The sequence below is a fragment of the Chenopodium quinoa genome, unplaced genomic scaffold (assembly GCF_001683475.1).
Source record: "Chenopodium quinoa cultivar QQ74 unplaced genomic scaffold, ASM168347v1, whole genome shotgun sequence".
NCBI lineage: Eukaryota > Viridiplantae > Streptophyta > Magnoliopsida > Caryophyllales > Amaranthaceae > Chenopodium > Chenopodium quinoa.
In genome coordinates this window covers 748,286-820,374 of record NW_018744143.1, presented here as the reverse complement: position 1 = coordinate 820,374, position 72,089 = coordinate 748,286, and the positions used below count along the sequence as shown (strand labels likewise).

General features: G+C 33.1%; 4 protein-coding genes across 6 annotated transcripts; 3 read left to right on the top strand and 1 right to left on the bottom strand.

Moving 5' to 3' along the window:
- The first annotated feature begins 6,791 nt into the window (after positions 1-6,791).
- On the top strand, positions 6,792-7,468 carry LOC110693171 (calcium-binding protein PBP1-like). The gene has a single exon (XM_021870296.1). The coding sequence runs from the start codon at positions 6,974-6,976 to the stop codon at positions 7,322-7,324; it is 351 nt and encodes a 116-aa protein (XP_021725988.1). The 5' UTR covers positions 6,792-6,973; the 3' UTR covers positions 7,325-7,468.
- Positions 7,469-14,996: 7,528 nt separating this feature from the next.
- On the top strand, positions 14,997-18,487 carry LOC110693170 (NAD(P)H dehydrogenase (quinone) FQR1). Its single transcript, XM_021870295.1, has 4 exons — positions 14,997-15,130; positions 16,564-16,657; positions 17,708-17,970; positions 18,056-18,487. Exons 1-4 carry the CDS (start codon positions 15,108-15,110, stop codon positions 18,285-18,287), a joined length of 612 nt encoding a protein of 203 aa, XP_021725987.1. The 5' UTR covers positions 14,997-15,107; the 3' UTR covers positions 18,288-18,487.
- A 5,296-nt stretch (positions 18,488-23,783) lies between these two features.
- On the bottom strand, positions 23,784-28,220 carry LOC110693169 (transcription factor bHLH123-like). Of its 3 annotated transcripts, none has more exons than XM_021870293.1 (7): positions 27,346-28,220; positions 26,382-27,123; positions 26,043-26,153; positions 25,830-25,895; positions 25,087-25,152; positions 24,878-24,931; positions 23,784-24,749 (listed from the first exon to the last, which is right to left on the bottom strand). In XM_021870293.1, exons 1-7 carry the CDS (start codon positions 27,621-27,623, stop codon positions 24,597-24,599), a joined length of 1,470 nt encoding a protein of 489 aa, XP_021725985.1. In that variant the 5' UTR covers positions 27,624-28,220; the 3' UTR covers positions 23,784-24,596. The 3 variants fall into 3 exon arrangements, with proteins under 3 accessions (XP_021725985.1, XP_021725986.1, XP_021725984.1); XM_021870294.1 differs by having other exon boundaries at positions 25,093-25,152; positions 26,382-27,126; positions 27,346-28,211; XM_021870292.1 differs by having other exon boundaries at positions 26,382-27,126; positions 27,346-28,199.
- Positions 28,221-52,241: 24,021 nt separating this feature from the next.
- On the top strand, positions 52,242-68,496 carry LOC110693168 (WD repeat-containing protein 25-like). Its single transcript, XM_021870291.1, has 4 exons — positions 52,242-52,850; positions 56,287-56,451; positions 67,275-67,759; positions 67,941-68,496. The coding sequence occupies exons 1-4, from the start codon at positions 52,583-52,585 to the stop codon at positions 68,310-68,312; spliced, it is 1,290 nt and encodes a 429-aa protein (XP_021725983.1). The 5' UTR covers positions 52,242-52,582; the 3' UTR covers positions 68,313-68,496.
- Positions 68,497-72,089: the final 3,593 nt, after the last annotated feature.

The following is a 72,089-nucleotide window of genomic DNA, read 5'->3' as shown; positions in this document are numbered from 1 at the left end:
GTAACCTGTCGGCCACAACCTAGTTGTGGGCGTTTATTATTGGAGCAAAGGAGAGTTGAAGACAAGCTACTCCACAGCCTGGTTGTGGCGGTTTTCTCCGTGCCACAACCCACCTGTGGCAGCTTGTTTTGGCAGCGTATAGGAGTCCTATTAAGATAGAAATACCTAGTTTTATGCTAGGATATAAATAGGTTTTCTTTTATTGAGGACTTACATACATTATTTTAGAGTTATTGGTATTACGTTCTTCTACAATATTTTCTAGGGTTTTACTTTCAAGATTCAAGATTTCATAATTACTTCCAAGTATTGATTTCTTCTCTCAATTCTCTTATTTTATTATTGTTAATTATGTTTTCTTTATTGAATATCATTCTTGATTTCATGACTATGTGTGAGTAGTTTCTTTATTCCAAGATCTAGCGGAACCCGAATATGGTTAATGCACGATTTATTTTTTAAAATTCTCTAATGATAATTGCAATTGATATGCTTAATTGATTGTGCTCATGCCTATACTAGATTAGGGATAATTAGTATTGTTATTAATCCATTTTTGTAATCGTAACGGGAATTGGGTTTTAACGGGTTTGAATAAATCAATTAAGGGGTTGAAGTTCATCACGGGAGTAGTTGAATGGATGATTAGGAAGTAAGAGTAATGTGCTCAAAGTCTTTAATTTACATGATTCCACGGAACTAGGCTTGATTGTGATTAGAGAAGCCATTGATAACTCGGGAGAGACCATTGGTACCATTTAGGGATTACTTTTCCTCGTTAATCAATTGAATTATATGTTAGGGGTAGAACGATTATTGCGTTAATTGTATTCGTGGTAATGCTTGATCTTGGATGTTTTTAGCATTTGATTTGTCATATTACTTAGCATTAATCATTTTAATTAGTTCTTTAGTTATTAATTATCACTATTACTTTGGTTACTTGCTTAGTATTTATTTGAGCATGTTTAATTAGTCAAACCATAGTCTCTTAGGATTCGATCCTTACTTGCCTGTCTACATAGAAGTGGTCTTGTTAGGTTATTTTTGTTAGGTACGCGATACACCTATCATTGAGATTGTGAAATCATGTGTATCTTAATAATATTATATATTAATGTCACTACTATGTATTGTGATGTACCCTATGCTGCTATATGATGTACTTCCTCCGTTCTTTTAATATCGCATCACTTGCCTTTTAGGGAAGTTTCACAAATATTGCATCACTTCCATTTTAGGACAAAAATATCTATGTTCACACTGCAAATACCCAACATACCCTTACTTTTTTCACACTTACTTTTTATTTTATCTTTATATTACATGGACAATTTTGTATTTTTACGTTTCTCTCTCTTACTTTTTCCCACTACCAAATTTTGCTTCCAAAACCCCTATGATGCAATAAAAAAAGAACGAAAGAAGTACCTTATTTCCAATTAGGTCAATGAGCGTAAAAGATATATTAGTACCATAAATTCCTATATAAAGTATTAGCATGTTGCTTCCAACATCATCTGTTATCTTTATGTCAAATTATTGGATGCTTTCTCTTCCTCGTTACTATAGAATTTGGTATTTTTCGTCTCAAATATCTTGTCCTCTGAGCTTTGTGCTTGTCTTCATTTGATCTTTTTCATGGGCTTGAGTTCTGAGTTGTGATCTTGTGAATGCGTGTCTATTTGTTAACTTTCTCGATGCATTAACTAAAATGGCTTACTAGCGTTATTGTTGTTAGTGCATATCTGAGTGCTTTAACATTTGTATTGATAATTGTTCACAAATATCTTGGATGTACTTATCTGTATATAGTTGCAAATAACAAGTGTTTAGGAAAACTTTTCCATTATATACATCTACAATGTTGAATTTCTATTAGTATATAATACGTATCCTATGATTTTTGACGAATATTGAGTCTCTTCCTATTTAAGCTTTTAGACATTTTCGCAATATTGCAATGTTGAATAATTGTATAAATGTTTCCTCAAGAAAAATGTAAACATATGGCTGATGTGCAAGAAAAAACGAAAAGTCCTTGTTGGAGGTGTATTTAAGGGGTCCCTGCTACAATCTGAGGCATAAAATTAAGCCGAAAGGGCTAGCAATTCCGCGCGCAACGCATGCATTGCCTGCCCTAATTTCCTAAAAAAAATCCCTTTTAGATTGGGTCATTTTTTTACTATTAATAAAAAAATTGTGTGGCATACCAACGGCCAAAGCCCACTTGCTAGTTTGCTACTCGTCCACATGCATGACCAAGTCCAGCCCTTAGATGAATACTCCTATGATCAAGCCCAGACACTATGAGCCCAGATAGGGGTGTACCCACTATTCCACTAACCCGTCATTCAAACTCCTCTCTCAGCCGCCCAACTCAACACCACAGCCCACCTTGAATCTCCCCTATTGCGGTTGGGCAGCATATCCCAATATCAGGCCGACCGTTCGGGTTTGGATTCGGATTCAAATTTGAAAATTAGCAAATTACTTTTTAAACCTAAGTTTTCACCAAAATAGGGTCATTTTGGTTCAAATAGATTGTTTCAAGTTGAGTTAAATTGACTTTTAATTCAAATAAATCAATTATCAATTTAGATATCGGGTAAGTTTTGGTTTGAGTGAAATCGGTTTAAATCACTTTGTGTATCGGTTTAATATCGTATTAAGCCCTATTCATATACTTTTTTTTTTTTTTTTTTTTTTTTGTTTTTGTTTTTGTTTTTGGACACCAATTCATATACATTTTTATTCATTCAAGTTTTGGATCAAGGTTTGGGTCAGTATTTCATATCCAAACAAAAGTTTTTACATGCATCGGGTGTATAATAAACTTAATGTACATCCGGTTATTGTATACCAAAAGTTACTCATATTATTACAAAAGTACCCTTATCATCCAGTTAATTTTATTCTCACAAATTTACCCTTAAACTATCAGAAGTTACTTGTATTACCCATTTACTTTTATTCCCACTGAATTACTCTTAAAATATCAAAATATACACATAAACTATCAAAAATTACCTATAGTGTCACAAAAGTTACCCACATTGCTTTCTTTTTTCTTCCCACCACACAGTGAATTACTGTAAAAAGATATTTGAAAAATATATATCAAAATTATTCTAACATATTACACAACATAACATACTAGTACATGTGTTGTCATGTGTCACTTGTGTCGTCTTAAACTCTCGTCCCACGCACAGCAAACACATACAAAAATTATGAGCGATTATGCGCTTGTATGGTTGTAGACTTGTAGCCCTTGTAGATGTTGTCGCTAAACATGTTGTCCATTTGCGCCTCTCCTACAAGCTCTATTTGTGGTGGTTTAGGACGAAACCTAGCTAGAGGACCACGGCCACCTCAGGGACTGCCTAAGAATCCCTCTCCTTCGAATTTATACTTGCATCATTGCATGTAAATAGGTTCACTTTCTCTTGTATTAATCTAAGAGACTTATGAGATCTTGCGATATAATTTGTTGTCAACACGTATATATCTATTGCCAATTGGAGGTCATTTTGTATGAAGATTAGCCAACTTTAGATTGTTTTTTTTTTTTTTTTTTTTTTTTTTTTTTGTGTTAAAAGAGCCATAAGGACAAGTGATAAAAATCGATCCCAAGATCACCTGAAACCGGTAGAGGAACTCTAACCACTTAAGCTATTCCTCATTCTTAGCTAACTTTAGATTGTCAATATTAAATATTTAATCTATTTCACAATAATTGTATCATATTGAATTTTTACACTATTCCCGTACTAACTTTGACCATTTTTAATCACTAATATGTAACTGTACATATCTTTTTTTAATTGTTATATATGGGTTGATATCAATATGTATTATTTTTAAAATTAATTAATGATTTTTATTGAAATATATAATCAAACATTAAAGATATCTAATAAAATAGTGCTGTAATTATTTATTAAAAAATAAAGGTAGATGGAGGGAGTAGAAGACTAGAAGATAAGTATGGATGAAGAAATTTGCAAGCAATTGTCAAATAATAATCTCATCATTTGGCTTGTCACAAACAAATAAGCCAATGAAAATATGCCACGTTAATTTCCACCTAACAAATTTTCATTTACAGGCAGGTATTATGAATGGACTTCCTTCCCTTTTCCTAATTTATAAGCAATTATCCTCAATCATTTGTCATTTCTTTCCCCGAACTTCTTTAGACTTTCATCTCCATTTCCTTAAATAATACTCTGCCAATGCCATTATCACAAGGAAACAAATGAATTTTACAATTTTATTATTCAATTTTAAAAGTACATTCTATGAAAGGTCACAACAGAAACATAAAACCGTATATTATGAAATTTCCTTTACGAATGACGATTTTTTCCTTTGTCAACTTTTCCTTGATAAATAAATTAGTGCTAAAATTTTTTTGGATTATGCTATTATAAGTAACATAATCAAAATTTATTGGCGATTTACGTACAAGTAACATAAAAAAAAAAAAAAAAAATACTATTAATTAAGGTGTAGGAAGTAGTGATATTATGATTATATGAGGGAAAGGATAAAAAATTGATATTCATGTTAATTTATTAATCACATAGGTTGTGAGAGTGAGGGATAGTTCAAGTGGTTAGAGCTCTCTCTTGATTTTCAGTGGATCCTGGGATCGATTCTCTTCTCCGCCCTTGTGGCTCTCTAAACAACAACAAAAAAAAAAAAAAAAAAAAAAAAAATCCCATACAAGCTAAGTAAAGCATGTAATATGTAGCATATCTTAACTATAACTATGGTATATTAATCCAATGTGGACCTTTTCAATATGATATTGGGTATATCAACTCAATTTTAATTCCAATTTTTTTGGATTTCCAAACAAAGGGGTTTGGAAATTGGAATCATTTCTACGAATATTGAAATAATTTAAGGGAATAATGATATAATATACTCGCACTCATTTATAAATTTGTAAAACAATGTAAAGGAAGAATTGTGGACAACCATATCTTAGTAAGATTATCGATCGGCTTGTCCACACTCTAGTTTGGCCTGTCACAAACTCGTTCACCAATCACCAATTGCCACGTATTAAGCAAATGGAAAATTATCCTCTTAATTGTCACTTTCCTTACTTTTCTAAACTTGTTTCCTCACAATTTCCTTAATATAATTAATTTAATTGTCTAGGTCTAGCTACTTCAACTCCTAAAGTAAACAAACATGGGAAACTACGTGCATGAATTATTATTCATTTTAGAAAGTATATGCTACCTCCAAACAAAAGCAAATGAACCTACATGAAATTTCCTTCGTGTATATTACATTTTTGCCCTTGGATATAAATTTTCTAAATTGAAGTTAAAGTAATGCTAAATTGGTTATCCACCATTATAAGTCGAAACTAGAAATTACCTAAGAATGATTCCACAAAATGATAATTTGACCATAAGTTTCAATTTTTTCTCAATCAATCTATTACTCCTCATTAAAAGTCAGAAGTCTACTTTAGAACTTTTCCTAAGAATGTTTCCACAAAATGATAACTTGACCTAATTATCAATTTTTCCTAGGTTTATGAACTTATTTAGCTGATGATTAATACAAATATATTATTCTCTTGGTATATATTGCAATAAAATATTTCAAATTCACACAATAACTTCTTCTCTTTTTTTTTTTTTTTTTGAGGAAATTCTCAAAATAACTTCAAAACACTACTAGCTATGATTAGAAATGTAGATTTATGATATCTTGCTAAATTCGAGTATATATTTGTTACAAATATGTAACTAATTAAAGATTTTATCATTTAAAGTTGAGTCTATTAAACCACCAAAAGTTCAATGAAGAATCCTCAAGGGACAAATGTCTATATTTTAATTTCAGTACTTGTTCTGCCTTAACGCCCTAATTAAATTTGGAGTAACTCTTATTTGATTGAACTTACTGGATATTATTAAAATGTTTAGGTGAATAGAATATGATTTTAATATTGAATAACATTGTTACTTTTATTATCTATCACACAATCTTTTTTTTATTTTTTAAGGAAGCAAAAAAAAATTAAATGTGGACAAATAAGGTAGGAAAATTGAGTTTTTTTTTTTATGAATCACCTTTTAATAATAAAGGGAAAAAAAAACTTGTAAGAGACCTTATTCATAATATTCTTGCGAAGGTTGAGAGTGAGGGATAACTCAAGTGGTTAGAGCTCTCCTCCTTCCAAGAGACCTTAGAATCGATTCTCATCACATGTCCTTATGGCTCTCTAAACACTAAAAAATAAAAAAATTCTTGCGAAGGCCTTTACAATTTTTGACATTGACTTCAAAAGTTAAAAGGTAATTTTAGCATATTTTCCGAGGAAAAAATAAAAAATACTCCATCCGTATTTAAATAAATGAAATGTTTTTCTTTTACGGCCGTGTTTAAATAAATAAAATGTTTTCTTTTTTAGTAATTTCTCTATATTTTTTAATAATGTTCTCTCTATTTTTTAATGATATTCTAATAACTAATGGTCCTCACAAAACTTCTCTTCTTTCACTTCAAACTTATACCCAACTACCTATTATTTTAATAAATTCAACTAACAAAACTTCGTAAAAGTCAAAACATTTCATTTATTTAAAAACGGTGGGAATACTGCGAAGGGAAACCTAAAAGACAAAAATGTGAAGTTTCCTAAAGGAAAAGACAAAAATGCCCTTGAAATAGCTTCCCCGAAACAGAGTAGCGGTTACTGAAATTCGGCCGACCTGTTAAACAAATACTGATACCATTTACACGGTACATACACATACTCATTTCACACCCCATGTCTCTTTCTCCGCAACTCCCTTCTTCTTTCCCTTTCCTTCCTTACTTTCCCATTATTTATCCCCTTCTCTCTTCATCCAACTCAATAATCGCAACAAAAATCCGAAACAAACCCAAGAAAAACTAATCTTCTAATCAAGGTTTCCGAGTTTTACAACGAACAAAGATGGCGTCTTCAAAGAAGAACGAGCAACAACAAGTATTCCAAGATCAACTCCCATTAATGGCGGAAAAGCTAGGAGGAGAAGGCTTAATTGGAGAATTATGTAAAGGGTTTGAATTGTTAATAGATAATGATAAAGGGGTTATTACATTTGATAGTTTAAAGAAGAACGCAGCTATTTTGGGGTTGCAGGATCTTACGGATGATGATTTAAGAAGTATGTTACGTGAAGGCGATTGCGATGGCGATGGCGCGCTTAATCAGATGGAATTTTGTGTTTTGATGTTTAGATTAAGTCCTGAGTTGATGGATGAAGCTGAGTTTTTGCTTCATCAAGAACTTCAGTTTTTTTGAATTTTTGAAAAGGGGGTTTTTGGAGGGGATTTTTGTGCTTCTTAGTTTGAGGCAAGTTTGTAATTGATGATTCTTTTGGCCATTTTTAATGATGGATTTATACATTATACATGATTATGTTGGGTCTTATGAGAGTTTTTTCAAGTTATTGTTAGATTGGTTTCGAGTAAGATGATTAGCATATATGAACTATACAATTAAGAAAGAAATACAAACACAATTTTACGCGGATTAAAGTATTGGTTAAGTTTACTATTTCAATGGTTAGCATCTATCAATGGTTTTAATTGGAATTGGCAATACAATCTATTTCAAATTAATTGATTGTAATTTTCGAGATTTGAGTGATTTTCGTACCAATATGAAATTGTTGCTCATCTTAACTCTTGTCATGGAGTTACTAATTGGCAATTACTATTTCGTCTATTTGCTATCATCTACAATCTGAGAATAACAAATTATGGTGTCAAACTGCCAATCAATTCAAAATTGTGACTTGGTGAGACTACACTAACATTATTAAAGTCATATTTTACCAAAGAAATTTTTTTTTGTAGAAGTCATGCAACCTATTACTCCTTGCAGGCCTAAAGTAAATGACAAAGACAGTCACTAATACAAAAGTCAATTGTATTTGTTATGTACTCATGCAATTGCAGACTATGATGCCGTTTGGTCCTCCTATTGGCTTGGAATCTAGGCCCATTTCAATTGCTATCCCAAACTCCTTAGAAGAGGTTGCTCAGGCCATGATGGTTGGTCCGATTATTAACAAGTTTTACGACATCTATAAAATAAATTTGAAATAAATAATTCATAATATATTGTATTAAATAAGAATTTCCTTCATAATTAAATCATTTGAACAAGAAGATTCAATATAAATTTACATATTCAATTTGAAATGTTGAAACTATGAATGCCATCAATTCATCCATCAATTATCAATTAACCAAATTATGGTGACAAACTGCCAATCAAATCATTGTCTAGACACTTTAATAATATCTTCATATTGATTGTCTTGCTGCCTACTCCGTATTATTCATATGTGTTGGACTAACTTGAAAAGCACCAAAGAGATAGTTACCAATAAGATAGTAAGTAAATACTTCCTTCCGTCACTTATTAATCTTTACATTTGAAATTTTATAATAAGTGAAAAATGGTAAATGCGTAAACATTAAAAATGACAAATGGAGTACTTCATAAATAGCTAAATACTTGTAAGCAAAAGGTTCATTGTTTTGCTATTATAATATTGTTGTTGTAGAGCCTTTTATGTAAATGGATCCTCCTTTTCTCCTAATAGTTCTGGATGAAGGTCCATTTAGCCTGCTGTCCACCAAGGAAGAAAAATTTTGGGCTGTGCTTATGGACTTATTTCAAGTAGTGCAGGACCCAAGGTAGAAAGTTTGTCCACCCATTTATACTTTTATATGGAGTAGTACAAATTGGGCTCCTCCCTTGATCAAGGTTGTATTCCCTTCACCTCATGTTAACTCGATTTAGGGTCAATTAGTTTTGATAAGATGAATTAAGTTTAGGTCATTTATTTGCACAAGTTTTTATATGTGGCTAGTCACAACGTGTGGCCAACCATAATGGAGGTTACTTCATTAGCATTATAGGAGTTACTCGATCAATGTTACAGGAATTACTTTGTCAGTAGTATAGGGATTAATTGGTCAGTGTTACAGGGATTACTCGATCAGTGTTACAGGGATTACTTTGTTATTTTACAATCGATCACATGGCGCACACAAGACGAGTTGATTTATTTGATATAGCATTGGAGCTTTTAATCTCATATTTGAGAAGAAAACTTAATTATAATTTAAGAGCATGCAGTAGAACACTACGCAAGGCTCTATTTTCTGCATATAATAACAATATAATATAATGTAACACTCTCTTCAATTGATGCGCGCGCCATAGCTAGCCATGTCTAGGAGCTCTTTCGATTTGGTCTTATGTTGCAACTTTAATTGTTGGCAATATTAATGAGGTGAAATATATAAACAAATATTATTAGGGATATAAATGTCTTCACATTATTCTTAAGGGTTTTAAAAATAAAAAATAAAAAATAAAAACAATTAACATTAATCATGGCAAATAAATAAACATTTAAGAAAAAACTTTCTCTCGCCTCTTCCTCTCTGAAAAAAAAACCCTAAAATCTTTGGCAGCCACAAGGGGCTACCGTCATCATCTCTTTGATGATGGTAAGCCCCATTTCTTTCTTTATTTCCTTTGTTTTTTGTTTTTTAGTCATTAATAATCCTCCTTACTCTCTCTTTATGAGAGTTTTCTTCCCAATTTTTGGGTTTGTTCTCTCCTTTGAAATTTATTTTTAAGGTTTTATCTGAAAGGTTGGATTCATGGATTGTTATTTGTACAATTTTGCAATTGGCGTTGGAATTGAGGATTCGATCGACATGGTCAAGTAATGAATTTTCTTCCCAAAACTATGTCAAGAAGATGGACTCCCTCATAGAAGGCTACATAATTCAGCGAACAATCGGAGACTGTGCTTTATCGTCAGATCTAGTTTCTCATCATCATAGTTTCTTTAAAGAGGATTTTTACTTGATTAATTTAGATTGTATTTTACTTTTCTATAATGCTTATTGTAGATGTCATATGGCTTTCAATTAATGATATTTAATCTTTCCCTTAAAAAAAATAAAAAAAAATAAACATTCAAGAAGATATAATCGTCCAAACACTATTCATGAGAGTTATCTCAAACTTAGAGAATTAACATTAATGAGAGCAAATAAGGTAATAAACATTTTTGACGGTATAATTGTCCAACACTATTTATAAGAGTTATTTCAAATATTTTAACAGGTAGGGATAAAGTGAAGATATTAACTGATTAAGTCCTAGATCTACATATTAAACAAAAGTAAATTAATAAAGTCTATTTGTGTTTTTTTTTTTCGATCTTTTTCCTTTGCTTTTGTACGTACAAAGGTAATTTAGAAAAAGGAAAACACTAGAAAACTCTAACCTCGAGGAATTCCTAATTTATAATGCATCATAAGAAAGGATCGGATAATGAGAAATAAATAATGCATCGTAAGAAAGTATAATGAGAAATAAAGAAGTGTTGTTATGAAAAACAATACTTCGTATTATTAGCTATTCAATCCAATGCCTAATTTGCCTTTAGATAAATATGGGGAATGTTATTAAAACTAACTTGCAGAGAAGGGAGAAGATGTCTCTATTGATATGTTTGATCAACCATGAAACTGAGCATATGGCCATATGTCTTTGACAAAGTTGATGACTAAGAAATTATCATGTTCAATATGAATAATGTTTCTTAGCTCGTGTTAAAGATCTAGAAGAACGGTAATGCATGTCTCTTTTATAATACCCTGATGTACTTATGTTATCAATGCATCGTACTTAGGACTCAGAAGTAGTGGGTATATTATAATTAATACAATAACATATGAATCGGAAATCAAAATTAAATTGTCCCCCAACACTACCTTCCTAGCTCTAAACAAAAAAGGCCATGATTCATTGAATCTTAGATCCCACTAATCCACTATGCTATTGAAAATATTAAGTTTGATTCAATTGGTTTCTTTTTAATTATTTATATGTATTATAAATTCTACAAAGTTCTTTCATGCACATTCATGGAATTTATTTTATTTATATAATCCTCATTCTATGTTCAATTATTCATTCTACAATTGAGAAAATCAATTAGTGTTACAAATGTTCAATTATTCATTCTACAATTGAGAAAATCAATTAGTGTTACAAATGAAAATTTATAGATATATTGTCGATAAAACATAGAGCGTATAATAATAACCATATCATGGTTGTAATTCTGATATTGAATGACATTTTCACGTTTGTCATATTAACTTTGAACAATCATGTACTCCGAATTTGACAAACTAACTAAGAGGTAAATTTGACAAACGTGAAAATTCTGATATTGAATGACATTTTCAAGAGATAAAAAGAATTTTGTTCATAAACTTTGAACAACCATGTACTCCGAATTTTACCTCTTAGTCAAATTAACTAACTAACTATATCTTCTCTTACAAAAAAAAAAAAAAAAAAAAAAAAAAAAAAAAAAAAAAACTATATCTGAAAATCTCGTCTCATACTCCTTTTGTATTTATATATATATTTTTTTTTCTTCATATTTTCACATATCTTACATCGATCATGCACGCACCTAAAATCGATCATATTTGACCTTCCAATTTGTCAATTTTCTTACCTTTTCAATAGACCCTAAACCGAACGCGATTCTACAAAAATCTACACAAATAGGCTATGTTATGTATGACTAGCTAATTCCATGTCTTCTACCAAACATATAATCCAATTATGAGGCAAGAGGCACTCATGAATAGAAAATGAGAAAAAACAACAAAAGCAAAAGATACAAAAATAATTCCGCCAATTGGGACATGAATTACTTGTATTGTGGACTTTCCTCTTTTTTAACGATGGTCGTGACCATGCCTGACATATTGCCTGATGTAACACATTATTACATGTTTAATTATGGATGACCTACATCTTAATTATCTAACTGCAAGCTTTGTCTACATGACCCTATCAGATAGGTATTTCTTGATAATTAGAAATTACTTTTCTTCCACATATATCGAGAATAATAATGTCGATGAGATACGATAATAGTATAATAATACAAAATATTATCAACTCAGATAGTTGACATCTAAAATGAAAACACTTTGCATTTATTTATGATATACACAAAAGTATATTGAATACTTTAATAATATCAAAATCACATTCACAACTTCACACCAAATATCTTTGCACAAGTATTTAGTCATGAATTTAAATGTGATACATATCTATTGCATATTTGCATTAATATTGTTGTGGTCGTACTATTATGATCATGCTGTTGTCAAAAAAATATACATATTCAAATCATGATCATATGTAAATGTCTTCATATTGCTACTAGCTCAATTATAGACTACATTTGAATTGAACAAGAACAAAGTGAGAATTTTTTATATGTGACAAATTTGAGTAAATACAAATTAAAGTACGTATATTATAATTTTGTCTTTATCACAAATAAGATTTAAGAAGTGCATTCATATAAGTGAATCATCAAATACACAGGTTCTGACACTTCTACTTTATTCTGAAATTTGTTAAAAATAAAAAATCTTCTAACATTGATTTAACGTGACAATATTTTTGAGAATAAGATTGATATCGGTTCACATTTAAGCTAAGGAAAAATTATCTTATTTGAATTATACATGTAAATTGTAAATCACTCAAAAACGTTTGAGTGTTGAAAAGGAAAATTAAGAAAATGTAAATTGACTTATGATTTTTCCTGGCATTTAAAAGTGATAAAAACATCAAATATTATTCTATATCTTTCATTTGAACATTGTAGTGCGAAATAAATTCCATTTGAAAAAGAGAGGTAAATGAGATTTGAACTCATGATTTTCTTGTCACGTTTGTTTTTGATACCATATTAGAAGATTAACTCATCTAAAAGTTTAAACTAATGGTTGAAACCAGGCTCAAAATTGATTTATATGCTCCGTCAAAAATTACAAGAATCCAAGACAATGGTCTTTTATCTTGGGGGGGAAAAAAACGGAATTTACAATATTTTTCCTTTGCTTTATCTTATCATTTCAACGTTCAAAATTTCATAGTAATTAACAACGTATGATATTGTTCATTAATTAATTATTTATTATTAGTATAAATATAAGGAAAATTACAAGAAGAATAAACATGTAATCTAATTTCATTTCATCTCATTTTTTTTATCTACTAATAATTTGTTAATATTTGTGTATACTTCCTCCATTTTTCTTTTATTGGACCATAAGAATTTTACACTATTTACATAATCTTCTTTGATAATTTTTTGCGATTAATCGGTAAGGAAAAATATAATTATATGGCATCTTGTTAGATTTGTCTCAAAATCTACTTTTTATTTACGTCAAAAAAATATCAACTTTTTATAAATTTTACAAGCATAAAATCACTTATGATGCAATAATTAAAAAAAAAACAGAAGAAATATATAATTATGTAGCATAAAATTTCAAATGTTATCATTATAAGGAAAAATTGCCCGCAATAATCCGACCTTTGCCTCATCCGCCCAAAATAATCCCACCTTTCGATTATTTCATACCCAATCCGCTCCCAATGGTCCCAACCGGGAAACTAATTGTGATAACAAATTACTTGACACTTGTCGGCCTGTGATTGGTCAAAAAAATAAAAGAAAGTTTAAAAACAGTTTATTTGTTTTTAAGAAAAAAAAAAAAAAAATTAATTACCTAAAAAACCACCCCCACCAGCTCAAGTCACCCTCCCCGCCGCGCATTCCAGCCGGCCCAACTGCCTGACTCCCCTGCCCCGCAAAGCCGACTGCCCAGACCTCTTCCCCCAGTGCCGGCGCCCCCCCCCCCCCCTCTCCCCCTCCCCTTCCTCCTCCCTCTAACCACCAACCCCCCTCCCACCACCACGAAAACCTACTAGAACCATCCCCCCACTCTCAAAAACCCTTCCCCCGTCCCGATTTCGACCTCCCTCTCCTTCCCCCGGCTCGAGTTCGGTCTCCCTCACCTTCATCCGCCATGATTTCAGCCTCCCTCACTTTCCCCCACCCTGATTTCAATCACTTAGACCACCCACAATAGCGACGACGACGACGCATCTTGCGCCGCGAGCTCCAATCTCAAGGTTGTTGCAATTCGACAAGTATTGTGGTGGCTGGGGCGGAAGGGGGGGGGTGGCTAGGTGGCTGCCAATTTTTATTTTATTTTTTTAAAAAAAAATTTGTAATCTAAAATTTTAGACAAATTATATGGTGACACGTATACTTTAAACCCAATTTTTTTTTATTTTTTTTACCTATTTAACGAGTAAACGGTCACTTGGGATCATTAGCAGCGGATTGAGTATAAAGGTCAGTTTATTAAAAAGTAATCGAAAGATGGGATTATTTTGGGTAGATGAAGCAAAGGTTGGATTATTTCGAGCAATTTTTCCTAATTATAAAAGACATATATAATATATACTTCCTCTGCTCCACAAATATTGCAACAAGGATGAAATTATGCATCCCGAAACACATTTTATATGCTAAATATCTATAATTATATAAGAGTAGAAATTATAAAAAATTGATATTGTGAAAGTATTTTACGAGACGAATCTAACAAGACCCCACATGACTATATTTTACTTTATGTATAAATCATAGTATATGGTCAAATAAGTGTGATAAAATAGTGTAAAAGTTCAATTATTACAATATTACTAGAACGGAGAAAGTATATTTTATGAATAATACGAAGTAATCCGTTTAATTATAATGTAATACCAATAAGGCAATAATGTGAATTTATATCTTGGAAGAGAAGTGACGGTGAATGACATGATGATGGATAAGCGTGACATTGTGATGGCATCATTCAAAACTTTCAAAGATCCAAATCAAAACAAGCCAGCTGCTAGCTACCCTCTCAAGACGGCGTCGTTTAAGGATTAAGTCTAATTACAGTAACAAATAACTCAAAATCATTAATTACCAAATTCCAATTAATTGGTAATTGAAAGTGGGCTTCTACTACTATAAATATCCCACCCACTTTCTCCCTTTCCTTCTCGTCAACGCATCTCATTTCAATCACTTCACAATTCATTCATTTTTAACTGAAATTGTAGAGAGAGAAACTCTGAGTCAACTCATTCCTTTTCAATGGCAACCAAAGTTTACATTGTGTATGATTCTCTTTTACTCTCCTCTTTTTAATTTATTTTATTTTATTTTTGTTGTTGTCTTGATTAATGAATTTTATGTTTTGTTGAAATGTTATGTGTTTGCTTTGATTTCTTTGGTTGTTTTTGTGAACGATGGAGATGATCGTAACGAAGATCTACCCACTTTCTGTTTTAATTGTAACTTCTGTTTTATTTTATTTTGCAACTTTAAAATATTATTTATGAAATTTAATATATTATAAAATTGTAATATAAAATAACATGAAACTAAGGTACTATTTACTTTTCATAAATTTTAGTACTTTATCTCTATTTTGGGCTTTATGAACTTTGACCCACCCACTATACTTATCCTATGATCTCATATTCTTTACTTTAGTTTAAAAATATTTAAACCCCACTTATCTCTTCTTATAAAATCTCTACCTACCTAACTTAGGAGTTTAGTCTAGAATATCTAGATTACCCTTATTATTTTATTTTATTTTATATTTACATTTGTCAAACTACGTATTTGTTTTAAACGATAAAACATATATCTCATGCATTTAAATTTAAATAGCTACGCAATATTTTGAAAGTAGGGGATGAATCTACAAGATTCCACGCATTCTTTATATTTTATTTGTCAAATATGGTTAAAGGTGATTGTATGAGTACTGTAAAAGTCTAAATGATATGCGTAATAGAGACTTGATATATACAAGTACTCCGTACAAAGTATTTTTCTTAGTGTTAAATGGAGGTAGTAATTTCGATTGAGGTGAACTTTATAGTTGTTTGTTATTTGGAAGTCTAAGATGTACTATCAGAAGTTAATTTTACAAAGAATTTAATATGATATATTGGTGCCCAACTAAGAACACAAAAAATGTAATGATTTTTTATGGTAATGATAAATACCACCCATACGGGGCAATCATTAAGGGACGAAGGGAGTACAATCTTTAAGGTTGTATATATCAATTTTTTAGAGTATCATATATGCATTCATGCACAGATTATGATGAACTGTTGACTTTTGAAATTTCCTGAAATTTACAAAAAAATTATGATTAATGATTTGTGTGATCTATTTGGAAATCAGTTTTAGTAAAAATAACTAACTAAATTTGACAAAAACAAGAAAATATCGATTTTAATGATTACATATCAGTTGTAGTCGAAAAAAATCAGATTTGGATTTGAAATCTATTGATTTAAAAGTCAAAGGTTTGACCGTGATGTATAAAAAAAATGTATTCACCTGAAATTTGGATTAGAAATCTATTGATTTTATGACCCTGTTTCATTAACATTTAGACTTATACTCCTTACATGTTATTGCTAGAAAGATTTGAAATTAGCATGTCATTATACTGTTATTGCCTCGATTTGTCTTGTGAACGTCTTTTGAGAGTTTAAGGTTGTTAACATAAGTTCGTGTTTTTCAGGTATTATTCTATGTACGGACACGTACACAAGCTAGCAGAGGAGATCCAAAAAGGAGCTGCATCTGTAGAAGGTGTTGAGGCAAAACTCTGGCAGGTAAACATCAGATGTTCTTGTTAACCTTCTTAAATTTTGTTTGACTGGTGCAAAATGTAAGTGAAACGGGTTAATTTTAGCTGAACCGTCTATTGAAATATCTACACTAGTATAAATCTTGTAGTGAAACTCTGCTAGCTATTTATTACAAGTTGTCCAAGTTTGGGAAAGAAAAGGCTGGTTACAATTCTTGTTTTCAGAAGCATTATTCGATGCCATATACTTTAATTATTTCCTGTCTTGTACTCCCAAACCATCATCAGTAGACAGTAGCTGTAGTGTTGAGAATGTTCTACATAATCAGTGTCGACTCTAATGAGTCTGGTTTGACGGAGACACAATCATGTACAATTTATATTGCTGTCTGTGCAAGGTGGTGATACGGGTTCTGGAGTTACTTGGAATCTTAGATACAGTCTCTTGCTTGCAATATCGCCCAATTTGTAAATTTTTATTGCTGATGAAGCACCCAATCTTATTGCCTCGGTCTAACTTCTCCACTGGTCAATCATTGTATTCTTTGAATTGAATTGAAGTTGATTACCATTTTGTTGTAAAACTTCTTACTGATTACCTTCTTGCTAATATCACAATTCACAACCTCACTGCCAATGCTTTGTTGATATATGATCTTGCTTTCCAATCACATCACTTCCTTTACTATAAGTATATCACCATTTGTCTGACAATATCTCCCATTTTTAAGCGTTTGTTGTGTTAATGTGTTGTACTTCAAGAGTGTGTATGCAGGAAAAGCCCCTCTAGCATATTACTAGCAGGTTCTTTATGACATATTTTCTTTGTATACTTCACAATGCTAATGTTGAAAGAAACAAATTAGAACATCTAACAGTGATAAATTCGTTTTTTTTTCCCCCTGTCAAATATGCTTTCGCTAACTTGGTTTACATATGTTTTATTTCTGCCAACCTTACTGTGGCAGTCGACATTCTTAAGTCAAGCTGGGCTGCTTTTACACTTTCCTATCTATGGATTGCTAGCCCCGTTTGTAGTCATGCGTATTTGACTTTGCTGAGGTGTATGAAACAGGTACCTGAGATACTGTCAGATGAGGTGCTTGGTAAGATGAGTGCACCAGCTAAGAGCGATGCTCCAATTATTTCTCCAAACGAGCTACCTGAAGCCGATGGCTTTATATTTGGCTTCCCAACAAGATTCGGAATGATGGCTGCCCAATTTAAGGCCTTCCTCGATGCAACTGGGGGTCTTTGGAGGACTCAGGAACTTGCTGGAAAGCCTGCTGGACTATTCTTTAGCACTGGATCCCAAGGTGGTGGACAAGAAACCACTGCGTAAGTCCCCTATTGTGTCATGACATTGTTTATCATCTTTTCAACATATACAATTCGTACTAATTTAGATGATGCTTGTCTACAGCTTGACCGCCATCACTCAATTGACTCACCACGGAATGATCTTTGTCCCAATCGGCTACACCTTTGGTGCTGGCATGTTTGAGATGGAGAATGTGAAGGGTGGAAGCCCCTATGGTGCTGGAACTTTCGCCGGAGATGGTTCAAGGCAGCCAACAGATCTCGAATTGCAGCAGGCTTTCCACCAGGGGAAGTACATTGCTACCATCACAAAGAAGCTCAAGGGAAGCGCGTAATTGATTTCTAGAATTACAAAAACATACAGCGGATCATACTCATTAGAACACATACACCATTTGTTCTCTTACCATTCTCAAATCTTTATTTTTGTGCTATTTCTGTGTTATGTAATAAATGCTCCAGATATGTTTTCTTTGTACTTTTACATGAATGATAAAGGTTGTGTTATTTATGCATATTGACTATTGAGAGTTTACGGCTATTATATCAAGTAACATTTGCTTGCGTTCAAAAAAAAACGTAACATCTGCTTCCTTTTTTTTTTTTTTTTGGGTGCAAACATCTGCTTCCTTTCTAGTTTAGATGATTATTTCTCCATTTACAACTTTGCAGTTTCCATAAGCTAAAGCTGAGTTCCAAATGTTCACAATTTCTAGATCTTCATAGAAACTCCTATTAAAAGACTGGGATAACTGGTTCTACAGTTCTTGGCCCCATAGGTGCTACAAAAATCAATGTTTTCGACTCTCTTAAATCACATTAGATCACAAAATATTTACAACTTTTCAAAAGAGAACATTGCAATTAAAAGAAAACGGATAAACACTAAAATTTTAATATATTATTTACGATGAGAACTACTACTATAATAAAAGGTGTTTTAATTGATAGAAACAAGATACGGAGTATTTTTTTTTTATTACTCCGTATTATAAAGGGATGAAACACTTTGACTATTAGAGTTTCATTTAAAAAATTTAAATTTGGTAAATTAAGTGTTGAATACCCAATTAGTTTTGAAATGGTAAGATTGGCCAAACCTATATCCTGAGCTTACAATCTCTCTTCCTTTAATTTGTCTAAGCTATGTGATCGTTGGAGCTAGGCATGGATTGGGGACTTGGGGTGGGACTCTGGCAGCTTAGACCCGATACACAAAATAGACATGACCCAACATAAGCCCGTTGTAAGCCTAGCACGACAAAAGTGACATGACAATAGGCTATGGGCTGTGAAAAGACATCATTCTTGAAATTTGACGTGATCCTAACAAGAGCAAGACAATATCATTTTTAATCAATTAACAACATATCTAAGAATTATTAAGGTGCTCACTAGTGTGGCACGACATGTGGGCAAAGCCATATATGGGATTATAGGCATGGCAGATTGATATGAGCTCGACACAACACACCTTTTTCTTGTTCATAATTCAAGCACAACTTTGAGGGCCTTGCATGCTCAACTTTAGCGTTCATTTAATTGGTTGTATAATTCAATATTGAAAATAAGATTGATGAACATGATCTTCTCTACTATCCTCAATATTATTCTCTTTTTCAAGCTTTAATTAATAAATTCGAACATACCTTGAATGTTAGTCAATTTTGACACATCGATGAGAAAAGTTGTTAGAAAATAATTCATGTATGAGTTAGAACTAATTATCCCATTGTAGACAAGAGGAAGGATGGTTATCATGTCGTATAACTCTAGTAAATTGCTCCATGCATTATCAATTGCTTTTATGATGGAATCCTATTGGAATTGTTTTTGGTCACATACTCACATTCTCTTCCAAGTTAGGCTTGTTGGCTTGATGGAAATTCGCCAAGGGTATCAAGAGTGAATTATAATCTTGGTACATCAGCTCAAATTGCAAGAAAAAGAATGAAGGTAGATTGGTTATCCATTGGCTTTGCTCTAAAAGAAAAGGAAGGACGATTAACATATGAATTTGTCAAGGCTATTTTATCATTTGGTTTTATGATGAAATCTTGTTATTGTGCGTACCTAAGGGTATTTATAATTCCAAAGCCTAAGGTTAGATTTTAGATACACGTACACCATATGAGATATGCTTTTTAATCATCATCAATGTGTGCTTTAAAGCCTTTAAGGAGCAGAAAGAATTTAAAGAAAAAGGAAAAAGTTTGTAAGAAGGTAAAGTATGATCTATGTACACACTAATCAAGTAGATTAGGGTCCATTTATATTTAATTATGGTACGGTACAATGATGTATGTAGGATAAAATTGTATCATATCATTCTTACTTGCTCATAAAACAAAATTGAAAATGTTCCTTTTAATCATTAGTCATTTATCCCAAAGGATTCTTAAATCAAAAGCTTTCAATTTTCTTAATTATTGTACATGTAAAACATTCTCTTTTCCTATTACCTACCGACTTTGAGCTTCATCTTTTCTTTTTGTTTGCGGTTTAGCAACTCACCAGTTGTACACACGAGTATAGAAAAAGTGAGGGAGAATCGTTTTAAAAAAAATTGAGCTAAAATTGCAACATTCAAGTGTAGTGATAGCATATTAGCATCCCAAGATTAATAATATTATGCACATGACCATCATTAGTTATCCCACATAAATTGTAACACATTGTACATAAACACTTAATTGATAGCTCTATTTTATTGTCAAATGCATTGTTTATTTCCGGGTATAAGGGAGGCCATGTAATAATCCTCCAAATGAACCATCACTACATCAATTAAACATGTTATGCACTTAAAAGTAGAGCGGGGCATAGACTGGGCTAACAAGAGGTACATTTAGACACAATATGAAAATAAATGACCTAATCTGGTATGATATGAGAGAAACATTAATGGGCTTGTGGGCCATGAGATGTGCATGAACATCATTTCAAAAATATGGCGCGAGCAAAAAGAGTCTTCACTTATGTTTTTTTTTTTACTAATCTACAAAAAGATATTACTCAGGAACAATAACATCATTACTCAGGGAGCATTCTAGCATGGTTTAACCAACATGACATGACGACACATAGACTGTGGGACTGTGTCGTGCATGAGCTTTGTTTATGAAAAATTAACATGAGCCTGACATAGCTCGAATTCTTTTAGATCAATTCCAGGTAACCCTTGCTTGAGAGTGAGCCCCGCTAGTAGGCCATGTGGGCTTGCATGACTCAGCCTAACCCGACTACTCTACTTAAAAGAAGAGACCAAACAGCTCCAAGATACAATTTTAAATGAGCAGCACCCTTTTTTATCAATATGTTCTAATTATATTCATGTAATCATTTAAATTGATGATGATGATGAAAACTTGAATTTTTATGGTGATTCTCGTACAAGAAACTAAAGACTTCAAATTGGGATCCATGTCAAAGAACACATTTGATGATTTGTTCACCAGCCATGAATATTTTAACCATGTTGAGGATCTTATTTCAATTGGTCTACAAGCTAAATCAATATTAACTATTATTCTCGATCATCATTTGATCGAGTGCAGAAGTGATATAGTAGTGACATATCACCATTTTGGTGGCGCCAAGGTGCATTTTGGTGAATTGGAATCTTGATAATTTAATTTTCCATATGTAGCCTATAAGTTAATATGTTATTAATAAATCATATTATCTTTAGAGTACACATATAAGTGCTTTAATTTTATATATTTAAAAACAACAATCGTATAAAAGTAAGATAAATTATTGACAGTTAGGTATTTTATGTAAACACCACTACTGATCTCTTGGCTCATATAATAGAGCATTTAGTTTTATTAGCTGAACAAATAAATACTCCGTATAAGGTTCTAGTATTCCACAATACAAACACGAGGGACAATAAATAGATTGATAGTCACTTTAGGATGACCCCAAGATTAACACTCCCTTTAATCAATCTACAGACTCATCTCCATTACATGGATTTTCTTACTCATGAGTAAAAACGTTGGAGGTGCAAGGTTATAGAAACCAATTTCCTCCAAGAAACTCTACTCGGACCTCTTTAAATTATTGTACACTTCCCTAATTTAAAAGTAGGTCTTGTTGATTAGATCCACTCTCGACTCTCAAGAAATCTACATTATATACTCATCAACAACCACGCTAGATATCTTATTAATCATCCAAGTTCTATCAAGAATAGCTAGATAGGTAAGTAAAACGACATAAATTAAACATGCCTTTGAATTGCATAGAGAATTATATAACATTTAATTAATATGGGATTTGAAGGGCCTTAATATATAGTATGTACAAATAGGGTTGTTTGTAGGAGAATTCTTAATGAAAATCACGAAGATCGATCTAGGGTATATATATGGAAAAGCGTTGCAAGATAAGATTGCTAAAGGCTATCAATGTTTTGCTCCTAGTGTTGGTTACTGCAAGTGTGCATGCTAGTAGTGTAGCTAATTTGTGTATTCTGCCTTGTTGCATAATGGAACGTTTTGTGCTCTTCATTTTTGTAACCTCGGTGTGTATTGTGCTTGATTAGCGTATTTGGCCTCAATGAATAGGTTTATGGATAATTAATGCATAGACGAGGGGACAAAATTTCTATTGCATGCATTTACTACTACACCTATTAATCTAAATTTGCACTAAGATAATAGTCAATATACAAATACTTATACCCCTAGTTGTAGTGTTATTTCTCTCTCAAAAAGAAAATACGTTTAATTAGGCATACGTATTACTAATTTAACAAATAACTTTAAGCAATCCTTTAATTAACTTTCACTTAAACGTTAAAAACACTCTCACTTGAGGACCGGATCACATGTCCTTAACTAATAATTGAATGATGTTATCTCTCCTATATATGAATAAACAAGCATATGACCTAAGACGTCATCTTAGATTGTCACAATTTTACTTGAATTGTGAGCTTATAAAGTTACATACTTTGGTAACGTAGCTGGTATTTATAGCACCTTGACTCCCCTATCAATCCATGGTTAATTATAACCATATAGCATATGCTATTTGGGTAGGATAATCTATAATCAAAGGTTTTGATCCAAAGCAATCAAAAATTATTTTTCTTCAAAACTTCACACACTTTTATAAATCTAGATGTACTTGAAGATAATATAACTTTCTTTTGTGTTAGCCATCCTTAGCACCAAAATACATTTAAAAAATATGTAATCCAAGATGAGAAGTCAAACTAAAACTTTTGATTGTTAAAAAAATCCTTTGTTTTTTCAATTAGCCTCTTGCTCCAATGAAACCTTCCAATGGACGCTCCTCAATGTGACCATTCGATGAAAAGCACAAAAGTATGGATGATGATGGGCTCCTTTGGAAATTACACTTTACTCCTTACTATTTTTCTCTAATTTACAAGAACATAATTTTAATAAAAATAAATCCCAAAAAGTAGGAAATTGTGGACCCCTTTAAGCACTTCCCACTAACATATTCCCTATCACATAAACAAATCTAAAAGTTAGATTTCCAATCCAATGACATCCCCCACATTCACTCTCTTTCTCTCCTATTCTGGAATTCAATTATTCCAAACGATCACCCTATATCTCTCCCTTCCTCCTTTTTATCTCTATGATCATGATATAAGTTACAAAGTGAGTAATTTCATACATGTGCAATTTAAAAGGTAATTAGTGCATTTCATAGAAAAATGTAAGAACAAATAAATTTAGATGATTATAAACTCGTTTTATCATGTATGTCATCATAAAAAGTTGTATAACCACATATATCATACTCGCATGCATCAAATTACACGCTATATAAATAAAAAGAAGTCAGAGATTAATGACGTCTGATCAGCATGTATTTGAAAAATATTCAAATCCTCCAATACAAATTAAAAGAAAGTAGTATGTTTTACCTTTTAATTAATTTAAACAAATCGCATGAGGATTTTAGCACTCCAAGACTTATAAGTTTATCCCCTCGGTTGCTAATCTTCTTGTCGCATGAGTGAATTCCGACCTGTCTATGGAGTGCTAATATCTTCATCCAAAGCTAACAGATGAATTAGGTCGATCCTATACTATAAACTTCAATTCCTATGCTTTTCTAACATTCTTTGTTGGTGAAACTCTTACCAACCTCAACACTACCTATAATTAACAATTAAAACTAATCATAATCATGCAATTATTACAAAGATGATGAGTATTTTCTCATGGTCCTAGCTCTTTTAGCTTGCACCTTGGTCCCCAAAGATAACCATGATTTTTTTTTTCTTGGCTATCCAAATGGTCCATGCATTCTCCCTTTTTTCTATCCTTTGGATTGAAAGCCATCTTCCTTTCCCTTTTTTTTTTTTTTTTTTTTTTTTTTCCATATTCACATTTTTTCCCTCCAATTTTCCATGCTCCAATGTCCTTGCTAGTACTATACTACACAATCAAATTCATATGGCTGCATTCTTATAACGTCATCAAATCCACCTTCTTTTTCTTCCTTTCATTTCCTCGATTTATCTCATCAATCGACCAATCTCTCTCAAATTCAACTTGCATAGGGAGATTCCGTCTATGATTTGTATATTTCTCCCTTTTTTTTTCACTGTCGTATCAAGAATAAGTTCTTATGAATGATCCCTTTATCTTTCATCTAAAAGTTCCTCCAAATGTAGGCGTCCAAAAATCTACTGTGGTCTCATGTGTTACAGGAAATGTGCTAGAAACGGGTACTAAACATAACCCTCGACTCCTTAGATCTTGTTTCGGACCATCCGGATCAATCTTCGCCTTTTCGTTACCCTACATTATTAAGGCATAATCCCACATATGATTACAAAGCAATCATCATTGAACAAAAAAATTAAACAAATATTTCCATTTTTTTTTCCTTAATTAAACTACTATTAAAAAATATAGAGAATATATACCGGTTGATGTTGTTGGTAGGAGCCTCCACTTTTCAAGTATGGGTTGCTTAAAACCTGTTATTCAACCCACGAAAGAAATGTTATTATAAATTAGAATATATGACACTTTTTGACCTATTTATTTTCCTACAAAGTTTGTATTTTTTTAATTAACTAATTAATTAAGATTATACATTTATTTATTTATTTATAAAAAAAGATGAACTTACACTGACTTGTTCATGGAGAAACTTGATATACTCAATGGCTTCAGAGAGGACTGACGCAGTATCAGTCTGCAAAAGGTAATAAAAAAGGAAATAAAGAAATATACCATGATTCATATATGGACCAATATTAATTAGTGTGCACAAAAAAATAAAGCCTAAAAAGTAAGCTTTTTTCGACCCAAGAAAATTGATCGAAATACAAAGGAATGACATTTGATGAATCATCTATCAATGCCATGCTTAGCTCTTTTTTTCTATAAAGTAAAAAATTAAAGCTGAAAGAAACGGTGGGAAATTTAGCACCACATGATTTCTAGCAAATTTTATCCTAAATTTGGTATTTGTATATTTCTAAGTTTAATTATTAATGTAGTCTTTATTATTGTGAGATAATGATGGCTAGCTAAAATAGATGATAATTATTTCGTGTAAGAGTAATTCATGTATACAACGTATATATGGTATTGTATGTACTTGTATATGATAGTGTAGTCATTTCAAATCATGTATGATTTGCACTTTTGTAAAGTTGACTTTTATGTAATCAAACGTGATCGAGTAATAATATGGTTTATCATACATCCGTTCAGTTGTAATTCTATGCGATCATAGTGTATTCAAACTTATTATAAGATAAAGTAGATTGATTTAATACAATTAAAATGAAGACATATGTATAATACAGAGTACTCATTTTTTTATTTTTTTTTTGAGGTCACTTCATTTTTAAAATTAAAATTTACCTTTCCGAAAGGCGAAACTAATTGTTGAAGAGCAGTGATTCTGTCCCCCATCTTCTCTTTCCTCACCTGGTAAAAAGATTTTCCCACAATCAATCAATAACGTACAATATATACCTAGCTATAGCTAGGCAACTCTTTCATCAATGTGTCCTATGAACTAATCATACAACTAACATATCTTACTAATTCTACAAGTTTAAGAATAATCAATACCTTAAATGGTGGCAAAGTTGATGAAGCACCATCGTTCCTAGCTCGTTTATTATTATTCTCGGAACCACTCTTTTTCGTCATTGAGCTCGTATCTCTCACCTCCATTGTAGTCTACCAAGTCGTAATATAAATAAAGTAAGCAAAAAAAAAGCTAGCATACTCCATATATACTAATATTAAAAATGACTGGACGATGGTTTTTCGAAGACAATATTAACTTATTACTGCCGCCAAATGTTAATAAGGTAGTTTTAGTTGAAGGAAACATTATTCTATTAACTAAATTTACCTTAAATCATCGAAACCCTAGTTAATAAGGTGAAGTATCATTTTAATTACCTTTGGTTTCTCTTCAAATGTTGGCATGTTAGGCAATTGAGCACCTTGCAACGATGAAAAGAAATTCGGCCTAACATCAGTTAACGGAGCTGAAGCACTCCAATACGGTGCGTTGTTGATGAAATGAAGTTGTTGTTGTTGCTGTTGCTGTTGTTGTTGTTGCGGCTGTTGCTGCTTAGGAGAAGAAGCTCTAAGGAACTGAGGCACTTTCGCCCAAGAAGAAGGCAATTGCGACTGTTGTTGATGATGATCATTACTCGTAACACTACCCATACCAAAATAATTAGGTTGATAATTCGTCGTATTTAATTGTTGTTGTTGTGTATGTTGCTGTTGATTATGTTGCTCAGTCCCCATAAGACCTTGCAAGATACTCGAGGGGCTACCAAAGACGGAGCTAGTAGAAGAAGTATCGAGTTGAAAGGTAGAAGGCGCGGTTAGCCCTTGGCAAGTAACCGTGCTTTCAATTGAGCTACCATTAGGTGAAAACTGTGGTTGGTTATCTAAGGAAAATCCGCGCCCTATTTGTTTAAAATCCGTGCTCGAATCTTCACTACTCGGAAATAGTTTGTCTGGTCTCCATTGATGTAACTGTGGTGAATTACTACCACCGAACATGACTCCGCCTCCTCCTCCTCCTCCTCCTCCTCCACCACCACTCGCGTCTTGCTGGAAGTTCGCGGTTAGGCCCATGCCCTCTTGTAGCATGGACCTAAAGCTATTCTCGGCTTTCTCCGGATTCCTTCTATGTCAAAAGAAAAACAAAATGACAAAAATCAATTCAAATGTATAATTACAAAGTTTGAAAATTCTTGAAGTGACTCCACTTAGTGTTTACCGTACTATATACGATTTTCCTTAATTTTCGGGATTTAGTCTATGTAACTGAGGACGAGAATTTCATTATATATATCATGATGTTATTTTTTTTGGTGTGAGTAAAAATAATTGTATTACTACTTACAGTATAGCTGTTTGTTGTTGGTTCCACTCTGCCATGGCTTGAGAGGACAAACCAAGCCCCACGAGCTGAAGCGAAGAAGCATCCAACTTAGTGTCCACCGCCGTCGGTCCATCGGTTAACCACCCGTAACCAGCTCCACCACCGCTATTAGCAAGCGTCGTAGTAGAGGAAGTAGAAGAGGAGCGGCCACCGCCACCACTACCACCGTCGAATCTACTTCTATTAGTTGATGTAGTTGAATCCCACCAATTTGCTCCTCCACAATATTCTTCAGCCATAATATTTATGACAAAAAATAGTTTGTATTTATTTTCTCTATTTTGTTCTTAGTAATAATATAAGCTTGTGTTACAAGTGATATAAGCTCAGGTTTTTTCCTCTTTTAAAAGGGAAATAACTTTGCTTAGGTTTTTGAAGGGGTTGATGATAAAAATGAAAATAATGAAAAATGGACCGCTACATCTGACCACATATTTATATTACCGACTTTATACCATTTGAGAAGGATGTGGTTGACAATATTTTTTTTTTTTTTTATTTTTTTATTTTTTGGGTTTCTAGGGTGATCATGAAAACAAGGAAAGGTCATTTTGAAATGAAATTCTCTGACTTTTGTTAAATAAATTAATTTTAAAATGATGGCTAACTAATGATGTTTCTTAAGCTTAATTATGTTATCTTAATTACCCTAATCCTTAAGTTGTATGACTTTGGTAAATTATTGAGTGCAATGTTTTATCTAATTAATGAAGATTGTTGTCACTTGCTTTATAGTCAATCAAGGGGTGCCACAAAAATATAAAGTTTTTTTTGTTTTGAGTCACTGAATATAACCCTATAATACAAGTGGTTAAATGAAACAAATTGTCCCAAAAAAGTAAAAGAGAAAAAAAAAAAGAAAAGAAAAAAGATTGTGTAAATTGGCCAAGTTAGCTAATCATGAGGGCAATTCTTTTTGGATGCTAATCATGAGGTACTAAATTGAGAAAATAAGAATCTGCCTTCTGTAAAGCTGTTGTTATAGTTTTCTCTATGGATGGTTTTTTTAGTAGCTAGATTGAAGTAAGGTTGGTGATGGTAGCTAGACACCTCGTAGATGGATCCCGTTTTAGTTTTTAATAGTTATCCCTTCATTCGGACTTAATGGTTTGTACTGCTAATAGTGTAATATAAACTACTAACGTGACTATAATTAACTCTGAACAGTGGACACAAATAGGATCAAAGAATGCAAAATGTTGCACTGACATGAGTAGATAGGAGAATTAGCAAAGTTTCGGAAGCCGTTAAATAAGGGTGTCCAAAGCTACCTAGAATATATAATAAATTAGTTCAAAGTTTCCAATTTATATTTGGTAATGCATGACAAGATTTGTCTCTTTGACACATTCCAATGTTATTATTATATACTTCGTATTTCATACCTTTCCTGTCAAATACGAGTTTAAGCTGCACCTGCAAATCAAAAGAGATAGTCAACTTCACAAGTGTAAAGGAGGTTTCATCCCAAAACCATATGCCAATAGAAGGAGTAGTCCCTTAGCCTTATAAAGTGATTAACTCTCTCTTCTTCAACCAACGTGGGACACTTACATGTGGTGATGATAATTGAGAGGTTTATTCTTCTACACTTCCTGGTTAGATAGAGGTTTTGTTTACTACAAATTCAAATTATTATGAAAGCCCTATACTTTATACGATATGTCTCATTAATATAAGCTCTCTCCTTCTTGAAATAAGAAAGCGACTCGAAAGAAGTTGGGCTACTATCGAGTCCACTTCGACTCGATCAACATCAATCGAGGTGGTGCAAGATACCTAAAAGGTAAGCTTTTACAACAACTGGTTGGAGTAATAGGGGCGAGGAGCAAGACAATAAGACACAAAAAATAAACCAGTCTAACTTTAATAATTCAGGTATTTTGATAAGTCCTTTCAATTTAAAAATACAAGTACATAAAATTAAATGAAATAGCAAACCTAAAGATGCTTACCTTGACTAGATTCTCAACACTTTTTATGCAGAGGATGCGTACAACATAAAGATTATTTAGACTACAATTTTGAATCTCTTTATTTTCTTGGCCAAATATATTTCCAATTACTAATAGACCTAAAGCTATAGGGCAATGTTGTAATTACATTGGCATATATTATATTTCCTTACACGAAAGTTGCATAAATAACAAGTTGCAAGAAAGTTAAAAACAATGTTTAGCTACGTTTGGTGTTGTTTAACATTAACCCTTTATGTCAAAAATAGTTAAAAAAATCATGGGAAACCAAAATCTTGTAACATGGAATTTGTCGAACAAAAAAAAATCTTAAGAAGAGTTGAAGATTCTATATGCCATTAATTAAAAATTAAATAATATACCATGAATATATACTCCTATGCTAGCTTAATCATAAGGCTTATTGATGCTCATGTGCTTCTCTGGTTCTGACACACAAAAAAAAAAGGGATGATTTTTGGGTGTGTTTGGTAATACAAGTGGCCAGAATTTTGAAAGTGTAAATGGATGTTAATCTTATATTCTTTCAATCTGATGAACTTATTTCTTGCCTTTCTCTGCCAGTTACTGCCTTTTACCTTTTATTTTTCTTTATTTTACCTTTATAATTGATGATAAAATTTAAGATGGTCTTGTTATGGCTACATGTAAATGTGCCATGATAATTGATGATGGATGTGATTGTGCAAATATTATTTTAGGTTTTTTTTTTTTTTTTTGAAAGAAATATTATTTCAGTAAAAATAATTTTTATAATTAGTATAAAATAATTTATTTTTTTAATTGTGTATTAGGCCCTATCACTTCACCTTACAAAAATAATATTCAGTAAAAAATAATTTCAGTTCAGCAAAAATAATTTCAGTGCAACAAAAATAATTTCAGTTCAGTGAAAATAATTAAGTTCTATTCTTTAAATACAATTTCGATTCAGTTAAAATAATTTCATTTCGGTAAAAATTCAGTAACTTTAAAGAAGAAATATAATAGGGAACCAGTAAAAATAATTTCAGTTCAACAAAAACAATTTCAGTTCAATAAAAATAATTTCAGTTCAGTAAAATTAATTTCAGTTTAGTAAAAATAATTTTAAGTTCTACAAAAATAATTTCAATTTAGTAAAAATAATTTCAGCTTAGCAAAAATAAGATAAAGTGGAAACGGCCTTAGTAGGATAAAGTATTAGGGTGGATGTATAACCCTAGTTTGATGAAAAAATTTGCACTAAAAAAAAAAAAAGCAATTTTTTTTTGCTAGAATTGAAATTTGTTTAACCTAGGTTAAAGTAAAGTAGCTTCTACTTCAAGGATATCATCACCAACGAGATAAATTGAGAAGCAGATTTTGGCACACCTTCTTGTGAAATCAGCAAAAGAAATTGTATTCTCATAATGTGTGTGACAAAATTATATATTGGAAAGTTGGTTTGTTGTTGATGAAAGTTTGTGAGGTGTTGCAACATATATATGTTAGCTCTATCTATGTTGACAATCAATTAAATCAAAATTTGTTCAATTTAAAAATTACAATGGATCAAATAAGAATACCTCCTCGTGAAAATTTCCATCAAATAACAATGTAAGGGGTATGCATCAATCTCATATCTCATCTCATCTACAATTTATTAAGTAAGAATATTATTTGACCCAAATTGTTTCGTATTGTTTATTAGTATTGATTTTTATTGTAAATGTCATATACAAGTAAATCTTTTATTAATTAATTGATTTTACTTTTACAAAAACCTTCAAAATAACCATTGTCTTTTTGTATCACCTAACTACCAAAATTATACGAAGTAATTGTAACAGGATCGTAAATTTCTACAAAATAACCATGTTCTTTTTATATATACTCCCGTTTAGTTTGCCCTTTCTATTTTTGGCAAGGACCACTATTTTATAGATATTTCTCTCTTTCCACTACTAAAAGTTAGACTCTCACATTCTCTTTCATTTACTTAAAAAGGTATCCAACTATTCATATAGTGTTTGATACTAAACACCAAAATACACCTTAAAACTACATGCATGCTCTGACAAGTGAGTACACTAAATTGAGATAGAGGAAATAATAGAAACAAATAAGAATGTAGTTTATGAACTAATAAACAACATTTAAAAAGAAAAAAATAACTATTTTGTTCCCTTTTAATTAGGAAAGATCACTATTCATTCGCTTTTTTTTTTATTGGAAGTAAAACTCAATCCTTGTGGGAAAAAAATTTACTACAATTATTGAGAAAATGTTACACTAAGGGATATCTCTTGCACATTTTAATGAAAAACACATTTTCAAAACGGCAATCTATTGATTTTGTGGCTGCAAGGATAATTTTCATCTTATTCATGTGATTGTATTTGAAGTTCGATAACTATTGCGATCTCGTGTGCTTCTTATACCAATGAACCATATTCTTCGATAAATCAATAATACTAGATAAACTTCAATTCCGTCAAAAAAATAATGCCAGCTAAACTAAAAAATAAATAAAAAATGTACAATATAGTTCGATAACTCTGTCTAGTCGCAATTTATCATCCTGACTAGTATAGAAAATGTACAATAGTAGTTACACCTTTATTTCTTAGTATACCAACAAGGCAACAATCAATGAGATAGGAGGCTAGAATGGTTAGCTAGTCTCCGACTTTCAGACCTGAGGCTGGAGTCGAATCTCATCAACCACATTCCAAAAGGAATTTCCCTTACATTCCCCGGAAGGGCCTTTTTTCCTTATCACGCATAAAAAATTAAAATAAATAAAATAAAAATCACTACACCTCTGGCCTGGGCTTCCATTATTAGAAGATCCATCAACATTCCAACTTACCTTTTTTGAAAACGGCAACACTCCGATACAATACACCCATACTTCTTTTAGTTCTTTACATTCAAACTACACCCCGCGTTTGCACTTCATAATAGTGCAAGAAGCCTAGAACCTTACGTTAAGTGGTTTATGTAAGTATTTATGCTTTGGTTAAAAAGGGTTAAAAAATGTTTTCAACTGTTATTATTCTATCTACACAAGATATGTGTTAAGTCCAAGGAGGTTCAATTCCAAAACCATATGACGATAGAAGAAACCACCTTTTAACTATATAGATTATTAACTCTTTTCGTTTATCAATGTTGGACAATTACATGTGTTGTTTGGGAAGGTTATTTATCTACAATATGTATGACTTTTGTATGCGTACACCATTTTTAGGGCCTGATGAGCTGGTGGTGGAATGACCTTCGAATGAAGGTAGGACATGATCGAGGTGGTGAACATGGTGGTTGGGAAAGAAACATGGGAAATTCATGTGCCACTCACATGGGAGTTTTGGCTAGAAAAAAGAGTCAATAGCATAATCTGAGCAAAGGTATAGTCAAAAGAAAGTTTTTTAAGATTTTAAAGTGTCGTAATTTTTAAAAGGTTATTTCTCATAAAATGGTCAATATAAAAGGTAATTTCTAACAAATTTTCCTAATGATAATGTTTTTTTTAGTGAAGAATACAACTATAAATTTGTTTTCCTTTCTAAATAGATTAGTGAGAACGACAAGGAAGTGGATGGGAGGGGAGACGACATAGGGTGGAGGTGATGAAATAGACACGAAAATGTGTGGCATTCTATTTATATATCATTCTAAAGAAAAGTATACCACCATAGAAGATTGGATGCTCGAGAAAACTATTCCTCCCGTTATCATCAACCTAAAAAGGAAACTTACTTTTCTTAGAAAAAAAATATCATCCTCCCAACAACTGAACTCTCTTAGAGGAACTTTGTCATGGTCAAGGAACGAACGGTGAGAGGCATCTTGTGTCATCAACATGAATTTTAAAATTACATAAATCATCAACATTCGGCTTTATTTTCTACTAAAATAATACTTAATTGTCATCAAAAAAGAAAAATTGATGGTTGTTTGAGAATCACGACAGCCTAACATATATGGGGAGAAAGTTTCCAATCAAATCAAAAGGCTAATTTAATCCACACACCAAATTGCTAAAACAAATCAAATTGCAAACTTGTTATATATAACAAGAAACCATAAGATCACCAAAGATACAACTATGTAGGTTTACAAGTTGATTGAAACCCATCAAATAAAGCCAAAACACAAGTTAGTTAATAACTAAACCAATGGATTACACTTTGTTAAAAAAAGTATAAAGTGAGGGCTGCTCAAAGCAAGTAAACCACACATAAAAGAATCGACAAGGCGGCATATTACTAATTAAGCATCACACCATTTAAATTAAAAATAATTAATTTGTTGGTTAATAATAAGCTAATAGTAGTATTAGTTCTAAGAAGAAAGTCATATAGGGAGTTTAGAAGAGGAGTTGAATAAAAAGGTCAACGAGTGGGACTAAGGTGAGGTGGGGTCTACACGGCGCACGCGCGGGGGCAAGAAGAGGAGACAACAACAGGATTAGGAACAGAAACAGACTCCGTTAGTCGATTTAGTCTCAGAGTCAGAGCCAGACAGCGACTTCTTATTCTTCTCCTCATCATTACCATTCCCATTATCATTCTATCTCTCTCTTTTTTTTGCATTTTATTTTTCTATTATTTAGTTTATCTTTTCATGGGATATTTTTTAACGGCGACTGTTGGGCACACCGTGCGGCAAGTCATATCATGCGGCTAGATGACACACACAAAAACACTGATCGGATAACCCCTAACCGACCAAATAAACCCTAACCAAGTAACCTCTGATCAACCTAGTAACCCCTAATCGAATAACCTTGGCCACATCGTGTGATCAACCACGTATGAAAATTTGTGATATTTTAAAGTAAAATTAGGCTAATTGCCTACGAAATTATTGTTGAATCTTGTATAACTCTATTGCCAAACAACACACGTGAATGTTCGTATTCACGAGATTGCTCCTAGCATGAGACATCTGTGGTTCATGAGTTAACTATACAGTTCATGTTAAATATCCGGAGAAAGAGTTCAACTAGGGAGTTTGTGACCTATCTCGATTGCAAGCTTAAAGAAAGAGTTCAACTAGGGAGTTTGTGACCTTTCTCGATTGGAAGCTTAAAGGTGGTTCACTTACAAAGGAGAAGCATAATGAAAATAACCTTTATATCTAAGTTGTAATTAAGAGAACAATTGAATAACATACAAAGTATAAGATTAGTAGGACACTCCATCTATGGCAATTGATTTTTAATTTGAACCTTGTTAGACAAGTGTGTTGTCGGTTTCTCTTCTAGTCGAGCTTGTACTCACTCCAGTGAAGTTTATCAATTATTTGTCGCTCATAAATTATCTCTATGCTTCAAATGTACAATATAATGAGTATATAATACATTCATGATCATTCCATAGGAACTTTCTAATATTTCTTAATTGGTTGGCACTACAAATTTGAAATTTACATGAATTTGTAATAATCAAGTGGATAATTTATTTCCTGTGTTTTGTGGCACTTTCGATCTATTTGATTTTTATAAATTTTTACTTTCTTATCTACCTTTAAATCGGTACAATTATTTCTATAATCTCTATCAGTTAGCTTGGGCACCGCACCTGCGTCATCAGAAGAGTGCCACATCACGAGTCCAAGGAAGTTAAATTCCAATACCAAACTGCAATAGTAGTAGCCTCTTAGCCTTATATATAAAGTATGTAATTCTCTCATCTCTTATCAATGTAGGACACACATGTTGTTTGGAAAACGTGATTATACAATTCTACTACATTATTGCATTGCACCATGAAATTTCTGATTCTCGTATACTATTTTAATTTGGACATTTTAAATTAATAATCATTTGCGTTCAACAAAACGTAAACTTGATACTTTACCGGCCGGCACAAGATGATTAAGAAATGATCACTCTACTTTTATATATAATGCATGAGTTGGTAGATGATGGAGGAAGATATCAAAATAAACTTGGCCATCAAAGAGATCTATTGATGAGCCTATTGCTTAATTTCAGAGTCTAGTGGTGGAAACATCTCTCATTGACATTGAGGCCCCAACTTCGAGTCCCCAATAGGCATACAAGGAACTTACATTTCCCTCTTCGGAAACTTCGAGCTTGTAATTTAGTTTTAATCTACTTAATTTTTTTTTATTATTATTTTTTTTAATCGTCTCATTTACAATTCATATTAGTAAAGTTTGAAAACATTTTTGACTGTCTTTGATGATTTATACTACATTTGTTTTTAACTTAATTATTGCAACACATGCCAACCAGGCATGTTATTTGGAAAAGTAATTATAAAAGGTAAACTAACATATGAAAAATTCTTTGTGAAAACCTCAATTTTTTTTTTCTCGTATTTGTGATAAGGTTATATTGTTTAATTAAATTGACCTTGCATTATTGTCTTCTCTCATATTTTTCTTAATTGAGTGTATAAAATGCATGCATATGTTACTAGTAAAGTGTATACAAAAAAAACATTATCATGAAAGATCTTGTTGGGTTTGTCTTAATGTTTGTTAGGAAAATTTGTCAAAAATCTCCTTATAAAACAACTTTTTTGTTAGAAACATCCTTTTAATTTTTTTTTATTTTTTTTTTTTGTAAAATCATACCTTAAACGTTTTTTTTTTTTGGCGAAGTCATACCTTAATATGCCAGAAAATGGGGATTGATCTTGCTTTAAGGTGTTGACTACCTCAGCCCCACCCACGAAACCGCCCCCCACCCGAGCCCCACCTACAAAAGCTCCCTTTCACGGCTTTGACCACCTTAACCCCACCCTTTTCACGGCAGCCACCCCTCCCTATATATTCTCCAAAATCCCCTCCCCTTTCACAGTAGCCTCTCCTACAGCCCCAACCACCCCTCTCCTCTCCACTGTCAGACGCCTTGGCCTCCCCATGCCAGCGACTCTACCCTTATACCCCAACCCTCACCCCGAGACCCCATTCCTCCCCTTTTCCCCACCCCCATTCCCTTTCCGTCCTCCACCCCGATTACCCACCCCCTCTATTTTCCTTCGTTTTCCCTCACCCTTGAATGCCCCTCCCTTTTCCCCACCTCAAAATGACCCCCCACCCCTTCCTCCACCCCTAGCAGCGCCCACTAAACCCTAAATCCACACCTGAACCACCCTAAACCCTAACAAAGAACATTAAATGACTCGGGGAAGAGTGTTAAAGGTGGTTTTAGAGGTGAAAAAAAGGGAAGGGGTGGTTTCGAGGTGGGGAGAAGTGAGGATTCGTTGTTGGCTGACAAATTTTCCTTTTCATTGTATCATCTTTTAATAATTTATTATGATAAACTACATATGCAGATCGCAAATGTACAAAACATTCAAGGAATGGAGAGAATACCTATTTATGATTTTGAAGATATAAGATGATAGTAGGTCAAATGTAAAATGGAAAAACATGCATATGCTAATAAAATAATGTATATTAACTTTTACTAATTAATTCAACATTTATACATGTACAATATTAATTAAGGCCTAGTACATTAACTAAATTAATGTTGACATTCACTCATAAAGTACAATATATAAGTCATATGGCATAAGAATATTTATTTGATCGATCATGCATAAAACTTATACGTAATGATAGAGCATATATATAAGCTTATTCAATGTTTCAACCATTAATTTAAACTTTTGATTAACCTGATTATTTAATATAGTATCAAAATCACCGTGACAAAAATGTCACAAATTCAAATCTCATCTATTATTGCTTTTAAGTGAAATATTTAGACATCTTTAAGAGGGTAAGCATTTTTTGTCTTTCATATGATATCAGAGCGTACATCAAATTGTTAAATTTCCACGCTTAATATATCGATCAGATAATCCACTTTTAAATCAAAATTCGAACAAGCTTTGTAGTTGGACATAGCAAATAATTCCATTACGAACATGATATGAGTCCTCTTCTCCCTACTTGCTTAAAATTCATAATGAACCATTATACTAAAATTTAATTATCAATCTAAATTTCTTAAAACCCTAACAAGAAATCTCTCCAATAAAAAGGAAAAGAAATATGATGTCATGATTTGGTAGGCATGAGGTGCATAAAGTGACAAAAATGTGGACAAACGAACTCACGCAAAAACAGAGAATTTATAAAAGCGAAGGAAGAAGAGCTAAGTGGGACAGTAAGCCTGCAAGACACACGAGGTGTGACTAGAAGAATTGTGTTTTTAGAACCCTTTTTTTTTTTTTTTTTTTTTTTTTAGGGAAATATTTTTAGACTTGACAATACATAACATACCATAACATCATTTATTTATATTATTAACATAGCCCCACGGACAAAGGTGGGGTTTCATTCTTGGTCACTTTCTTCAAAGAGGTATAATTAAACCTCCCTAACCCCTTACTTCTCCTTTATCTTTAAGGCACATTAAACATTCAAACAGCTACAAAAGATTGCCAAATCACCAATTATAATTCTTGTTTTGTCCTCCAAATTTCCCGTTTGAAATCAATGATAAATTTTAAATAGCCTTTGTTTAATCGGTTATCATTACACTAAGATTGTAATATCAATAATTATATTTGCATTATGCTTTTTCTGTCTATTAAATTGAGTTGTTCTATTACTGATAAATTATGATATTTTTTCTCGATCACCTAAAATTTTAAAGTTGAGAAAAAAAATAAAGTTTGTAAAATCTTGTAACTTTATTTAGAAATTCATATGTCGTTTTTCACATAATGAATTTTATATCATTGCATATGCAATTTAGATCATAGGCACAAGTGTTTACTATAATATTGGTGAACTCAATGCAAATATATCAAGTGATTATATAAATTGTTAGATTGTGAAGTTCCGTGATTGGAGAGTTTTCTATTGACCAATATTTATAGTTTAAAATATGTACTACTATCCTAATTTAACTATGTTAGGAACGATATGATAGTGTTTAAATAGAAACATAACACATCCTAAACCTTTGAGGGAAAAAAAATTGGTAAAGTTTTGGGTAAGACAGTCTCACTGTGAGTCCGCCGCCAACACTCACAACACCATTCATTCATTAGCTCTCGCTAAAATCGAAATCCAACCATCATCACCTCGTTACCCAATTCCACCGTCTTCCTCCACCACCACTTCCACCGTCTTCTTTGTTCTGGGTTTCTTCATTGGCATTTTCGGCGGCATTTTCCGGCGGAGAAGACATGGAGTTGGGTTTTGGGGGTTTGATTTGCGGCGGCGAGTACGGCAGAGAGAGAAAATGGTGGTGGTTTTGGCGGCAACACTACAATTGGAGTGTAAGAGATGCTTTGTTTGATTTAATGTGAAAAATCCCAATCTGGAGGGGTTTTCATGGATGTAATGAGGAGAGAGAAAATATTGTAACCGTGGAAGAAGAAGAGGGTCAGTGGTGAAGGAGAAAATAATGTCAGGTATTAGATTATCATTGCTTGGTATTAGATTATTATTGTTTGGTATTAGATTATTATTGTCAGGTATTAGAATATCATTGTCAGACATATTGGACTCACGGTGAGTCCGGCCTAACGCAAAACCTTCTCAAAAAAATTTGAATAATATACTCCATCATAAAAAAAAAACCTTATGCATAATTTTTTATTTGGTGTTTAGACAGGCACAAGGGCGGGTGATGAGAATCGATCTAAGGAAGGAAAACTCTAACCACGTGAGCTATCCCTCACTCTCAAAACTTTAAGCATAATACAAATCATCGATCTAATGTCATCAATTAGGTTGTGCAAAATAATGTTATGCATATAAACACAAATTATTGAAGATTCAGAGTTTCAAACAAACTAATAAAACGACTTATACTGTTCTGTGGTCTTTTGTATTTGACTGATATTTTTCACCTAAAAACCGTCAAAGAGGAAAGAAAAAAAAAAAAAATTATCCCACCGATTTTTTAATTAAAAAAGTCAACGACATAATACTAGTATACATGCACCGTGTTACCGCCCTCATGTCAAAATTTCTAACTTGTATATGAGTATTATGATCTATCTTTATCATTGAGTTAGGTTTACTATATCTTTTATCTTACAAACTAAGATATCCTCAAAGAATAGAAAACACACCAAATGTAAAATTCTAATATGCTGGTGTAACTCTAATATGCTTGCGTAATTATTTTTATCATCCATATAATTTTAGATGTTATATTTTTTATTTATATTCTCCAATGCATAAGTTCAACCAATAAGGGTAATGATATATGTGTTATGTGCAGTCCTTATAAGTATTAAATAGATTCTCTAGAATGATATAATTAAATTTGAAAAAATCATGACAAAAACGTACATAGATTAGTGAAATGAATTTATATTATCACATATGTCTATATAGTTTCTCTTTATTATTTATTAGAAATTACTAAAGATTTTCATAATATAGTGTGTGAATAGTGTAAAATGGAAAAAAAAAAAAAAAAAAAGTTATATCAAAAACTAAAGGGAAGTAAGCTAGAAGCTTTTCCATTGGTCAAAACCAAATGTATGTTACTAAGCCGTAGAGGTTATTGTCATAGGAGTTTAAAAAGATGCTTTACTTTACTAAATGACTCTAGTTTAATTAATGATGTGATTGATTCTTACATTAGTTTGCTAATGTCACAATTCCTACAAAGTCAATATATAATGATTAATTTATGTGTGCCAAGTCAACTTACATGGATTTGGAGGTTGACTCATCCTATGGTGACAATGAAAAATAGGGTTATAAGACTTTTGTGGGGTCAAACTAACATTGATCATTAACTTACTATTTGTAGATAGTTTGGTAAAATTCCGATCATGTTATGAGTTGTGACAAGAACTTGTGCTAGTGTACCACATGAAATTAGATCCAACTGATCTCAACATAAAAGTAACATATACTTGTATAATTGTATATGTCAATTGATAAGTCATAAAATATCAAGTAGATGAAGGAATAATAAACACTAAACACTTTTAAAATATGTGAAATTCAACTAGTTACTTCTGGCCTTCTGGGTTTGTCCTCGTACTCATCCGACATGCCTCCATCTAGTTTCAAACGGAGTATTAATAGAGTTCGATTTTTGTTTTTTTTTGGAAAGTATGTTTAAATAGCTAGAAACCAAAATAAGTGCTTAATTAGAAGTTCGAAGGGTAGTTAGTGGGTATTTAGCTATTATAGATTATAGTACCACTCTGATCTAAAGATTCTAATTAAATCACATCTTTATATATATCTAATTTTTTCGGCTTTTAAATCTTCTTTTGTAGCAATAGAGTTGGATATGGGTTGGATCGGCAAGCGAATGGCATAAGCCCCACACGACATTAATTGACATGACCCTAAATAAGCTCATCATAAGTTAAGCATGATATGAGAATCATAAGTGTGACTATTAATCGTGCATGCATATCATTTTTAAAATCTAGCATAAGGTGGCTTGCTAACATAGCAAAACAAGTTGACTTGCTTATATTAACTAATAAACAAAATATATAAAAATATAAAGGGGCTCGATCGTTAGTATTACATGACCCAACACAAAATGTATAGTGGTTATATTGACTTAAATTAAAATGATAATTAGAATATTTTTGTACTGTCTCTTTTTTATTATTTAAAATAAGTTATTTACAAACATTCATTTCAGCTCCTTAAACCAAAGTTTGCCAAATTGTCGTTGATTCAATAATCACCAATCTTATTAGTTTAAACTACTAATTATCGTTCAGTTTCATCTCTAATTTAATTAGTGTTCTCAAACATAATGCAATTGTCTTAAAGTAAACTGATGTATAGGTAATCAAATCAAAATAATTAGGATTACTATATTATACATGTGTTTGAAAATTAAGCAAAGTCGGTGTGTAGGGAAGGAATGTAAATAAATTATATGTACTCGTGTATTAGATATTTGATCAAACAAAGGACAAATTATTAGTGAAAAAAAGGTAATAGTACAATTTATTTTAAAATATATATAAATAAAAATAAAAAATAAAACAACATGCTTTATCCAAGTGCTCCACTACCGTACCTTCCATAATATATTATGTATACAAATCCAACTAAGAATTCCATTGTTTCGAACTAGACAAACATACCACGACCATTTGACAGCTTTTACCACCGGAAAGGGGTTTAGCTAATCGTTTAAAGCTCATTTCATTCCCTTCTTTATTGGCATTATTAGACATAAGAGTCCATTTTAGTGCATGTCAAATTTTCTTGGTGATATTATTGTATGATTTCATAACTTAATCACAAGTAGAATGATTAGGATGTAGACATTAATTATAGATAAATTATAAGAAGGATGATGTACTTACATATTGTTATTAAATATTTGTGGATTATATGATGTAGATTCCATATTTTGCTACAACTACCAATTAGATTCGGTTATTTATTAGTTTATGTATACAATGGTGCGTGTAGAGGAGGAACATTGATAGGTAAGAGGATGATTATATTTTATTGTATATCTGTGCAAACCTAAAAATATGTACATTTAGAATAATACTAATGTTAGCGTCACGCCGAGCCAATGTTTACATCTATTATACGTATGATATATGTTAATTGTGTGCATTATCTCGCCTTCGTGTCATGCAGACATCAATGTATGTATAACACATTAGAAATTTTATATAATTGACATACATAAACTTATATAGAATTTTTCAGATGTTTATAATATATAACTTATTAAAATTTTATGTAATCTAGAATTGAAGTATATAACACCTAGTTTTGTGCCCCAGACAATGCCCGAATTGCTTATTGAATTTTAAGATAAATTACTTTTTTAATCTATATGCCAATTTTTAAAACATATTATTGATACAAATAGTTTTTATGTGGTTTTGGAAAAGATTTTGGCCTATCTGATAGCTCTTGAAAGTGACGCAAGTAGCAAGGCAAGAGCTATTTAAAAAATCAGTTTGGAGTTGCACCTATTTTCATGTTATTGCATGATATTTCTATGATAAGTTGTCTTTAATGTCTTTTTTTGTAAAAATCTTCAAATTTTGGCGGATCTTAATTTAATCTAATAATATCCGCAACATTTTAAAAAAATAAAATAATGAATGATAATATAACAATTGGTAGTGAACTTTACGTTATTAGTTGATTTAAATAATCTTAAATAAATCTCTTTTTAAGTTACCTTTTAAAACAAATTTCATTATATAAAACTACTCTATGACATACTTATAATTAAGATATTTATTGAAAGTTACAATTTATTTTGTACATAAGAAATGTTGGAATTTTCTTTCTTTTTTTTTTTTTTTTTTGTAAAGTCTAAAATTAAAATCATATTAAATTGTATTAAAGTAGATCGTTTATTCAAAAAATAAAAAATGAAAATAGATCGTAATTATCAATACCATTGCAACGTATGTAGCTAGCTTCCTCCAATTCACAAATTATACCCAGCTTTGCTTAAAAAAAAAAAAAAAAAAAAAAAAAAAAAAAAAAAAAAAAAAAAAAAAAACTACATTCAAATTATAAACCTATCTGCATAAAACCTCCTTTTTGCCTCAAATCTCTCGTAGCTAAGAACTTCAATACCCTTCACCATATTACCAATTTGTTAGTCATCTTTAACTTGGTAACCTACCTACCTTTTTCTTATTTTGATATTATTTCGTCTGATATTATATTCGTTGACTCAACACTATACTTTCTTTAGTTACTTCTAATCCAGATTTCTCTCTCTCTACCCAAAAACTCTATGTTCTCTCTCTTCCTCTAAACAAGCTTATTGCCGGAAACCTAGGTGCTCGCCGGAGATCCGGCGTCGCAGCCGTTTCTCCGGCAAGTTTTCTCCCTTCTCTCTCTTTTTATTTGCCTTTTCGGCGAGGCTCCGTCCTCTTCTCCCTTCTCGTTCCCCCTCTTCTTCTTCTTCGTCCCCGGATCGGAGGTCCGGCGCCGCTGCGGTGAGGCTCTGTCCTCCTCCTCTTCTCCACCTCCTCTTCTTCCTTCTCGTTTCCCCGTTTCGTTCGGCTGTGGGGCGGCTTCAAACTCCGAGCCGTCGCCATTTTCCCTTCTCTGTTATCCTCTTATTTTCGATCATGAAGGGGTTGTGACCCTTTATCCGGCTAGAAGATTTAGAGTAGCCCCCGTTTACCCGCCTTAGAGTGGAAGGTTCACTTTTAAAGGATTTCGCCGGCGAAACAAGCGGTCTAAGGACTAAGCCTAACGCCGCCGTCATAAAGGTCATTGGTAATTTTGACCGTGACGGAAACGGTAAAGTTAGGGTTAGGGTTTCGTGGGTCCTTGCGCTGGAGGCTAGGCCTAACGCCGCCGTCAAGAGTGTTTCGTGACGGAAACGGTGAAGTTAGGGTTAGGGTTTTGAGGTTCTTTGCTTTTATGATTTCGAATTTAAGGTTCAAAAGGGGCTCTCTGATTTGGTCGTTGAATTTAAGTATGTATGTTTTTATTGCTATTCAGAGTTTGCTTTATTTTTTAAAGTCATGTATGGTTTATTTGAGCCTGTCTTTGTTGTTGTCCTGGTTTTCTGGTTGTTTTGGCTATAGTTTATTGGATAGTTGTGTGAGGAGGGAGTTTGAATACCTTGTCAAGGGATTTGGTGTTGTTGTGTCGAGAGAGATAACTAAGGTTACCGTTGTATGGGGGACGAATGAGAAGTTGGTCATGGCTAGGGTATGGTGTGTTTTATGGTGGAATGACTATGGTTGTCATTCTGCTCTTTTCATTGGAGTGATCATTGTGATCATCACTCTTGATGTTTTCTATCCGAAGCAAGCGCCCAAACTTTGTTTTGGGGTTTCACGAGCCTCGACGTTGTTAAAGCTTTCTTGCAAACAAGAACAGCTTAGGAATGATAGGTCACATGTCCATGTGATCGGTTTGAAGACCTTACGTGGTGATAAGTTGATCCCACTAGGTATAGTTAAACTAGCTATGATAAAACAGTTTCGATACTCTCTGCTCTCTTTGTGTTTTGAAGTAGGTATCCGCTCTTTGGCCTATAAAGAGGTCTTAATGTGCAACTTTTCCGACCAACTCCAGTTTTGTATCTTGGTTTTTAGTGTCGAAAGTTGGAATGGCTCAAATATTAAAAGCCATATAGTAAGGTTTAGATTTTATTTCGTATGTTGTAAACTCTGATTTTATTAATATCATTTGCTTTTGTCAAAAAAAAAAAAAAATATACATTAATGCTTATTTGTCGTGCGTGACATGGTGAGAAGTTAACAAATTTATAAGATTGATTTCCGATTCTTAATCTTAGTTATTGTTGTTTGAATTTGATACTAGTATTCAATATTACGAATTGAAAAATGTTGATTTTGATTAGATATGTTCCAAGTTTCTAACTATTAATATAATATGCCCAATTGCTGCTAATCTGAAGTTTTAGTTGTAAATGGTTAATCTTGGTTTGTGGTAATCTGCTCAATTTACAGTGGAATTTCGGTGATGAATAATCTGAAGTTTTAGTTGTAAATGGTTAATCTTGGTTTGTGGTAATCTGCTCAATTTACAGTGGAATTTCGGTGATGAAACACATTTCAATTTTTTATTTTATTTTTCTAAAATCATAGAAAAGATGAAGGAAAGGAGGACAGATTAATTTTGGTCCAAAAAAAAAAAAAGTTGAACAGATTAATATATTTTTGAACTTCAATTTCTCCTCTGAACAGATTTGTTTTTGAAATTCGAGATTGGTAGAGTTGTATCGAACAAAATTGGGGATGAGCATCATCATACTTAGACATTCAGTCACTCACCCTTCGGTTGCCTTGACTGGGGGAAATGGTGGGAGCTTGAATTTAGGTGATTGGTCAGGTGAGGAGTGACGGGGAAGACGAGTTGATTCCGGCAAGGAAGGGGCGTCGATGGGGAATGGGAGTTGATTCCGGCTGGGTCGCAGACTCGCAGGTTTCGAAAGGGGTAAAGGGTTTTTTTTTTTTTTTTTTTTTTTTTTTTTAAAATGACCAATCAGAAGGTGACACATGACAAGTCACCTCGTAAACAAGTTGCAATTTTAAAAACCGGTTAAGGGATCATTTTGAGCAGATGGAGGTCAAAGGTGAGATTATTTTCAGATTTCGAAAAGATGGGATTGTTTTGAGCAGAAATAACAAAGGTGAGATTAATAGTTTCCATTTTTCCAATAATTAATTGTTGCATAAGTGGAGCAACACTTGGCAAAAAGTTGAAAAGTCAAGTGTTGTTGTCTTGTGACCTGACTAAAGTTTAGCATTATATATTAACTAGGTTAGGTCCCGTGCCATGCACGGTAATTTTCAATAACTACTCTATAATTATTAACATTATATTTAATTATAAAAAAATCTATTTAAGTTTGTAAAATGAATTAATTATGAAAGAGTCTGTTATTAGCAAAATAGATAATATATATTTATATATATTTCACTAACTAATTAATATCATTTCTTCTTTTAACCAAAGGAATATCTTACAACTATGTATCTAATTCGTAAATAGATTTACTTTTTAGACACTATTAATCCATTCCCTTTACGCGGTATTTATTTTTCTTCTCAATAATCAACTGGCTTAGAAAAAAATTCATATATTTCCTAGCAACCTTTTCAAACATAATTAAATACACAAATATTTTTAAAAAAAATAATCCTTGTTGTTAAAATGGTAAGAGTAGTATATAGCACTATGTATGTCACAAATTATGTTAAGAATTTGATTTTCATTTTTTTAACTTTAGCTTATGGTATCAATATATATAGTGCAAGGATACATTAAATCTTTTTAATCTTCTATTTATATATAAGATTTGTTTCCTAAATAGGTTTTTTTTTTTTTTTTTTTGGACACACCCGAAGATGACATGTGTCATTGCTGGTGTGTCTTTTAGTATATAGTTATTGATGATTATATGATTATAAACTAGTCCATTGGCTTCCTTAAGAAGCCTTGTTATTTACTTTGTAGTTTTGTGTACTTCATTTTTTTTTTTTTTTTTTTTTTTTTTTTTTTTTTTTTTGGTGTGTGTGTGTGTAATACTGGTATGTGGTTTTAACTTGGGATAGGGAAATCAATAGTCGCTTTTGGGTTTTTCCTATGATAGGGGACCATTAGCAATTATGTACCTTTTATTAAAACAACAAAGAAAGTAAAAGCTCATACACAAAATGCTTTTGATAAATAGGCCTAGGTCAAACCCGGCACAAGTGTCCACTTTATATGTCTAAGAAGGTTTTTATCTCAAAACCAAATGGCAATGTGAGGAATAGCCCTTTAGCCTTATGAAGTGGACACTGCTTTCTTATTTCTTTCATGTGGGATACACATCTCAACACTCAACCTTATTTTCACACTCTTTTAATGTGGGATAACACTTCCTCACATGTGGGTTTTCACGGGCTCAACAGCTTCTCATATTAGGTTTAGGAAAATTTTTAGGCCATTAGCCATACACATCAATAACATAATACTAAAACAGACAGGAATGACACGTCTCATTTTTTGTGCTGTTTTTTCCCTCTAAAACCCCCTCCTTTTTTAGCAAAGATCTTTTATTTTTGGAATATTTGTATAATACAACTATAATAATTCCCTCCAAAACTCCCCCCTCCCTTTTTAGCAAAAAACTTTTATTTTTGGAATATTTGTATAATACAACTATAATAACAAATTATTCCTAATCTTATATATTATCTTTATAATAATTATATTCCTTTTTATTTCATGTTTTAATTACTTAAAATAATTACACAAGATTTTGAGACCTTTTAATTAAGGGAGAATAAGCTATAATTTAGAAGTTCGAAATATAGTGGAGAGTACAAAATAACGGAGCCGAAATTACAATATTAACATTAAATTACCATTATATAGTTGTACAATAGTGGGGTTCTATGGGATAAAAACATTTCTATTCATTGATTTGAAATCTTATGAAATAATAATAACTGAGTTAGTTTTCTGTTAAATATTTTTGCAATAATTTTACTAATTTATAATTTTTTTTCCTTCAAAAATTCTATTAACTATTACTAAGACAGGTCGTGCTTACATCGATTTTTTTGGACATATGTCAAGCTATCATTAAAAAAATTCCCGCCAATACAATATATGATGTCAGGTTTAGGTTTTTTTTTTTTTAAAAAAAATTTATAGTATTTTTTTAACTAAATCCCGTTTAAAAAAAAAAAGTCTTATGACATCTACACCACTGTATAGTTTTATTGGGAATAACATGCATCATTAATATAATATAATGTACACTATTTTTAAATATTTTCAATAAACTAATAAAAAATATTACAGAGTATTTTTTTTTTCTCAATTGTAGTTTTAATTTCTCAATAGTAATTTTAATAATTTTTGCCTTATTATTTCATCTTTCTTATATACGTTGCATTTGTTTATTTCACATAAGTTGCCTCATTTTATATTATATTACAAATTAATTATGAAAAATGATTATTACTATCGTGCATCGCACGGGCACTAATCTAGTTGTGATTAAGATCTTGGTGCTAAATAAACAGTCATGCCCAAAGGTTACACATAGGAATTAGGAAATTTTTTCATAATTGGACAAATCTTTTTATTTGGAGAGATGGAAAACAAAACCCTTCTTTCATGATGCTGTTGGGTTTTGGACTTTTGGTATAATGTGTGACATGCAACATGCAACACTCAAATGGCTCAAACAATAATCCTACATATTTGGTAACTAATCCCAACCCGAAAAAACCATTAACTGTTATAACCTCTCTATAACTTGAATAGCAACCACATTGATTCATTAACAATAACTTTTGTTTATGCATAGTCAACCCTAATAGTATCAACTCTGTATTTGCATTGTCATTACTCATTAGCGTCATTTGAATCAATAATCTCATTGTATATCTATCATCTTTTATACATAGTACATAACGTACCCAATTATAACAATAGAGCTGTCAATTTATGACCTTATCTAATCTGACCCTAACCTGACCCGAAATTATTGAGAGAAATCCAAACCAGACCCGAATGACCTAAATTTGACCCGCATATCATATCTTGTAATAATATTAAGTTTTTACAGTATTTGAGATAGATTTTTAACATGACTCGAACTCTAACCTGAACCCGACCTGTTGACCCGAACTGACAAGTCTATACCCAATCAATGACCCCATACATTAATAGTGTGACAAGTGCACACATCTCATTTCATAATTTGTCTTTTTATTACTTTTATTCTAATTAGAAATTTTTCTTAGTATTCCACTAACGATGATCATGTAAGTACATTCATACGGATTGAAGTGAAATTCTAAAGTTGGTGATATTCATAACAACATTTTCTATCTTTATCTATAAGCTTCTTACTAAGCTTAAAGTCTGACAAGTTTATCTATAACTTTAATATTATGAAAGTACTTATTGAGACGAATTCAAAAAAATCACATGAATATGTTTTTCCATACGTATTATTCACAAAAGACGGTCAAAGGAAGATTGATAAATAGTGTAAAAGTCAAAGCAGGTCAAGTAAAAAGGAACGGAGGAAGTATGAACTATATATGGATGAGGACAGTAATAAGAGTTAATAATTTACTTACCATATTCACCAAGAATAATACATGTAAAACCATAATTTTTTTCACCTTTTTTATTGAAATGAAAATAAATTATTTTTGCTTTCAATTATTTTTATTACTGTTTTTTATTATATTTGTTCTTTTAATTTGATTTCAAAATGATTTTTACTTATTAAAACTGAACTTATTACGCTAAACTTATTTTTGTTGAAATGAATTTATTTTTACAATAAAATTATTAGTTTCATTGAATACTAAGGCATGAGGTTGCATTGCAATATTGGTTGAAGATAATATTCGATCTATTAAGAGAAATTGCAAGTCTTGAAAATCTGACAAGTTTATTATACATTTGGACGTACATGACTTTCGCTTAACCTTCTTTCACCTAATGTACACCTGCAACAGTTATCGGAACACCTATCTACTATGAACTAATCATTCAACCACCAAGGTGTAGCTAAGGTCGGTTGACTTTTAGTAAATTATCTAATGTACACCTACGAGAATCACCGGAACGCCTACCTACTACGAACTAATCATTCAACCACCAAGATGTAGCTAAGATCGGTTGACTTCTAGTAAATTACCTAATGTACACCTACGACGGTCATCAGAACACCTATCTAACGGACTAATCATTCAACAACCAAGAGGTGGCTAAGGTAGTTTGACTTCTAGTAAATTGAAAATTTTAATGGGTGCTCCACCTATAATATGAAAGCAAACTTGTTCATCCCATAACAATTGACATGTGAAATAATATAACAATTTTGACTATTAGTGGAGTCCTTCCTGTCAATGTTACCTATTAACTCGTCAACCCCTTCTTCCCTCAGGTGTGGTTGACATAAATATTTGGTCTTAGGAAACATTCCTTGATAAGCCTCTAATTGGGTCCCACTTATCACAAACTTTGTTTTATAATTCCTAAATTACATTATTTCAAAGCATGGGTTGAAGACTGTTCTTATATTTTGTCCTCTTCTACATACCTTTTATTTTTGTAAAAATTATAAAAATATTAAAAAATTTAAAATAAAATATTGATAATTGTTAGAAAAAATATTTTCTTCCTGAGTGGCCATTATTATTCTTGTCTTCTAATCTTTGATACTTTGTATAATTGACCTATTTAGATTAGATTAGGAAGAAAAAACTGAAAAGAAGCTATGTGGCTTTCCTATAAATTGGTCTTTATGTTCATTATTGAATGAAAGGATAGGTTCTTCTAAGGTCTCATACTTTAGTGCCTTTGTGGGGTTGGTAACCATGATTTACAATTTTTTATAATATAGTTTCTCATGAGAAATTTATTATATTCTTCTTTACTGATGTTTGATAGCCACAACTTTAATTATGTTTATTTAATTAAGGTATCAACCAATTATTTGTTAATAGAAAATGGCTTTAAATATCATTATTGAATGTTAGGAGTAAGAGAGGGAAATTATACACGTATACCTCTTACGATAATACAGTAGGTCTTGGATCAGATGGTCTTATTGTATGTATTGGATCGTAACGTACATTACACAAATATCTTTCTTGAGTAAGAGGAGAAAAAAAAATATATATATATATAGAACGAACTTACCTTAGCTTGCAAAATAAATCTTTGACTTGGAATTGTAATTTTACAAGTAACAATCTAAAATCCTATATTACCTTTTAAATTTGTTATTATTATTTGACTCTTATAAAAAATAAAAAGAAATTAAAGAATAGAGTGATTCAAATGACTAAAGTGGTTAAGTTGTTTTAAAGCATACTATTGCCTCAACTACTTCTTTCAAAGATAATGATGAGGTAAGATAGTGGTCATACAATCAACTAATAAACCTAGCGAAATTACAATGAAATTAAGGTGGTAAATTACCAACGTTAATAAACCTTAATTAACTTCTATTATACTTAGCTTGTATACTACTTCCGTTGCTTACAGTTCTTTATACTTTGATTTATGACACTATTTAAGAATTACACTGTGACCATCATTTATAATTTATGCGCATGTAAAATTAATTCATGTGGTTCTTGTAAGATTCATCTCAATGTGTACTTTCATAATTAAATTATATATTTTTTTTTTAAACCTATATTTTTTTAATTTCTTTCTACAATTACATAATTAGCTTAGAGTTATTAATGATTAAAGATTTATATTGACATATGTGAAAAAAGTAAAATGTTAGAACATTTAATTTAGGAAAGTAGGTAACACGTTCTTGAACTTGTATTACTTATATGAATCATTATTTATAAATTAAGTTTGCAAAATTCATACTAGTCATAGGTAGAAATATCAGCACTTTATTTCACAAAAAAAAAAAAAAAAAAGTATAAACTACTCTATAATACAAAAAATGTCTCATTTACATTCACATCATGACTAGTCCATGTTTATTAATAAAGACATGCTTCAATTTATTTAGCCACTTTTACCAATATATATGATTTCAAACCTAAATATTTTCAATTATTGATGTTAAAAAATGATAAAAAGTTTATATTATACAGTCGTACTAACTTATGTCTAAAGATCATGAGTTCGATCCCTGCTAACCGAAGTGAAGGTGGGGATTTCTTATTATCCTCCCTTCTCAATTCCTCACAAGTTTGACCTAACAGGGCCATATACTTTTTATAAGGAAAAACAAACAACTATATCTCAAGATAGGTCAAAATCATGATGGTTGTGGGTCGTGTCTTGTGTCACGATCACATTTTTTTGGCCTAAATTCATGGATGAACCCACTCCCTACATGTTGGCAGTGTCAAGTTTTCAAAATGGTGGCTTATGCACTACCCAAACCCATGTGCTACTGTACCATGTCGTTCTTGCCAAGCTATACCATATTGCAATTCTCCCAAAAAATGACTTAGGCTCAGTTATATTAACGCGCCATGTTATACCTACTTTGTGCCTATGTCGTTCTTATTTTATGATGGGTTGTGTCGTGCCACACGCTGGCCCGACAAGTGCAACTGTGCAATCTCTAAGACAAGATTAGGGATATCAGTGGGGCGGGTCAAGTAGGAGACCCATCCCTTCCCCGCCCCAATGGAGATAAAAACCATACTCGCCATGAGTGATGGGGCGGGGGTGGATTTTAGGTTGTACCAGTCCATTCCCGCCCCGTTTCGTACCCGCCCCATCTCCACCTTATACCCACATCTATATATTTTTTTCTTAAAAAATTGTATAATTTTATACTATACTTACAAAAAGTGATGTAAAATAAAGTAGTAAATATAAAACATTGTAATATACTTATATTAAAAAAAAAAAAATTAAAAAGTGTAATATCAACAACAATTTTTTTTTCTTTTATTTTTATTTTTATTTTTTTATCGTTATCTATATTATGTTGTGTTGTTGTATTTGGGAGGCGGGGATTAGGCGGGTCTTCAGTGGGATTAGGTGGGGATGGATATCCAAATGGGGGTGGGGCGGAGATGATTTTGAAATTGTATCCGCCGGGGCGGAATGAGATGAGTTTTCGACTCGAGAATAGGACGAGAATTTTAGGCAGGGATAGGAAAACCAACATCCGTCGTGTTGACATCCTAGATAAGATTAGGAAAAATAGAGAATAAATAAAAAAACACAACCACCACCGGTCCAACACTAGGGTATTACTTTCATCAACAATCTCCCTTCTTCTTACTCACTCCAACAAAACAATCCGATCAAAAACTTCATTCGATTCCTGTAAAATGGATCTGCTCTGCAAAACCTACTCAAATAGTTCCGAAGATGAAGATGAACAACAAATTCAACCTTCCAAAATCATTCCTCCTCCATCGAAGCGGCCCAAACCCTATTATACACCAATTCACAAACCCGTTTTTCAGGCTCCGAATCCCCAAATCGGAGCTCCAAATTCCAGTACTGGTAGGTACATCTCGAAGAGAGAGAAAGCTCTAATGGCGTCTGCTTCAACCACTCATGCTGATCCTCTTCCTACCTTGCCTCCTTCACCTGGTATGATTTTTCTCATTTTCTGTAATTTTTTTTTGTTTTATTCAATTGATTGTTGTGGAAAACCTAGAATTGAAAAAAATAGTTAGATTTGGGGAAAAAAAATTACCTTTATTGAGTTGCTGTTGATTGATTTATGTATTTTTATGGTTGTGCATGGAATTATTTTGAGATGTGGTGTTGAAAGGGAATTGTTTGATGGATTGTGATTTTGAATGTCGACGTTTTGTGTGTTTCTGACCAATTATGAGATGATGAGGAAGGTAATTAACCGGAATGATGCCGATACTTTAGGGTTTTAGGGTTGAGAAATGAATGCATAGTGATTAAGGATGGATTGAATGGAGTTTAGGTGCATTTTTGGAAGAATGGGTGGTAGAGAAGATATTATGGACCGAGAAATACTCGTATAAGATTAGTACAATAAGTTAAAGGAGGGTCAAAGTGATATCTTTGGTTTCTAATTGGCATAGTAAATTTAATGAATACAAAGTAGATAACGAATTAAAGTTAAGACAATGAGAAAAATTGTAGGTGATTAAAGGAAGGGAAGAGAAATTGAGGGATAGATAATCTCTCATTTGGATAACAAATGAGGAAGGAAGAGAATTGGAGGGAAAAGAGGTGGAGGGATCAAATTGCAAGAAATTGATCTCTCCAACAATGGAGAGATTTGGAAGGAAAACTCTTCATTCTTCCCTTTCCTCCCCTTCCCTTCACACCCCATCTCCTCCCTCCCCTTATTTTCCTTCCCTCTAATCTATCCAAACACATTGTTAGTGTCCTGCTTTCCCAATAGCAAACTTTATTTGGAAGGGGAAAGATTCTCTTACACTATGTTTGGATAACAATAGTGAAGAGAAAGGGAGGAGAAGGAAAAAGAAGGAAGGGAAAGGGAGGTGAGGGGAGGGAGAAGGAGACCTTCCATTTTCCTTCCAAATCTCTCCAACAATGGAGGGATTTGATTTATTAAAAATGGATGGAAAATGGATCCTTCTAATTCCCTCCCTTCCCTCCTTGCATTAGATATCCAAACAAGGGAGGATGCATCCCTCCTTTTCTCTTCTCTTCCTTTCCCTCCATTTCTCTCTATCCAAACATAGCGGTAAGGTGTGAGCTTTTGTGTGAATAATGAGCATTGGGAAGAGTTAGTGCGTATGATTTGATCAAAAGTAGGGAAGCAAATTGGCTATTTCATATGACATTTGTGTGATGTGCTGAGTTAATGTCAAGCCATGCTCTCATGTTTTTCTAAATTGTGAAATGGCTTGTTACCTTTGGAGAGGACTTTTTGATGTGTCTAATGAGACTTGGATAAGTCCTTCAAATATCTGGGATTGGTCTAGATCGGAACCTGCGAATCTTTAATGGCATTGCTGCTACCTGTGAGTGTGTCGTCGTGGGATGAAGTCAACCTTTTATCTTCTTTATGGGATTTGGTGGCTGGTGCTTTCTCAAATTATTCTACAATGGAGATACAATTCATACAAAGGAATTGGACTTATTTGTATTTGTGTTTTCCTGTTACTTTGTGAGGACATCTTGCCCTCTTGATGTACTTCAGCTTAGCTGCTTCAATAACATATTTGTTTTCTATAAAAAATAATCTTATATTGTTGTTCATCATATGATTTTATTTAAAAGTTTATCTTTGAAATTTCTCTCCTTTTATCCCTTAATTCTCCCTTGTGTCACTTCCTCTTATGCCTCAATTGTTATTTTCAAAGCCAAGTCATTCTATCTCTCATGTTATTTCTCTCCTTGACTTAAGAACCTAGTGCATTGAATAGAAATAGAAAACTATGGGGCTTTTTGGTTCACTAATGATGAAATGAAAGATTTTTAGTTAATTAATTGATAGGAAATGATTCGAGAAAGGGAATAAAAATAAAAGTTTGGTTTGTACAAGGAAATACGGGGCTAGAAAAGGAATGAAGTTGAGAAAGGGAGTTGCTAGGAAGCAAATCAAAAAGGGATATCGAGGACAAAAAATGAGTTCATTTTTACTTGAACATTCTTGGTTCACATTGTATCTTCTCACACCTCTGTCTAGCCAACATTTTTACCAAATTCATTGATGTCCACGATGTCCTCACTGCTATTTTCATGTCTCTTTATTACTTGGCATAACCACCCTCTTCTTACTGTCCTGTTCATGCTCTTGGAATGAAATATATGCTGCTGCAGCTATGATCTTGTTAGTATCTAGATTACTCATTATTAAAAACTGAAGTAACATCCTGGAGACAAATACTGAGATGAAAGCCGCGTTATTTAACTTAATGCAATGACAGGACATTTTGATCTCTAGACTAGTGTTACCTGTGTTGTGGTATGCTTAGGTATGTGGAACATATGGGAACACAATTCGTTTCCTAGTTTTTTTAAAAAAATTAGTATAAAAGTATACTGCTACACCACGTACCACCAGGTAGCATGGAACTATCCACGGTCTCAGAAATAGGGAAGGGGTGATTCTAGAAACAAGAAAACGACCGGGAAATGTTAAATGAAAAATATTTAATAAAAAAATTCAATTATATACCTTGTATACATCAACACTATTGTGTATATCTAAAGTATTCAAAACACTTTTTTTTTTAAAAGTATACTACTTCTGTTTTCTTTAGTTCACACCATTTGATTTTTACACTATTCACAAACTACACTTTGACTAGCTTTTGTGATTTATAGCTAGCTACTATAAAACATAGTCAAGTGGGATCTTGTTTGAATTCATCTCAATGTATATTTTATTAATACATCCACTTTTTATGATTTTCTAATGTCGAGAATTAGAGATATTATTAAAATAGTGCGTTGACAAGGGTAATAAAAGAAAGATGTCAACTAAATAAAAATGGATTACAGGTGTAGTATGTTTTAACATGGTTTCCTTGGCAGAAAAAGCTCATTAATTGACGACAGAAGCAATTCTACCTAGTCTCACACTCATGGACTTCATGTATGTAAGATAAAAAGATATTTGAGTAAAATCTGCTGCTTTCCCCCCGTCCTCTTCCAGATCTTTATCTCAAGAATAAACCCTACTTCTCTGCCTCTTGTCTTCTTCTCTACAAAGAAATTGATCTGAAGATTTTGTCCCATCCACCACTCCATCATTTCGGCCAAGGTCCCTATTATATGTGTTCTTATAAGAAATTTTGTCAAAAAAATTTCCATTTCAGTAATGTGTACAAGTAATTTTTTTTTTCTCTCTATTTTGAAGCGAGAGTGCCACAATAGTAATCCTTTGCTTTCCCCCTCATATACTTATTGCATCTAACCTGTTCCACCCCCTTCTCCCCTCAGCTACTTATTGCACATATGAAAAATGACAAATGTACTTTATTCATATCCACACTTAAGGAAGAAAGAGTGCTCCTAAATCACTGAAGCCTCAGTTACAGTCTCACACTCACTGCTCTATTTTTGGCAGAAATGGGTAGTATTTCCTCAGCATATGTGCGGCCAGACATTTTGTTGTCTTTGAAGAAGCGAACAAAAACATGTGCAGAGAAGAACAAATTACCTTTCAGGTTGTCCATTGGTTTAAATGGACACGTGAAAGCAGTCAATGCTGTGCAGTGGTCAACAAGTCATGGTTAGTTATTGTTTCCTCTACTGGATTGGATTAAGTTAACCTTTGTTCATTTGATGCACTTTTATTTTATCAACTTGTTAAGGATTCCAATAGAATTTGATTTTATATAGCAATGTAGGTAAGTTGGACTTAATTTACATTTAGCGTCATGATATTATCATTTTTGGCCAGTCGTCTACTATGTGCTTCTCTATGTGTGGTGTCGTTATGATATCTTGTTTTATTGGATTTAATAATGCTAAAACAAGTTACGTCATGAGTGGAATTGATTTGCAGAACATTTCGACATTGGTCCTTCAAAAAAAAAAAAAAAAGCATTAGTGATATCAAATAGCCAAATTTTCTTATCTCAGGAACTCACCTATGAAGCACTATACTGTCCCACCATGTATTTTTATGAAACAAAAACCCAATAGAACACATTTGAAACAAAAAGTTTCTTAACTACTCGTGTTTCCACTTTCAGACCTGCAAACTGTAAAAAGATGAAAAAGAAAATATTTGAGCTCAAATTTAATGAGAAATACCCCTACTTTACATGAAGTAACCTCTCTCTCTCTCTCTGTCGGTCTATCACACATTCTCACTCTCATTTTCAAATAGCGATGGTTTGTGGTTACTTGAATGGAGATTCAGTGAATCTATTCTTAAAAACAGGCCATTAGCAGCTGCTTATATGAATACATGAATATGGAAAAAAAAATTTGATTTTTGCTAGTTGAGCCTCCTTATTGTCCTACTTTCCCAATATCATATAGAATTCATTGTTCTCATCATTAATGTTAGATACCCTTGAAGATATTAATGAAAATAAGGATTTAGGGTGTAGGATCGGAGGGGAGGCTACTTTGACATCTGCTGTGATTTCATGGGTTTTATATTGACCTGGTAACTTGTAGAGGCTTGAAGTATTAAAGGAAATTTATTAGTTGCTAGGCTTTGAGACGTTTGAGTAGGAAGTTTGGACTCTTGGGCAATTGAAGAAACAATGCTTGGAAGTAGGTGATTCACGAACCAAGACCGGACTAGACCGGTTTACTTGACACGGCCAGATATGGGTAACTTTTGGTGCAAAAGATGTGTTATACCATGGTTTACTTTGGCAAATAAAAAAAATTAGGTGTGACTTTTGGTGCTAAAGATGTGTTATGTTGTGTTTTACTTTGGCAAATGGAATTTGTGACAAAAAAAGCTGACAAGTAGAAGGGATTTAAGTTTCTAGAAGAATTTGTGCTGATGGGGTAAACATATGTAAATGTATTGCCCCTTGCAAAGTTGCTAAAAGAGCGTAGTAGTAAATTTTTCTTTTGGCTTAGCCTTTGGCAAGTATGGCTTAGATACTTATAGAATATGCAAGGGGGCTTAAGTTTTAACTTTCAATTGGAGGCAGAAGAAGAAGGCTTGTGATGTTGATATTCAAGGGATCTAATTACTGATGATCACTTGTATAAATGCATTCTCATCTGTTTTATGACTTTGATTTTTGGTGTAGCAACTAAGATTTTTAAAATCAAATGTTAGGCAAAGATTTGTTAAGATATTTTTAGTGTTATTATTATCGTGGTATCTTGTGTTTTCATATAGGGAAGACACTAGGCTATTTGAAAATAAATAAATAAATAAAAAGTATACGTTTATGAAATTACTTAAATCTTGAAAATGATGTGGAGTTGGCATACTTTTTAAGAAACCAAACACAATATCATGACTAACCTTAAAATAATTGTTGCCATATATCTAGTCTTTATTCTATTCCCAAGGTTTGAGCCTTGGTAGTTTTGCCTCCAGTTGAAAATAATCTTACACATATTTTCTTATTCCGAGTTTTCAATATTGTGTGATAGCTTCCCATAATCTAATTCATCTAGAAGTTATTCCAATGTTAGTTCTAAGGTGGATGTTTGGTATATGCCGCATGTCCTCAAAGAAGAGGTGGAATTCATGTTTCCTTTAAGAACAAAATAACCACCATGAATCATCGAGGTGCCACTATATCTAATCCAATGGAGACTACATGCTATGTTACTACAAAACAATTGGGGTTAACATGACACGACCAGATATGGGTATGAAATTTGTTTCTGGCAATTCGGCATGGTATAAGTATAAAGGAAGATTGATTGCAAGGAGGAAGCAATTCAAAAATATTTACCAATTTTATGCTTAAACGATGGGGCTTTTTGCTATGAATGTGTATCCTATCATGCTAAAGTGACTTTTTTTTTACAACTATTTTTCCTATGGTCTTCTCCGACAATGGTGAGAGGTGAGGAATTGAGTAACCCACATTCTTGTTTTTATAATTTTATCATCCATGGTTAGGTAGGGGGCTAGAATAGAATAATTCGTAGTATAAGAGAGAAAATTCCATGTGGTACTTTAACTTTATGGCTAGTCTTTCCGGTTCCTACCTCTCTTCGCTATCATTTCTCTTTTAATTGTCTTCAACACTTTAATAACTCAAAACTTTTAATTAACATGGAATTTGATACTTTTGATTTCTTTGACCTTTTCAATTTATTTATGATTACTCTTGAATTAGGAAATTAATTTTCTTTATTTTGTTGTGTCCCCATACCCTTGCCTTGAAATTCTAGCTTCGCCAATTGTGAAAGTAGGATACCATACCATATATGATTTTGAGTAACATAGACTGAAATTTAACTATTAGCTTGATTGGTGGTGTTGATATGTACTTGTTGCAAAGTGCTTACTCCTTACGATTGAGTCTAAGTAACTAGTAAGGCCCTGTCTTCTTCACATAATATTTATTGGATTTAAATTTTTTGTTGAACTTAAAATAAAAATGCTCCCTCTGTCCCCTTTTGTTTGTCACTTTTGAAGGAAAATCACGGGAATTAAGGTGGAGAATGTGAAATAATGAAAGTATATGGGAAACTGAAATTCCCAACCAATAAAGTAATAAAAGTGCATGGGAAAGAGACATTTCCAATTAAAAAAGTAATTAAAGTACGTGGGAAAAAGAAATTGAGAGATTAAGAGTGTAAAACATTAAATTAGTCAAAAGTTGGCACTATTTTTGTGGCAAATGTTAGGGTATAATAGGAAGAGGACTTAATAAGGGCAAAAAAAATGAGGGTATAAAAGTCTTTTTATGTATCTTAATAATTATGAAAATATAAAATGTGACAAACATTTAGGGGCACCCAAAATGGCAAAAGTGACAAACAAAAGGGGGACGGAGGGAGTATTATTTTTGAACTTCATTTGTTTTCTTTGAAATTAAATTATTTATGTTGAACTTAAAATTTTTTTGCCGAATTAAATTATTATTATTATTATTATTATTATTATTTTTATTTATTTATTTATTTTTTAATTTTTTTTTTACTGATTGTTTATTGTATTTATTTTGTAAAGTTATTGATTTTTAGTATTTATCGTAAATTAGTTGAACTGCAGAAGTGAAGTATTTTTTCTATTGAACTTAAGTTTTTTATTTTTTTTATTTTTTTATTGAGTAGTATAAGTTTAAGGTGAAGAGAAAAGAGTCTAAATTGGTGAGGACATTCTATCATTAACCACAAATGATCATATATATATCTTGTTCATTTGCTATTAGATTAGTTTGTAGCTCTTGCAAAATTCTTGAACCTTTGATCATGTTTTATTGGATTTTGACATGTCTAAGTCTCAAAAGAATACATTTCCTTGTAAATGGATTTAGTAGGCTCATTTTGTATTTTTGGAAATTGAAGAAAAACATAATTATAATGGCACGTAGTTGCAAACTTAAATAATTTTCATGTGCCTTTTTGATTTTCCAATCATGGTATAAACTAGAAAGTCAATAATGTAGAGTTTTTAGCTAGCTTGTTCAGCTATGGGTTGGAGTTTCTTCAATCACCCAATTTCTGTCTTCACTTTATGCTCTTTTGAGAGATTTCATGAAAGACTTTATGTTAATTTTTTTTCCCCTATGGTACTATATATCCAATTTTTGCGAAGAGGAAAAAAAACCTTAAGGAGGTCTTTAGTGTTCTTCATATTTTTGACATTAATTTTCTAGTGTTGTACTTTTTCTTATTAGGTTAATATACTTATGCTTATTTTAGAGCTATAAATATTCAATAGGACTTCTTTATAAAAAAGAAATTATTCAACAAGACTTCCTAAGGTTTAACAATAATATTGATAAGAGTTTTTCTTTGTTTATGGAGAAGAATGTGTGTTTTATGCGGGGTTGGCATTCGGCCCATGTGTACCATAAATGAAGCTCCTAGGGCAAGGTAGCATTTGTGTTTTTTTGAATGGTGATGAAATTTGGCATTGTAAAGGAAATTAAGGTGTTGGTGAAGCCTTTTCTTCACAAAGGAGTAGGGAATGGTATTTTAGGAGTGTTGGTCAATTTCAAAGTAAAGTGTGATTAAACTTCTCGATTGGGAAGATCATCAAATTTCTAAGGTTTTTAATATGTGTATGTTGAGGAGGTCGATTTTGATTTATATGACTAGATAAGTTGTGGTTGTTTAGTGAAGTGGCTCCTTTTGTGTTAAAAGAGTTTTTGTAAAAGTCTAAAGAAGATAATTCTATTTTGGATCTCTCTCAAAGAGAATACCCTACATTTAACAGAAAAAGTTCTTAGAGAATGTTTTTTCCCCCATGTTGCGGCTGTAGTTTTTGTCATAGGGAAAAGAGTTGATTATCATTTGCTCCTATATCCTGTTGGCACGTATCATTAGATTTCTTTGGGATGAACTTGCTCTTGTAACCTAAAAAACTAGGATCAAAAGAAGATGACGTTGATATGTAGAAGAGGAATCTGTATAAGTTTGGAGGCGCACTAAGGTACAGCTTAAGGCGCATGCCCTTGAGGCACACAACACCTTTTCAAGAATTTTTATATTTTTTATTATATGCACCTAACTTCAACAAAGCTTGAAGCACACCGAGGCCTGCGCGTTGTGATATTGAGCCTTATTATATGTGCCTGAGCCTCCTTTTTATACGCTGAGTCTTTTTGTACATTGCGATCAACAAGATATTGAAGGAGCTTCCCCACGTCAAGATTTTAAGTTCCCTTTTTTATATTTTGACTTTAGTACTAGGTTGTAGAAAAATTGCTTCATCATAAAGGGTTTGCTTTTTCCCTTGGCTTTCTTTTAGTATATGGATAACACATCGACCTTCTTAATACTTCCTCTGTTCATTAATGATTGCACCATTTCTATATGACATACTTAGGTGTTGGACTGTTGGGTGAGGATATGAGAAGGACTAACACTACTCTTGGCCATCCAACACGACAACACCAAGCACCCAAGCACTCATCAACCACCACCAGTCCACCACCAGTGTCACATTACTCTACCATTACCATCCAACACCAAGCACCAAGACACATCATCAACGCTATTGTCACATTATTTAACCCCCACCACCTTGATGCTCATCAAAGAAGACGAAAAGCGTTGACAGAATGAAATTACTGGAAAACACTATGGAAGTGGACCTAAAAATTTAATCCACCAACAATAATAACCTTAAAATACAAAACACACGAAGCAAGAAAAGGAGTGAGAAGAAACAATTGTATACCTATATAAAGCCTTAATCAAGGCTTTTAACAATTGAATTTGATCATTAATCGAATTCAATCACAATAAATGATGGTGACTGTGGTTCTCTAAATATGGTGGTGATGGTTGTGGTCCGTTAGAGAAGATGGTGAGTGTAGTTAGTAGTGGTGGTCCATTTGAGAAGATGATGAGGTTAGATGGTGGTGGCGGCGTTGGTGCCGATGGAAAAGGGATTGGTTGCTGCGTTGCCGTTGGTAGTGAGAATGGAGAGCAACAGTGGGGGTAGAGGGTGTGGAGAAGGGTAGAGAAATGTGGTAAGAGTAAAGATGGAGTAGTAATTGAACAAGGAGGGGTGTGTTGGTATATTTGTCATAGGAAATTACCAAGTAATGGTGTAACTATTTTTACGTTTCCATTATAAGAATATGGTGCAATGATTGATGAACAGAGGAAATATATTTCTTAACTAATGAAAAAGTGAGGTGTGGTAAATGAAGAACTATAATGAATATTGCCTGCTTTCTCTTATAGTCTTCAAAATCTACATATCTTGTTTGAAGTCATCCGAATCACCTATCCCTCGTAGATTTTGTTGGTATTTGTCTATATTTGTGGTAGAAAAGAAAGACGAAGACTGTAAATCTCTGCTTTGGAACTGGAACATACTGTTTGGTATTTGTTGTTTTTATTTATTAAGCATCTAGAATGAAGCTGGTAGTATATTTGTTTTATGTGAAGATAAGAATCTTCTTGCAAAGACTCACATAGGAGCTTTAGAACCATAATGCAATGTAAGTATGAAACTTTGAGCATTGTCAAATAATGATTGTATACTTTTTTTATGAATTGGAGGAGCTTAGCCAAGCAAGTTGAATATAATTGCAAAGTCCAACGCAAACAATGGTTAAGCAATTTCTCTTAGGCCGAGCTATATTAAGACACAGTACAATATTTTTAAAAGATTACACTTTTGAAGATGGTGAAACAAGTGAATCTTATGTAGGTCAACGGGTGAATGTTAGGTAATGAACATTAAAGCATCTCTAATTCACTATCAAAGTCATCAACATTCTCAACATAATCTTCATTGTCATTAATTTCAACTTCTATCTTATCCACAACATAAAATTTTTGTTTCAATCGCAAGTGGCCATCCTCTTACTTTCTTAAAATATAAGAAGGAAAAAGCCAAAGGATCCCTTGTCTCTCTCGTTTCTCTTCTGGTTTTCGAATTTTATGAAGTTGTAATGGAGCTTATTCACTTCTTTTAACCCTTACATTCTGTCAACAAAACAAGAAATTCATATGAAGTCATATATTGTTAGGAAAGCTGTCATTTTTTTTTTCTTTGTCTGAAAAACTATCAATACATGGTCAGGGAAGCACATACTCATCCACCATTCCTTGTGGGACTGGTTGGATGGACAAGTTCATTTAAATGAATGAATTTTTTATTCTTATCCCCTTTTAGTTTAGAAGATTAGTGGGGCATCTTGCTTTTCTTTTACCCGGATGTCACACCCAACCCTCTTGCACCATTTTTGATATTCCCAAGATGAAGTGTGGAAATAAGAATCTTTTTAAACCATTAGATAATGCAACCTTATAAGATTTCTAGGAGTTAAGATTATCACTTTACCTTCCTTTGGATCAGGTAATGTCTTTAACAAAATAAAGTTTCGTGTCACTCTTTTGTATTCCATTTTTTATTTCCGTTTTTCCTACATATCCTCGTAGTTTTTTCCATCATCCCATCATCATCATTATTACTCCCTTTGTTTCCCAATAATTGCACCACTAGGCATTGCATGAAGTTTAGGAAAATTATAGGATGGGACCAAAGGGGGAATGTTTTAGTAAAATTACATAATGTTGCGGGGCATTGGTTAGCCCAAAAGACATTCAAGGAATTCATAACTACCATATCTAGTTACACAAATTGTTTTTGGCTCATCACTCTTTTTAATTCTAACTTGTCAGTAACTAGAACGTAAATCAAGCTTAGTGAAATATGTTGCCCTTGAAAATCTATCAAACAGATCATCCGTGGAATGGGGTACTTGTTTTTCATCGTGATCTTGTTTAACGCACGATAGTCCATACACATCCTAAGTGAACCACCATTTTTCTGAAGTAGAATTTGCGTGCATCTAGCAACCCATCCAACTGCTTGCGTAATTTAGCCAATTCAAATGGCCCCATTTGATTTGTATGTGGCTTCATATCGGGCTCTCATTCACTCTCATGATTCACCGCGCGCCTTAGTGGAAGTTTATTGGGTGTTCGGTCTTTAAACCATCAAATTCCTTTAACAATAAAACAACTTCGTCTTGAAAGATCACATCATCCTTCATTTCAACCAAGGCAGCCAAAAAAGTGCTCATCCCATTTAACACTTTTTTTTAACTGCATGGCTGACATCATACCAACAATGGTATGATGTCTTACCATGGACAAAGCAAGGGAATACTTCATCACCTATCATAATTTCATCGAAATATGGGGCTACAAACGCCTTGCCTGTTTGAAGAACTTGTTACCGAGTAGTAACTTGTACTCATCCATTTCCACGGCCAACAAATCTACCTTTCCCTTCTTACGGGAATATCTTTCACAATGCCAATCGAATTCGCAACGGCAGATCATATGAGACGATGGTTAAACTTTTAACCCCATCTTCCTAACTAGCCCACCTTTAAGAAAATCTGGTATCAACCATAGCCCACATTTTCAATTCCATTAACAATGACCTTACAATACATCAAGCCATCAACTAGTTCCTTTTGTTCACCTATAATTGCTTTAAACAATTTCATAGTGCTCATCTTTGGTGAAACTAACAACGGAAGTTGCTGGCGCTTATGACAGTTTCTTGCAATGTGTGGCCCTTTGCAAATATAACATCCATCACTGAAATGCGGCTTTTTTTTTTTTTCCCTAAATTTCCTCTTTTTACCACGATCATTACCCTTCTCTTTGTTGCCTTTGTTGTCAGAAACATTTGATGGCTTCCAATCAACCAGCGCTTCGACAATAATAATAGCAAAATTCAAATGTTACTCCTTTTTCCTTCTTAATTCCGTTTGAGCCCATGGCTTCAAACCAAACATAAACTAAAACAATTTGTTCTCCTCGGACATGTTACTAACATCTAACATAATTGACATAAATTCTTGTAACATACTCACGGATAGTGATTGTATGCTTGAAATCCTTGAACTTATTACGAACCACCCAAGAAGAGGTGGTGTAAGAATTGCTTTCAGGCTTCATCTTTCATAACATCCCACGAAGAGATTGAATCCTTCTTAGCAATTCTATCGGCCTCTTGGCATGATCTCCTCCACAATTTCGCACTGACTAGATACAATCAGCCAAATCAACCTTTTCGCCATTCTACCGGTTTGTAACCTTGAAGTAATGTTCCAAATCCCAAATAAAATTTTCTAAGGTTCTAGGATCATGATATGTTCATCTGATGTGGAAGTAGATGCCTTTTCACCCATTGCCTTACGAAAAAGAGAGATTTCTTCCCTTAAGTATGTTAATTCCGCATCAGCTTCCATTTACCTCTCTCTCCTTAAACAACGTAGTTCCATTAGGACCAAACATCTCTTTCTAAATTTTGAATCATACCGTTCCATTTCGTTCGGTTCATCACAAAGTAACTAAATCAAATCCCGCACCGTACTAGGGAGTAGTTCATCGTTACCTATCCCCAAGTATTTTTCAACTTCAACAATGTAGCCTTGTTTTCTTTCGAAAACTTCACCAATTAAATAGAATATTTCTGTACAAGAATTCTTCGAAAGAATACCAACTTAGTTGGATTGAGTTGAAAGCCATCGTTTGAGTGAGAGTGACGGTTAGGAAAATTCACCGTATAGCAACTATTGTTAGGAAATTAAAATTCCACACAATCCTCCAACGCGTTTGCTGCTTTGTAATTAATCTGTTCCCACTCTTGCCTCCTTTCTTTCTCGATACGCTTGATCTCACGTATGTATGGAGCAACATGACGAGAAATGGGCATGTCGAATTCCAGACACGGGCTGACGGGCGTGTCTCCTTCGAATTCCGACATGGGTGTGTCTCCTTTGATGACACTCATTACAACAACGTCACTTGTCAAAGGCATGGCCGTGCCTCATTTCGGCATGGGCGTGCCTTACTGGGGCATCATACTCGATGGGGCATTGCCATGCCCTTATTCAACATGGCTGTGTCTTCCTAGAATGTGACAGCCGGTGGGATGCACTCGACACTCTGACACAACACAGACATGCCCCTATTAGGCATGGGCGTGCCTAATTCAAAACTTCATATTTCTTGGCTTCTCTTCACTAAAACTTCAAAAATTGGCCTTAAAAACGAGTTGTGAGCTATGATTATGATCTATAACTTCATAAAACCTTCGAATTAGCCTCGTGAATCCTGAAATACTTCGAAAGCAGCGAAATTACCCTAAAAGCATCTTATGATCATAATCAAACCAAATCAAGCTAAAATAAGTTATGAGCAACTAAGCTAGATTCGAAAACTACCTATAAGGGCTTTAACAACAAGTACAATACACGACTTATCACACACCATAGGGTTATATTACTATCTACATAGGCTTACCTCGCCCAGCGTCGGGGCAAGCTGCCAGTGTGCCTTCCACCAACGCTTCTTAGGGGTCTCATTGCAAGCTACTAAGGTCAATCGTTTAAGTTAGCAAGATTTGGCTGTTGTCAATGCAGTACAATACCCCTTTGAGGCTAAAGATTGTGAGTTTGTTTCTCTACAGTCCAGATAAACAACAGATATATTAGTGGTCTAGTATTCTAGTTTAAAACTGTCTGTTTTCCATCCCAGACCATTTTTTTTTTTTTTTTTTTTTTTTTTTTTTTGGTGGGGGGGGGGGGGGTAACAAAAGGGCAATTGGAACTTAATAGAAAACACTTGATATTCTCGTGGATGTCCACGATAATAATTCTTTTCAAGTGTTGTTTCTTCATAAGCTCTTAGGCGGTAATGAAATCACGTGGTAGGTAGATGAGGTGCATTACCATTATAATCTAAATGGGATGTCTTAAAAGTCACAGATAAATCACTTTGAAACTCATTGTCCTTAATCTATGATCTGTATACCAATCGGGCAGTAAATCTGAATGTGATCAATTCTTTACTAGATGAATGTGTTTTAAATGTTGTTATCTATACACTATATTTTAGCTTAGATGCTTCAAAATTTTGCCTCATGAGGTTTTTTTTTATTTTTTTATCAAATCTAGCATACAGCCCACCTTTTAGCATCTGCTGGAATGGATAATTTTGTTTACATATGGAATGTATGGAGTGAGCAACATAAAAAAGCACGTGTATTTAGTTTTCATAATGCGGCTGTGAAAGATGTGAGGTGGTCACCTCAGGGACAGTTCATTCTTTCTTGTGGCTATGATTGCTCATCAAGGTTGGTTGACGTCGAGAAGGGTATGGAAACTCAGAATTTTACAGAAGACCAGGCTGTTACGGCTATTAAGTTTCATCCACACAACTCCAATCTGTTCCTCTCGGGTGGATCAAAGGGCCTCCTGAAATTGTGGGATATTCGAGCAGGAAAGGTGGTTCATGAGTATGTTCGACGCCTTGGACCGATACTTGATGTTGAATTCATTAATGATGGCAAGCAATTTATCTCTTCAAGCGATGTATCCCAAACCAATCTTAGTGAGAACTCTCTCATTGTCTGGGATGTTTCTCGGGAGGTGCCTCTGTCCAATCAGGTTGCTCTTTAGCTTCTTGTTTGTTCCTTTTCTTTTGAAACTGGACACATCTCTAGTTGTTTGAAAGTTTTTGAAATATTGTGCTCACAAAGTGTATGTCTAGGGGGCTTCGCTCTCTTTGTTTTCACCTGAGAAAATCCAGTGTGTAACTTCTTTCTGTCCACCATTTCTTTGTTCACAGGTTTATGTGGAAGCTTATACATGCCCTTGTGTTAGATGTCATCCTTTCGAACCTTCATTTGTGGCTCAGTCAAATGGAAACTATATTGCTATCTTCTCCAATAAACGTCCATTCAGACTAGACAAGTACAAGAGGTATGAATCACATGGCGTTTTTGGTTTTCCTGTAAAGTGTTGTTTCAACTTGGATGGTGAAATTCTTGCCTCTGGTTCCTCGGATGGTGAAATATATTTTTACAGTGTCAGATCATCCAATCTCGTAAAGAAAGTAAAAGCTTATAATCAGCCATGCACAGATGTTGCTTTTCATCCTGTAATCCCAAATGTTATCGCTTGCTGTAGTTGGGGTGGAGAAGTTTCAGTGATTGAATGAAGCTATCGAATTTGCCCTGTCAAGTGCAGTTTTGGCTGCATATCTTTTAGTCTCCAACGTTAATAGGGAGGAGTTTTGTAGTTCAGCCTGATTATCTAATTCAAATAGAGTTTGCTAGTCTTCTATGGAAAAAGAAAACAACATATCCAATGCTTGTTTGATGTTGTCCACTTGAGCCTGGTTATCTGTGTCTTCTTATTATAGCTTTTATATTTCTTACTCAATTAATCAAAGCCTTAATCCCATATGTAGTCGGCTAAATGAACCAAAAGTGATTATTTCGTACAGTCATCCACTTAAATATTTCTTACTATCAAAAAAAAGAAACCAAACAAGATTCAAGTTTGATGAAATGGAATCCTTTTGCCTGTGCTGAAATAGAATTCTCGCAGCATGAACACAGCATAAAATAGATGGAATCTATCAAGAGTTTGATTCGTTTTCAGCTCTTCATGACTAAATTCTTTGCGCTGAGTATCCGTATTGGTGTAAGAAAGGGGGGGGGGGGGGTAAGGAGATGATAATTGACATGATTTCTTTTGGTGTTTTTATGCTTAATTTGTTATCCCTTCACCTTGTTTTCTCACTTTCTCCTAAAGTCTTTTAAGTTGATTACCCGACCCCCTCTTACTAGTATTTACATTCTCTTTCCCCACAAAATAAATTACCCCTTCTCTCACTCTCTTCTCAAACCCTATAACTTGACAAGTACCCATCAAATTTCTGACCACCAATCGTCCTCCAATCACCATTGTTAATCTTTGCTCTCTCCTCGGAACCTTTGCCCACCTCCAACCACCCATCGGCCATCGCCATTGCCATCCACCACTACCCACAACACGTTATCTCTCTTCTTTAGTTCCCCCTTTTCTTTCATTTCATGCCCCATAGATCTCTAGATTTGAATGAATTATTCGCAAGTTATTTGCTAGGTTATATCTTGTACAGTGTACATGACAACCTGATGATTTGTATAATTGTATTTATCAAAATTATGCAAAATTTTTGAAACAAATTTCATCATTTATACAATTGTTCATGTCAGAAAATACTTTTTTGTAATAAGAAATTGTATTTTGGAAACTTGTTTTTAAGCCAAATAAACAAAGTACGAAACATTTTATCCTGTTTTCGAAACAAAATCAAACATGTACTAGTAGTAATCACGGGCATTCCTTTCCCTTTTACGGTCCTGTATTATTTCTAGGTTTTATTCTGTTTACATGCGCAAACCAAACGCCAGTTAATGTTAGTTCATGATTGCTTAGTTCATGACGTTTGTGTTTATAATCTAGATTTCATTTTGTTAACCTTTGAACATGCTTTTAGCAAAGTTTTATAGTCAAAGGGTATTTTTAGTCGCTGTTCTTTTATTCATTTGAGTAGAAAGGGAATATTGTCATATTGGGTAATTTTAGTCGCTGTTGTTAAATATGTTTTTTAGCTTATTAATGAGTTGTTGGTTTGGCAATGTTTTTTGTTTTCAGATTCTATTTCTTAAAAACAAAAACAGAAAACAAGAAAAATGTGTTTTTATTTTTTAGTTGTTGGTTTTCAAAATTATCATGATTTAAATAAGTGAATAATTTTTAATTCATTATATAAAATATATTTTATTTTTTTGAGGAAAACGGATGGCATGCCTTAGATAGATAAATTGTCCATCAATACAAATGGGGAGACCTTACAAGGACTATGGTTCTCCCAAACTTGTTCACAACCAAAAGGCACCATACGGGCCAAATAATGAGCTACACTATTGCCCTCCCGTTTAACATGACTCCAAGAGATAGAGTTAAAAGAATTACAAGAGTTAAGCACATCCTCGAGTAAGCCATCCAGATCAGTGAGAAAAATGGAACCTTTGCATAACCTTCCAACCAGAACTTGGCTATCGGACTCAATCACGACGTCCTTGAACCTATAGCGCTTCGCAGGTCTAGAAGCCATCGACACCGCCTTGCACTCAGCTATAATTGGAGACCAATAAGCTCTGGAACGTCTGCACGCACCCAACAAAACCTCACCATTGCTGTTACGAGCTACCACCCCTAGCCCAACCCAACCATCCTCGCGAAGAGACGCGTCACAGTTAAGTTTAATAACTCCGTCAAGCGGAGCTTGCCAAGTCTTGGGGCTGCTCTGCTGTTTTGCTCTAACCACCCCATAAATTCTTTCCGAGGCTGAAATGCATTCACTCGCAAGTCTTCGAACTCTGTCAACAAGGACAGGGTGAAATGTTTCGGACCCCTGGAAGATCTTCTCATTGTGTCTTCTCCACAGATTCCACATAAGAATAGCCCCCTTGCATTGCTTGCGTGTTCTGTGCTTGCTCCACCCCTCAAAAAATTCGAGGAAATTCAATTCATTCGGCCAGACCGCAAGCTCATGGCATTCACATTCCACCCATAGGTCTTTAGCAGCAGGGCATTCGAAGAAGGCATGTCTAATTGTTTCAAGGCTGTCCGGACACCAAGGGCAAGACTCAACTTCCGCCATATGGCGATACTTCAAGTAGGCTCGAACAAGGAGGGTACCTGTACAAATCCTCCAAAGGAAATGGCGCACCTTTGGTGTAACATCAAGCTTCCAAATATCAACCCATGTTCTATGAAAATCGTCCAAATTACACGATTTCCCTAGCATATACGCAGTTTTGACCGAGTATGCACCATCCATGGAGAAAGCCCAAAAGATCGAGTCTGGCATAGAGCTAGAACACAGTGGGATAGCTAAGATGCTGCGAGTGTCTATTTCATTGAAATTTTCAGAAATAATCGCTTCCTTCCATTCTCTATTCTCATGATCAATCAAATCTGCAACCATCTAAATCGTGCCTAATTTCGGGGAAGAAATAAATCTACTAGAGCCACTGTCAATCCAAGGGTCAGACCATATATTGACTGTTGAGCCATCACCAATTCGCCATAGAAGGCCCTCCTTGAGCAAAGCTTTAGAGGACCAAATGCTTTGCCATGAATAGCTGTCGACATAGCCCAAGTGAGACTCCAAAAAGCTACAATTCGTGTAGTATTTTGAGCCCACAACCTTGCTTAGAAGAGAGTTTGGAAACTTGGTAAGTCTCCAAGCCTCTCTTCCAAGGAGTGCTTCATTAAAAACCCGCAAATCTCTAAAGCCCAAGCCTCCTAAACATTTCGGAGTACAAAGATCATCCCATTTCTTCCAATGTACTTTGCGGTCTTCATCAGTGCTACCCCATAGGAACTTCGCCATCATGGAGTGAAGGTCCTGAATAACACTTTGAGGCAATCTATAAACACCCATAAGGTACGTGGGAATCACTTGGATTACAGATTTTAAGAGAATTTCCTTCCCAGCACGGGACAGTAGCTTTTCTTTCCACCCATTTAATTTCTTCCATATTCTATCCTTGAGAGCCATGAACACCATCCTCTTCGATCTTCCAATAATGGTGGGAATACCAAGATATTTCCCGTGTGTATCTACTCGTCTTAAGGCCAAAATTTCAATCAATTCCTCTTGCATTGACGTACTGACACTTTTGCTAAATGAGACCTCCGATTTCTCATAGTTAATTTTCTGTCTGGAAGCTGCTTCACATATGTTGAGAATTTTTCGAGCATTCCCTTCGGTTGGCTCTTGCAAAAAGAAGACTGTCATCTGCAAAAAGTAAATGAGAAATTTTCGGACCTTTTCTACTAGCTTTAGCTCCATGAATCGAGCCATCAACCATAGCTTTCCGCAAAACACCAGAAAAAGCATCAGCAACAAGAATAAAGAGATACGGGGACAATG

What these genes read in the sequence shown, in the direction of transcription:
- LOC110693171 (XM_021870296.1), top strand. Translation starts at nt 6,974, where the DNA reads ATGGCGTCTTCAAAGAAGAACGAGCAACAACAAGTATTCCAAGATCAA.
- LOC110693170 (XM_021870295.1), top strand. Translation starts at nt 15,108, where the DNA reads ATGGCAACCAAAGTTTACATTGT. An exon ending in TTGAGGCAAAACTCTGGCAG is followed by an intron (nt 16,658 to 17,707) that starts GTAAACATCAGA and finishes TGTATGAAACAG; the next exon opens with GTACCTGAGATACTGTCAGA. An exon ending in GGTGGACAAGAAACCACTGC is followed by an intron (nt 17,971 to 18,055) that starts GTAAGTCCCCTA and finishes GCTTGTCTACAG; the next exon opens with CTTGACCGCCATCACTCAAT.
- LOC110693169 (XM_021870292.1), bottom strand. Translation starts at nt 27,623, where the DNA reads ATGGCTGAAGAATATTGTGGAGGAGCAAATTGGTGGGATTCAACTACA. An exon ending in CATTTGAAGAGAAACCAAAG is followed by an intron (nt 26,154 to 26,381) that starts GTAATTAAAATG and finishes ACGACTTGGTAG; the next exon opens with ACTACAATGGAGGTGAGAGA. An exon ending in CAACTTTGCCACCATTTAAG is followed by an intron (nt 25,896 to 26,042) that starts GTATTGATTATT and finishes TCTTTTTACCAG; the next exon opens with GTGAGGAAAGAGAAGATGGG.
- LOC110693168 (XM_021870291.1), top strand. Translation starts at nt 52,583, where the DNA reads ATGGATCTGCTCTGCAAAACCTACTCAAATAGTTCCGAAGATGAAGAT. An exon ending in TACCTTGCCTCCTTCACCTG is followed by an intron (nt 52,851 to 56,286) that starts GTATGATTTTTC and finishes TATTTTTGGCAG; the next exon opens with AAATGGGTAGTATTTCCTCA. An exon ending in AGGTGCCTCTGTCCAATCAG is followed by an intron (nt 67,760 to 67,940) that starts GTTGCTCTTTAG and finishes CTTTGTTCACAG; the next exon opens with GTTTATGTGGAAGCTTATAC.